Source organism: Eupeodes corollae, chromosome 2, assembly GCF_945859685.1.
Source record: "Eupeodes corollae chromosome 2, idEupCoro1.1, whole genome shotgun sequence".
Taxonomy (NCBI): Eukaryota; Metazoa; Arthropoda; class Insecta; order Diptera; family Syrphidae; genus Eupeodes; species Eupeodes corollae.
This window is the reverse complement of record NC_079148.1, coordinates 132,131,496-132,192,881: the sequence shown is the minus strand read 5'-3', so window position 1 is coordinate 132,192,881 and position 61,386 is coordinate 132,131,496. Positions and strand designations below refer to the sequence as shown.

Genomic DNA, 61,386 nt, shown 5'->3' with positions numbered 1-61,386 from the left:
TAATTTATTAAAACAATTGTCAAAATATAAAAAATACATTAGACCAATTTTTGTATAAATACACAGCATATTTGCCATTTCTTCAAAAGGTTTTAGTGTTAAAAGTTTGACAGTTAACGTGAAATGACAATAAGTGTGCTACACTTAGACGTTTTTAGAAAGATGCAAATAAGTGCAAAAGAGAAAGTAGGTGAAATAGAAATACTTTAAAAAGTCTGAACCCGCAGAGTTCTGGGTTTAGGATTATCTTGGATGGTTTTTGACGTTTCGTTTTCTTGTCTTAATTTTTTTTTCTTGGTGTTGCTTTATTATTCTTTCTAGAGTTTCCGACTAAACAAGAAATATGCCACCGTACAATTTCAAGTGGAGGTAAGACCTTATAACCGAATTAATTTAAATAAAGGAGTAGTTGAGAGAGTCTAGCTTGGTAGTTCAAGCTTTGCATTCCAAACTACCCGTTCACCCGTTGTATTTCTTAATGTAGTTTTCATTGAACTACAAACGCAGGCTATACATTTTTTCATTGATCCTTATATAACTTAAAAACGATGCTTTATCATTCCATTTTAGTTCTTTTGTCAAAGAAATGATGGATTCGAAGTCAGATCGATTTTCTCTCCAGATTTTAATCCAATTCAATTTTTTCTTTTGCTTGAATTTTTAAAGCATCCTCATAAAGGTCTGACACGTCGAACAACATTTCTTCATCGGATGAGATGAGAACAACAAACGGAAAAGATGTGTCAAAAACATCCGAGTGTAATAATGCGAGATTAACGGGATGAGTGTCCAAAGAAAATATGCCAAACACGCAGCATGTGCATACAGAAAGTCTTAGTATAATAGCATAAATAATAAATAAGTAAATTAGGTGGCGTAACAGTCCATGAAGGACCAGGGCCTAGTGACTTACAACTCTCAACCATTCCTGTGTTCGAGTAATGTTACCAGAGATGGAAGGGACCTACAGTTTATATGCCGAATCCGAACGACTAATTTGAGAAAGTACTTTTCATGACAAGAATTACTCTTGGAGAATTTGTCAATTCCTCGCAAGAGGCAGTACCAGTGAAAAAACTTTAGGTGGCACAGGCAGGGATCGACCCAAGACCTCTGGCATGACAGTCCAACGCACTTACCATCATGAAACAGATATTACGAGTGTAATACCATATTAAAGCAATATTCACATGAGCACGACCAACGAATGAACGAATATCATCGATTTTGACATATCTCTCACATGAGAGTTTTTTTTTCGTCGCGAATAAAGTTTGACAAGGAACCACAGCCAAACACCATTCACCACCGAAACAAGAATGATTTTTCTTAGGTTAAGTACGCCTGATTATTTTATTCGTTACGAGAGTGTATAATGTGGAATGCAAATAAAGTTTGACAATTTGTATCAACTACAATTTTGTTCGCGACAAAAAATTAGGTTTTTTAAATTTATTAATATATCAAATAGAAACTATATTGCTATCATTTTGTTAAGAATTTGTGTTTAAATATGTCTTCAAACGCATATAAACTTACATTTTGTAATTCATTCGTCGTTCGTTGGTCGTGCTCATGTGAACACTGCTTAAGCAAACTTAACCAACAACATTTATAAGGTGTATACAAATTTTGCCCAGATGTGTGCTTGGGCTAATAGTCGATCCCATCTAAATTCAGACAAATCTCAATGTAGAAGTAAATAGCCGGCTACTAGCTTCTGTCAAAATATCTCCAAAAGTCTCCACTCTCCAAGAATTAAGAGCGGTCATTCCATCCATGCCATTCAATACAATTTTCATTCTGAATACATCAAAATCAAAGACCGGATAAGAAAATTGTATAGAATTTCTTGAAAATAGAAGTTTTCTTCCATAAATCCTTGACTAATAACTTTAACTTTAATAAATATCACCACGATGACTGATATAAAATCGTTTTTCCATGAGTGGTGTGCTAAAAACAAAGCGGAACCAGCATTTGATGTCCGGCCAACTGGTATGTCTGCATAAGTTCGAAAAATAAAACTCGAATCAAACACAAAAATCGATATCACCAACGCCATTTTCTCCTTGAAATTTCAGGACCGAAACATCGTCAACGCTTCCTCTGCGAAGTGCGCGTGGCTCCCTATCCCTACGTCGCTGCTGGAAACTCGACAAACAAAAAAGACGCCGAGCGTAATGCTGCTCGAGATTTCATCAACTTCCTCGTAAGAAGCGGCAAAATAGCTGCCGGTGATGTGCCTGGTGATATGGGCGTTGGTGCTGGCGGGGGCGGCCCTCCAGGCGATGGCGATTCAGGCCAAGGAGGAGGCGGTGCCAATGACGGTGGATTCGGCGGTGGATCGAATCGCCGAGTCTTCTCAGATAACATGGGTCCCCAGGACTTGGGCCAGGCCTATCGGCCAATGGAGAACCGTGAATTCAATTTCATCGATCGAGCTCAACAACAACTCAAGATGGAGGAAGCCGAGTCGCTCGATGTGAATTCCGCCATTCACGGCAACTGGACCATCGAGAATGCCAAAGCCAAATTGCATCAATTCATGCAAATGAACAAGATCCAAGCCGATTATAAATACACGGCCGTTGGCCCCGATCACTCCAGGTATGTTGGGGCATTGCATTTCATTCATACATACGTAGGTATTTAGATGTAGAACCAGCTGCTGCATTGGATTTTCATTTGGGAATATCCAATGAAGCAGTTAGATGTTATGAACAACCAAGACTTGTGCCCCTATGAATAAAACAAACAAAAATGAGAACGTTCTTGATCTTGAAAAATCATTGCTTCATCTCGAAAACGTTCTTATTTTGTTTTTCCTTGGGGCAAAAAAAAAAAGATTACGGCTATGCAATAGATCTCGATTCACTGTGGAATGAATTATCAAGGTTTCTCTGTGTAGAGTTCATGGCACAACCAGCAAGTGGTATGATATCTACACAAAGCCAACAAAAAAAATAGGTTTTCCACCCGCAGGAGATTCCTACCTTCACAACCGAAACAATCCGCCAAAAACTTTCGCAGTGAATCGAGATTTAATACTTGGAAAGCCATTTAAGCCAGGTAAGTTTCCAGAGGCGTTTTTTGTAGTTTGTTCTTTAAAAAATTGCCCAAACCTCTGAGAAGTTTCCAATTTTATCGATTTTCTTTAAACCATCCCATCACCAGGAGTTTCATGGCAGAAATGCACATTTATGTTCGTGAATTGAAGCGTAACATAACTTCCCGTGAAACCGGGTCGAATAAACAATCGGCGAGTAAATCGTGTGCTCTGTCACTGGTCCGACAGTTGTACCATTTGGGTGTTATCGAAGCCTTCTCGGGAACTCTGAAACAACGTAAAGACGACGAAGAGCTGAAACCTTATCCAGTTGGGGTTAATCCACAGCTTGTTGTAGAGGTTGAAAACGTTGCCAATGAATTGGGACTAGCCATTGCCAATCCATTAGGAGCTCCTAACGAGTCTACTCCAATTAGTTTAGTGGTAAGCGAGATAAAATTGCCAGGAACACTCAAATCAATTACTTATGAATGGTTTTTTAGGTTGGTGTGAAGAAGGAGCCACAACGGAAGCTAAGTGATGCCCAGATTCAAGGCGCTGTCATTCCATGGGCTCCACCACAACCCAATTGGAATGCTTGGAATGCGTGTAATATCGATGAGGGTTACTTGGCCAATGCAAGTCTCGATGAGCTTTGCAATGATCTGGAAGCAACAACAAAAGAAAAACGAATGAATAATCCAGAATATCAGGTAACATTTGTTGAAAACGGCTCAAAGGATCAACAGAGAAATAAAAAAGGTTCTTCTTCTTTTCTAAGAAATTCCTTGAGTTCCGTGAGAAACTTCCAATCTCAGCAATGCGTAGCGAGATCATGACAGCAATCAACGACTGTCCAGTGGTCATTATTCGCGGTAATACGGGTTGTGGTAAGACAACCCAAATCGCCCAATACATTCTGGAGGATTACATAAGCTCAGGCCAAGGAGCCTGGTGTAACATCTATGTCACCCAACCGCGTCGAATCTCGGCCATTTCTGTGGCTGAGCGCGTGGCCAATGAACGTTGTGAAAACCTCGGCGAGAGCGTGGGTTACTCTGTTCGATTCGAGTCGGTAATGCCGCGTCCCTATGGAGCTATCCTCTTTTGTACCGTGGGTGTATTGTTGCGAAAGCTTGAAGCAGGTCTGCGGGGTATCTCTCACATTATTGTCGATGAAATTCACGAACGTGACGTGAACAGTGACTTCCTGTTGGTCATTCTGCGAGACATGATCCACACATATCCCGATTTGAGGGTGATTCTTATGTCGGCCACCATCGATACGACCATGTTCTCGAATTACTACGGTGGGTGTCCAGTCATTGAGGTACCTGGTCGGGCTTATCCAGTGCAACAGTACTTCTTGGAGGACTGCATTGAGATGACTGGCTTCGTGCCAACTCCAGAGAATCGCAAAAACCGCAAGGAAAAGGATGACGATGAAACAGCAGTGGCTGCCGAAAATGCTGATTCAGCGGAATTCCAAAACTTCAACAAGGTCATCAATGACCCCAAGTATTCACAGCAAACTCGCAGTTCAATGGCTTTGATCTCAGAGTCGGAATGTAGCTTCGAGTTGATTGAAGCGCTTCTGGCCCACATAAAGAGCAAGAATGTTGCCGGAGCCATCCTCATTTTCCTTCCAGGTTGGAATTTGATTTTCGCGCTGATGAAGTTCTTGCAGAATAGTTCCAATTTTGGTGGACCGAACTTTAGGATTCTACCATGTCATTCACAGATTCCGAGAGAGGATCAAAGGAAGGTGTTCGAGCCAGTTCCCAATGGAGTAACTAAGGTGAGTTTTTGAGTCGTTTTGGGTGTTCCTATTTCTATATCTTTTTTCTCTCTTCCTAGATCATCCTTTCTACAAACATTGCTGAGACTTCCATAACCATCGATGACATCGTATTTGTCATCGACATTTGCAAGGCTCGCATGAAGATGTTCACTTCGCACAACAATCTCACCAGTTATGCCACAGTCTGGGCGAGCAGAACCAACTTGGAGCAGCGCAAAGGTCGTGCTGGTCGTGTACGTCCAGGTTTCTGTTTCACGCTCTGTTCTAAGGCTCGATTTGATGCTCTGGAGGAACATCTTACACCGGAGATGTTCCGGACGCCACTTCACGAAATGGCTCTGACTATAAAGTTGTTGCGTTTGGGTTCTATTCATCAGTTCTTGTCCAAGGCCATCGAACCACCACCGCTCGATGCTGTAATTGAAGCCGAAGTCCTTCTGCGTGACATGCGGTGTTTGGATGCTTCGGACGAGTTGACTCCGCTTGGAAAGATTCTTGCTCGGCTTCCAATCGAACCGCGGTTGGGTAAAATGATGATTTTTGGTGTGATATTCGGTTGTGGGGACATCCTCTCGGGAATGGCAGCCTATTCGAGTACATTTTCGGAGGTATTTGCTCTGGATATGGGTCAACGACGTTTGGCCAATCATCAGAAGGCTTTGGGCGGTCGAAAGTGCTCCGATCATGTAGCTATGGTTGTGGCCACCCAGATGTGGGAAAATGCCCGACACAAGGGTGAGGATGAGGAGATTCGTTTCTGTGAATGGAAGGGACTGCAGCTATCAACAATGCGAGTAATGGCCGATGCTAGGAATCAACTTCTGGATCTCCTGCAGCAGGCTGGCTTCCCCGAAGAGTCAATGATAACCGGGAAGGTGGATGCCAATTCGAATGATCCTGTCTTGGATATGACTACAGCTTTGCTGTGCGCCGGATTGTATCCAAATGTTTGCTATCACAAGGAGAAGCGTAAGGTTCTTACGACCGAATCCAAGGCCGCTCTGATTCACAAAACTTCGGTAAATTGCAGCAATTTGGCTGTCACCTTCCCCTATCCATTCTTTGTCTTCGGAGAGAAGATTCGGACGCGAGCGGTTTCTTGCAAACAGATGACAATGGTGGCTCCCTTGCATTTACTTCTGTTTGGCTGCCGTAAGATCGACTGGATCAAGGACAACATTGTGCGATTGGACAATTGGTTGAACTTTGAAATGGATCCAAAAACAGCGGCTACAATTGCGGCACTAAAGCCAGGCATCGAGGAGCTGATCACAATTGCATGTAACAATCCAGAAGACGTCTTGAAAATGGATGATGCTAATGCCAGGCTAGTTCAAGTCGTGAAGGATCTATGTGTTATGGATGCGGGAGATTATCAAGTGTCTCGTGATGCGGGGGTTTTACCATTCCAAAGTAGGATGGGAGGAGGTGGAGGAGGAGGCGGTCCACCAAATAAAATGCGTCGCATGGATGGAGGAGATGGAAGCGGTGGATTTGGAGGTGGTGGTGGTTTTGGTGGCAATGGAGGTGGTGGACGGTATGGAAGCAGTGGTTTTGGAAATGGAGGTGGTGGATTTGGAGGTGGCGGTGGTGGTGGTCGATATGGCAGTGGAGGTGGTGGTGGCTATGGAGGTGGTGGCGGAAGAGGAAGCTTTGGCGGTGGTGGTGGCGGTGGATACGGAGGCGGTGGTGGCGGGGCTGGATACGGAAGTGGAGGTGGTGGTGGATACGGAAGTGGTGGTGGTGGTGGCTACGGAGGTGGTGGTGGTTATGGAGGTGGTGGACGATTTGGTGGCCGTGGAGGTCGCGGAGGGAGACGATTTTAAGATATAAATAATAAACTAGTATTTAAATCAAAACTTAATTTTCTATTTATTTTTTCTCACCACAGAGAAATATGAAACATTTTTCATGGAACTTTTTGTTTTTTTTGATAAATTAAAAATGTTCAACGAACTGGTAACAAACATTTTTTTTAATCTTCTTTGGATAACAGAATATCGAGTTTCTCACATCTGGAACAACAATAAAATCTTTCATTTTCACTTTGAAAAACAGCTTCCAACTGACACCAGCTGCACCATCGTTTGCGTTTTGTTTTTTTGAGTTGTTCTTCAAGATGAGTGCGTTGTTCTTTAAGTTGATTGGATTCGTTTTGTAGATTATCTATATGTGAATCTTCGATGGGACATAGAACATATGCAATGGTTAGTTTTTCCAAAGTTTGGCGTGTTATATCGGATAATTGGAAAATTAAGTCACTGTAATTGAATTCGTCATCTGAGTCGTAAAGTGGATCCATTGTGTTTTCTTTAGTTTTTTTTTTTCTGAAAATATCAAGCGAGAAGACTTCATTTATAAAACTATTTTTAAAGTGTTGAAATATTAAGAGACTTTCTAGAGATTTAAGACAATTTTATATAAATTAAGCTAAGCTTTTGTTGGCATTTATTTGGAAGGAAGATGTTAACTTTTAATTGGAAATGTGAATCTTTAAAACAAATACGTTATTGGTTTCATAACTTGGGAGGAATACAAATCAGGCGATTTCGTTCCCGTTAAAAGAGTGAATGTTTAAAAACTTATGTAGGGAGGAGAACAATGAAATTTAATGTTTTTAAATTAAATTAGGTAGGTATTTGAAATACAAAATATTTTTTAGTAAAATGTTGCTTACGTGATTTTAATGAAATAAATTAATTGTAAATAAATATTTTATAATTTTATTGCAAATTCTTTGTTTATATTTATTTTATTGCACTCTGGGCAAAAAAGTCAAATGTCAAACAGCTTTTTGAATTTACCGTTTTCTCTTGCCTGAAGGAAGTGTGACAAGAACTGCCAGATTAAAATTATTTGGCCAGTTTATATTTTGAAGCTCTCAGAGATTTCCGTATTTTTCGAAATATAAAAAAATTTCTCACTTTTGCTGTCAAAAATCTAAAAAATTATCTTTGGAACAATTCGCGAAGAAAGAAAAGAAATGCAAAGCTAAATTGATTGCTAAATGAGAATGAATACTGAATTTTTTTATATATATTTTATTCTACTGCTCCGTCAATCCGACTAAGTAAATTATTATAAATCTTAGAAATATAAACTGTCCAGTTTATAAAACCTTAAGTATTGTTTAGACTGGAACTCATCTTCACAATAGGTCTGTTCACAACCTTGACCAAAACTGAAAATAATTGTAAATAATTGTCGATTACATGCTGTTCCACACTTCAAACTTTACTCAGGTACACTCACCCTTAAGCTCCACAAGAGTAAAGTCCAATACAGCTTCTATTCTGCAATCTCATCCGCAATCCATTGTTTTTGTTTTTTTGACTGAGCATATTATGTCTTGCCATTAGCAACTTCAAATGTCACATTTGACATTAGAAACGGTTAATCTGTCGTTTACTTTTTTTCGATTTATCTTTGGTGTCGGTAGTTATTGGTTTTAACTGAATCTTTTTCTCGAAGTAAGGGAACTTCATGATTTGGAGGCGCACCTATTCAATGACTTACTATGGGAGGACGGTGCAGAAGTCGGTCGACAGCTTTGAAGCTGTAAAAATAACTTTGAGTTAATGAATGATGACAAATTAATCGAAGTGCTTTAAAATAAAGGATTTTTTTGAAAATGAGTAAAAAAAAGTCTTCAAACAACAAAATCGTCAAATTTGATGACAGGATTTTGATCCGATCGAAAAATCCAAACTGCGATGACCGCATCATGGACTGGATGTTGGATTTATGGTCTCTATTGGATTATCTGTTGACAGGTCGATAGTCCTGTCATCAGAAATGTTTAATGGAGATCCCAAGTCAACAATTATTGATCACATGCTGTTCCACACTTCAAATTTGACTCAGGTATATACTCAACCATCCAATTTGGGAAACAGCTGAATTATGTTCATAGCTAACTTTTGGTTTTCTGAACAAAACATTTCTGGTAAGTAACCTATAGATGCTTTTTATTTGCTTGCAAATAATAATTAATTTCAATGTTATTTTCTTAGATCAGTTATGATGACTTTATGAGCAACTTCAATTCTTCTTTCGTTTTTTATTTTGTGTGCTTAAAGTTAAAACATTATTTTTAAACTTATGCAGATAATGTTTTCCAATAGGGAAGTAATTAGTTCGATTTGTTGAATTGGAAATTTGGACATTTCGTGTGTATTATGTGTTCGTATGATCGGAATATCATTTTACTTTGTCAATATGTCAAGAAACAGTAGAGATATCTACTTCAAATACATTTTGTTTACAGATAATAACACAGAAGATGCAAAAAGGACTTTTCAACAAAAATTGAGAGAAAAAATTAAATTGTGGTTGAGCCAAAGTATCTCACGTACTAATACCGCTATCGACTTCAATTAAATTTTATGTTCAGCCTTATTGTGAATTTCACCCGGAAAATCATATACCTGAAATATTTTTGTTCGCCCGAAATTTAAAAAGCTATTCCGAGTTTCGCCCGAATAGAATTTTACTCAAAACTGACAGTTCAAATAATTTTCGTGTTCAGCAAACTGAGTTCGCAATAAATTTTCTCATCTCTGATTAAAACAGAGAATGAAATCTGAACCTACATTTCTTGTTGAACATAAAAACACAATGAAATTTATGTAGTGCCGCAATTTCCTGTTAAACAACTGAACACTGCGTACGACAAGACGCTTTTAAAGCCATCCCCAATCAATTTCTCACCACTAAAAAAATCTATTTTCGGAGCTTTAAGGTTGCTGCTAGATGTCTTTTCAAATGTCTTAACTCTAGAATAATTTTATGCATCGAATAATAAAGTTTTTGACATCTGTTCAAATTTTGAACAAAAATTGAAGAAACGTTTTTTTTACAAAAATATAAATATATCCGCTTTTGAGTGTAATGGAGCCATTAGGTAGGTTCAGACGACATATAAGGCTTCCTCCACATGAATCATTTCATGCTGCCTCGAGTTTACACAGAATACCCAATGGAACGTTTTGTGTTATGTTGCAGTGTCAGCAATATTTGTCTTCAATTCTGTTTTAACAGTTAACATAAATTTGAATGATGCATTTTCTTAGACTGATTTTTTGGGTTGGTTGCAGAATATAATTAGGAAAAACTAAACTATCAAAATCATTGGAATAAATAATAAGACGACTTTACATAGTTTCTTCTGTCATGCTAACATACATTAGAAGCTTTAAATGTTAGTATCACATGTTGAACAGAAAAAATGTCGGCGAAGGAATTCAAAGATAAGGGTAATTTCTCGTATCAACGGTCAAATACTGCCTTAAAATAAAGGATTTTTTTTTGAAAATTAGTAAAAAAAAAGTTTTCTACTTCATCAAGGCATGTCTACTTATATCAACAAGTACAAAAACCTATAAATTGGGTCGGCGAACCTTATGACCCATTAGCCTTTGTTGTTCAATGTTTATTTTGGTTGTTCATATTTTTGTGTCTCATTATTGTAATTGACCATTATTCCTACTTACTTACTTAAAGTGGCGCTACAGTCCGGGCGGACCTGGGCCTCAAAACACATGCGTCTCCTGCCAGCTCGGTCTCTAGCTAGCTGTCTCCAGTTTCGCACGCCAAGTTGGTTGAGATCTTCATCCACCTGAGTCGCGGTCTTCCTCTACTGCGCCGTCCTTCGGGATTGGATTCGAAGACCTTCCGGGCTGGAGCGTTGATGTCCATTCGCTATACATGACCCAGCCATCTAAGCAGTTGGACTTTAATTCTGCTAACTAGGTCAGTTCGTCGATATTATCTTCTCCTCCATTCTCCATTTATGCGTACGGGACCAAAAATCACCCGGAGAATTTTTCTCTTCAAGCATCCTAAGACGTTCTCATATTTTTTTGAAAGGGTCCAAGCCTCAGCGCCATAAATGAAAACCGGGATGATGAGTGTCTTATAGATGGTGATGCTCGAGAGAGGACTTTACTTCTCAATTGCCTTCTAAAGTCCAAAGAAGCCGCGATTTGCAAGAGTTATTCTTCGTTTGATTTCTGCGCAGGTGTCGTTGTCTGTGTTTATAGCGGTGCCTTGGTAGACAAAGTCCTCTACTACCTCGAAGTTATAGCTGTCCATGGTGACGTTTTGTCCAAGACGGCGTTGTTCAATGTCCTTTTTAGATGTCAGCATTTACTTGGTCTTGACTCATTAACCACTAAACCCATCTTCTTCACGCTTTGATCTTCCAATCATGTCAATTTCATCTGCGTATCCAAGAGGTTGGATGGAACTTTGGAAGATTGTGCCTCTAGTGTTGACGGTTGAGTTTTGCACAATTCTTTTCAGAACGATATTAAAGAAGTCGCATGAAATCGCCTTGCCTAAAACCTTTTTTGACATCAAATGCATCGTTGAGATCTTTTCCGACCTTGATAGAGGAGCGTGCATTATCCATCTTTATTCTGCACAAACTGTCGTACGCGGCTTTAAAATCGATAAAGAGATGGTGGGTATCGATTTAAAGTTCCTGGTTTTTTCCTAGATCTGCCACAGTGTGAATATTTGGTCGTTAGTAGACTTTCCTGGTCTGAAGCCACACTGATAAGGACCTATTGTGTTATTGACGGACGTAGCATGATGGTTAGTGGGTTGGATTGTCCTGCTAGAAATCTTGGGTTCGATCCCTGAGTATGCCATCTAAAGTTTCTTTCTCGGGTACTGCCTCTTGCGAAGAATTGGCAAATTCTCCAAGATAAATCGCACACAGGAATGGTTGAGAGTTGTAAGTCACTAGGCCTGAGTTTGCAACGGACTGTTGAACCATCCATTTTTTTTTTAAATGAAATTTAAATTTGAAAATGGGGACAATTTTTAAGAGTTCTTGAGAATTTTTACGAACATTGATATGGAAGTATGTACCAGTGGCGAGGAGTGACTTATTTCTAAGGGTAAGTCGGAGAAAAATGGACGAGAAAAAATATCAGAAATGAACTTGCTGAAAAAGATCTCTCAACTGAAGCGACACTTATCGGAAGTCTTAAAAACAATCTACTCAAATTACTAATGTGTGGAAATGTGTCACGTAACATATCATTCTTTAAATGTTTATAGAGTTGTATAAAAAAACTTTAAGCCGCAAAATCGAATTTTCCAGGAAAAATATTTATTAAAGAAGATTTTTTTTTCATCCGGCATTGTTGCTACAAAAGAATCATATTTCGATTTATTAAGTAAATCTAAGAATACTAAATTAGTAAAGGATTTATATCTTTTCCAGTAATCTTCTTTTTCGTGGCGGTTCTGCTCAACCGTTTAGACTTTCAAAAATTGATTCATATTTCTCATTGAAATCAACATCCGTTTGTTTATTAACTTACCATAGGAATTTATGGTAATGGAGCCGATTTGTCGACATACAAATTTTGACATTTCTCGACGTTTCAATGTCCCTAGAGTCGTCGTCCATAGCTGAAGAACCAGAAGAGATATCGACTTTAAACAAATTTTGTTATACGGATAATATTCCAAAAAGATGCAGAAAGGGCTCTCAAGGAAATTGCGTGGGTGGTTTTTTTTACCATAGCAGTTTAAAAAAAGGTGAACATTTTGGTTAACCCTAAATATCTCACGAACCAATAACTCTAGAGACTTAAATTAAATTTTAAATTATATATTGAAACGTGATACCAAACAAGTATATTTTTGGAAAAAATCCAACTAACGCTTTTTTATAAATCAAAAATACTGAAAAAAATGTGTCACCTCGAAAATTTTATGAATAAAAAGTGGATTTATCTTAAAAACAATTTCGTGCAACGAAAAATAACGTTTTTGATATAAGGTAAAATTTTGATCGAATTTACAAGTTTTTTTTTTAATGAGAAGTAAAAACTTTTAATATTGGTTAAAATTGGTTTTAGAATAAAAATCTCGTTAACGAAAATAGATTTTGAAATCAAACTCTTTTATCATATGCAAAATATTGTTGGTAGTTTTTATATTTTTAAGAATTATTTAACTGAGACCTTTTTTAACAAAACACGAAAACCTACAAACCTTTTAAGCAACCAAGTAGACAGACGGGATGGGAAGTTATCAGTGTGGGTCCCAGCCTCTTTTTCCTTTTCGTGTATCCTCTAATACATTTTGTAACCAAAATATTTATAAAGGAATCCATATTTCCAGAATTGAATCCAAAAATGGATTAAAGTAATCAATTGTTTGTTTAAAACTTTACTCGCTAAAACAAACTAGCCCTATATATTTAAATTTCAACAATTGGAACTGTTGTAAAATTTTCTATTATTTGCAACTGTTCATCCCATACTATGGATAAAATCAATGCAAAACAGAAACATGGTTGAGAACTTAATGAAAAGGATTTATGAGTTTTTTTTCACAAAATATTTATTATTGCCACAATGACATTTGTTTCGAATTTTTGTCAGAACATTTTCCATCAAATACATTTCTAACTCTCTTTCTCTCAGAATTCTGATTTGTGAGTTCTTTTATTAAAAGCACTAAAAAAGTAAGTCTTTGCTCTCAAAAACTCAACCACCAGCACGATACCACTCACCACACAAGCTATGTCGAGTGCAAATCTATTTTCTAGCAGATACAAGTAAAAGTATACAAAACACCAAAAAGCTAAAAAATATATTTCACTAATTTCAGTGACTATCTAAGCTCGTTTGGCTAAGGGCGGTTAAAAAGTTCAATCCAATCGAAGACACTGTAGTATAAAGTGAAAGTCGCGGATAATTCCTGGCAATTTATTTATTTCTACAACTATCAACACTTTTAACAGTGCATTTAGAAAATACCGTTTTTGAAGATAAAAACGCGGTCCTAAGTTGACGAATTTATATTTTTTGAATACAAGAAAGTCAAATAAGATCCCATTAATCATCATGGTGAGTACAGAAATAGACGAACAGCACCGAATTCCTCAACTGATGGTGTACAAAATTTATTAAAACATAATTTTGCTGAGTGTTTTAAAGTGTTTTCTTTTTTTTGTTGATTTTTCTTACCCCTTGAGACACAAGATGATGATGTGTGACAAAGTGACATAAGTCTATGAATTTTTCTATTTTTGAAAAATTCATAAAAATAAATAAGAGAATTTATACATAGATTCAAAAATATAAATATTTTAAAATTATTTTTATAAAATTCTCTTAAAAAGAAAAAATGCAACATTTAAGGACTTTCATGCACATTTTGGATAAATAAAGGGGTTGGGTATGAAATGAGTAAAATGTGCTCATTGACCTTCACCTAGTGAATGCGAGGGTGCTTTGGCCTGAGTATATTGTTGTAGCAGGTGGAGAGTGTGGCTTTTTTGATGAATAAGAATCTCTCTTGAGTTGTATTATTCGGACTCAGGAACAATGACTTAAAAAACAGTGGATTGGTATTAAATAAAAAGTGGATAAGGTTTTCATTTTAAATCTAGATCAAAATAAAATTTGTTGGAAGCGTAAACAGCAGGATTTCTTTTTTATAAGTTCTTTCCATTTTGAGCTTTTAGAAATAAAATATCTATATTTATATCTATACGCATTTATACAAGTCTGCTGATGTTTTCGAGCTACACACACATTATGTTCATATACCTATTGTTTAAAAATAGTTCAAAATAAAATATTTATTTTTTGTATGGACTTAATGATTCTGGCATGAGATATAAAACTGAGTATTATAATAAATTAATATTAAATATTGTATTTTCATAGCTAAAATTTAAATGTAGCTACACCTCCATCATACTTTGAAGATAAAAAAATATTTAATTTTAATTTATTTTTGCAGGTTTCGAAACCGAATTGCGTTGATTTTTAACAATTGTAATTTTGTATTTCAATTTCTTAGACTAAAGACTGACAAAAATGTACATTTAAGGTTTGGTTTCAATCTAAAATTGTACTATTAAAAAAGTTTGAGTCCACTTTTACATGAAAGTTTGTTTCAAAAACGGTTTAATGTGGTCGGCATGGGTTTTCCATTGGTAATTTCAGAATTCGCGTTGTCTGAAATAATTAATTCATTAATTATCAAACTATCATAATGGCTTTATTAAAAATGAGTTGAATTTAATGAAAGACATGGACTTGCAAATTTTCAAAAAAAAAAAAAAATTGGATGTATAGAATAGTGCTCAATTTTTGATTTATTATCGGGAAGACATTTCTGAAAGTGTTTGATTGGTACAGATGACAGCACGAGTATATTGTATTTAAACCCAAATTCACTTAAAAATGATATTCATGTCACCTTCTGACATTGACAGTTTGTTTTCGCTGAGATCCGATCAGCCATATTTTCCATTACCCTCTCATGTCTAACTTCCTATTAAGGAAAAATCAATGTTGTCTTATTTCTGTCCTTCTTTGGTGAATTTTTGTTTTTTTTTAGAAAAGCGTCTTACAAAATAAAGTGATCACATGCAATGTGAGTTTGACAGTAATCGCTTAATACGAACGATCACATAAGGACCTAGTGTTTTAATACTTGTTCGATTTTGAAACCTCGAATTGAATATTTTTTTTATAGATTAAATTTTTATATTTCTCCTATATGAAATATACACCAATTTATATAGAATTTTACAAATTAACAGTGTTCATATTAGATCCGTTCGCGCACCCTACTTAAACAATCCAATTTTACGAAAAAATACGAAATTTTAACAAATCTTGTTCGCATACAACCTACGAATTTTAGCCCAAGAAATTTCTTTGGGCTGATTTGAGCAAAGTGTCTACAGAAATTCAAATAAATTAAATGCATTGCTCGCTTTTGCTTTCACTTATAAAATTAATAATTCTTTTCCCAAAGAACAGCAATAAGATTGCAATTTTTATGATTCAGTTTAATCAAGTTGTTTCATAAGAATAAAACAATGAAACAGCATGATGTTGCAGTTGTTGTTTTAGTTTATCCATTTATAAAAAAAATTCTAATTACGAAATAAAATGATGATAAACTCGATTTGGTCGACTCATTTTGACATTTCATTATTTTATCCCATTTCCTTTTAATCATTAAAAAAATGTTGCTTCTCTTTCTTTCTGTTGAAGCAGGTAAATGGATGGACATTTTCGATTGATAAATTTCTTTTTCTAACTCGACTAGATAAATTAGAACTTAGGAGTGTTTTTTTTTCGGTGTTTATGCATAAAGTAGTAATCGTACCTGTCAGACTGACGGCTCACAGTGGGGCACCTTGTATGGGAGAGCGGACAAAACTCTATAAAATCTAAAGTTATGAACCGATTTTGATGAAATTTTCAGGAATGACGGCGAATAGCAAGACAAATCTGAACAAAAAAAATTCCGCCCATTTCCACGCCCACTAAAAGAGAAAATAGTTTTTTTCGTAGAACATATATGAAAACAATGATTTGTTTACCATATTTAACGTATGTATATTACGAATAAAATAATAAATAGCGAAAAAAGCATTTTAAAAGCATTGTAAATTAATAAACATTCAGTTTTAATATGCTTGAAAGTGAATGGTTCTGTGTAAAACAAATGTGTAGGTTTATTTTGTTTGTAATTTCAAGGATAGCAGATTGCATTTATGATGATATAGATAGTTGGTGTTTGATTTAATATAAAATAAATTTAAATAATAAATACAAAATAAAAAAAATTATTCAAGTAAATTAAATAAAAACAAATTTATTTAATCTTAATAAGCTATCTTATCTTAAATAAATTAAATTAAAATTAGTTTAAACAAACATAATTTTATGTGAGCAAATCTATGAAGTTTTAATGGAATGTATTTCTGATTGACATTTATTTCTTAAATTCCTTGTACCATTAAAACAACGGGAAAATGAAGAACGAATTTGGAAAAGTATTCGACCATTCTTAACTCATCATTCACCAGCTCTTCAATTTTCCTTTTCGGAAGAAACTCCGGAAGAAGTTAGAAAAAACAAAGATAGTGTAGAAGCTGAAATTCTGAATCTTTGAGAAACTGAAGTTCAGTGCAATGCAACTTATCATTCAATACCATACCCCACTGACAACGGAAATAAAAAGGAAACTAAAACCCATAATATACCAAATCGTTTAGAGAAAAATTGGAAAATACTTATTGACATTGTCTAACAAAGAACTGGGCCTGCAAACTCTTGGAAATAACAATAACTGATGAAAGCTAATGGCGTATGATAAAAATTACGGTTTGAATTTGACATTTTAAAGTTTCTACATATTAGCAGTGTTTTTTATTATTTGCAAAACAAAAACAACAGGGGATATTGATTTTTAGAGCTTTTTTTATAAACCAAAAATTAATTCGTATTCTGGTCCATACATAGATAGCTTTGAGGATAGGTAAAGTGAAAGAGACCAAATGCAAAATAATTGCAAGCTAAATAAAAAGAAATGTATATAAATATAAAACTCTGTTTACCACATTGTCTTATTTTTTCCGATGATCTATATCACATTGTTAGTACAATAAAACCCTATTACGAGACACTTTCACTTTCAATTTCAGAAATTTGTAGTACTTTATACGAAACTTCTTGATATAATTCTGTTAACTCAGTGCTGGGTTAATTAAGAGTTTTTTTTTCACATAAGCGTCATTTTACCATATAAGATCGTCAGAACTGTTTAAAAGGCATAAATATAAAATTGCATAATCTAAAATTTAGATTCTAAATTATTAATTCATTGTTATTTTTTATATGAATTCCCAACTTAAAATTGCTCTAAAAACTAAAAACCGCATCCGGACGTATCCGGACGAGATTTTTACTGGAAAATGTTGCTGAGACCCTACACTATCTATTAAAAATAGTTTGCAAACAGAGGCAAACAGAGGAAGTAGTTAAAACCTTATGCAAACGAAAAAATCACTGAAATAGAGTGTTTCTTCGTCAAAAAATACCTTATCCAATTTTTTTTTTTCAAAAAATAAAATACGGTATTATTTTTCTATTTATTTCAATCATGTTAGCAGAAAAAAATTGTTTAAAAATTTAAATTTTCACAATATACTGATCATTTAAGGAATACTAATATTTTATCATTTTTCACGATATTTTAACTTTGAGCGAAAATCTACTGGTCTACAATTTTTTTTTTGGAAAAAGGGTTTTCATTTTCTGATTGTACAACCAATTAACTATAAGAAACGCTTTTTGTTTAAAAAAATCCTACTTTCAGAAAAATAGGTTTTGTCCGCATTTTCCCCACTGTGGCGGCAGTCATTAGTTCTTTTGCATTAAAGTATTGGGCAGGTTCAGATGACATAAGAGATTTGAAAGCAGGGCAAGTTTCTTATATCTGATTTGGCAGCTTTCAAAAAATTGCCTTTCAATTAAGGCAACTTTATTGGAAATTAGACTTTAAAGTTAGTCAAACAAAATCTTCCTAAAGCATTATTCACATGAGCATGATCAACGAATCAACGAATATTCGTCAATTTTGACATTTCTTTCACATGAGAGTTTTTAATTTGTCGCGAATGAAGTTTGACAAGGAGTCACAGCCGAACACCATTTACCACCAAAACCAAAATAAGAATGATTTTTTTAAGTACGCACGATTATTTTATTCGTTGCGAGTGTGGATAATGTGGAACGCGAATAAAGTTTGACAGTTCGTATCAACTACAATTTGTTTTCGCGACGAATTATTTTGTTTTCTTAAATTTATAAATAATTAATATCTTAGAAAAGTAAAAGTATGCATCATAAATCAAATAGAAACTACCTATATATTGCTATTGTTAAGAATTTGTGTGGAAATATGTCAAACGTATATAAACTCACATTTTGTAATTTATTCGTCGATCGTTGGTCGCGCTCATGTGAATACTGCTTAACTATCAAGTCAATTACACTTGCATCAAGGGCGGATCCAGACTTTTATCAGGGGGGGGTGGGTTTTGGTCACACACTTAGATGAATTTTTACTCTCCGCTTAAAAATGTTCTTTACTGTTTTGTAAAGGAGGCTTACAAAATTTAAATAACATACGAGTACACATACGAGTATATTCACCTAACATTTACAAATTTCAAATTGTCAAATTGTTTTAGAACACTGTTGTCTAGAAAAGTATGGTCTAACTATTTAATTTGTATGACTTTCTACATATGAAAGCATTCCCAGATTCCAAAAGTTTTCTAAATATGCCATATTTAAGAGTTAAAACACAATAGTTTAGAGGGTTTTTGCTGCATTTTACGCAGAAATGTAAGAAATTGTTTAGAAACGTAGCTTTTTTTCCAACAATAAAATATACATACGTCTAAAAAAATCAAAAATCCAGAAAATGAGAGAGGATCTGATATGAAGAAATGTCGGGCTTTTTTGACGAAGTTTTTTCGAACTCTATTTTCGGAAGTCTATTATTACTATTGCTATCAGTCTGCTAACTCGTATTTTGATCTTCTTCCAAAAAGTTTGTTTAAAAATATTTCCTATATTTTAAGATTTAAAAATGTACCTGCAAAATAAGTTTTTCTCAAAAATTTAAATGCCATTTTTTTCGAACACCATTTTAAATTTAGTCTTAAAAATATTTCTGGTAAGAACTAAATAAAGAGCGTATAAATACATGAACATTTTACATTTAAATTTCGTCAAACTAAATTAATATTTTTTAAAAAATAAAAAAAAAATACATTTTTGATCATAAAAAGTCATCATCAATTATTTGATCATCAATAAGAGCTTGCACAGAAAGAGAAGATTATTGAAATCGGACCATTAGTTCTTGAGAAAACTTAAAAACAAAATAAAGGTTTTTGAGGGGTACCTATCTGGAGCAATATCAACATAAATTTTTCTTGTAGAAAGAAGTCAAATTAAGAACACAAAATTTAGAGAAAGTTTTAGAAAAACCACATGTTTTAACCAAAAAACTTGTATGGGGACTGCTGTTATTTTTCGTATTCATAAAAAAAAACGCCTTACGCTAATCGACTGAAAACCTTAATTTCAATCAACACAATTGTTTGGATTGTAGGAGCCAAGAAAGACATACAGACAGACGTAATCGGGGTACCCACTTTTTTCGACTTCTCTACCGTCGTAATGTCATATTCGATTAAAGGCTCTAGTTCGAAACTGTTCACTTATGAAAAACATACCATGTAGTTCCTATATACCGCAAGTAAAAATCCCTTTAATGTTCACTATTTATATATGTGTCAACAAAATTTAAAAATAAAATTGAAGGCTAGTTTAAGGAATTTAAAGGCAACTTAATATATTTCATTATCTCTTATTCAAGGTTTCTTTTTAAGAACCTGAATATTTGCTCTTTTTCTTAGAAATAATTTTCATGAAAATAATTTAAAGCATTACTAAAGTTTTTTTCAAATTATGAAATGAGTGAAAACAAAAATGTTAGTTGTTTTTGACAGCAAACCACTTTTTGGTGAATGTCGTTACATTACTAATAAATCTATAGATGAAATCTTTATTTATACAACTTAAGCCCCCTGGGTCGTCAGTTGGTCAAAAGTTGATAAATTTGTGCTGCGTTTTTGGAAAAAGCTGAATTTCCGATTCCTATTATGTTATTGGTCCAGTCCTCAGTTAAAAGTAGTACTTTTAGTAACAAAGTTTAAGGGAGTAAGATACAAGTGTTTTTTTAAATACAAAAAATAAATAATTTAAAATATAATGGGGGTCATATCCATTAACGCAATACGACTAGTTTTGAATTGAATTCCTACGCAAAAGCAAACAAATTATCTTCCAGGGGGGGGTCATGACCCCTACGACCCTCCTCCCTGGATCCGCCATTGACTTGCATATGTCAAAAGGACGGTTAATTATGATTTTCAGTTAACTTAAAGCTGAATATTTGTATCTCCTGTACAATTTCATTTTATGTTTTATGAAAAAGGGTTTCTTGTCAAATTGGTAAAGGAATCAGAATAAGTAAGAAAGCAGTTGACTGCAAATGAAGTCCCTTATGTTGTTTGAACCTGCCAATTATTAAAAAATAGTTATTTTTGTCAACAAAATAGATCTGTCATATTTATATTTACTTAAACATCATTTAATTTTTCTAATGGAAGGTAAAAAAAAAATAAAATATTCAAAATTATTTCTTTTCTAGAAAGATCCTAATATATACAAAAAAAATAATATTTCTATTGCATTGGGTAATACCATTAGTTGCTGTCATCAAATATAGTGGCAATGACAAGAACTAATTACATAAGACTTCCTAAAAATATGAACTAGCCTACTTTCTTCAAGTAGAATAATTATAAATTTATTTCAATATATGCACATAGTTGTAAAAAAATAATGTTAATTAATTTGTTAATACATTTTCCCAATTTAAAACAAATCGATCAACATTATTCCATATTGTAAATAAAATATTGTACGATGGATATAAATATATAAAATACATAATATATTTTTCCATATAATGTTTATTTTGTATAATTTGCTAGATCACAAAATACAAGCAAGTTCGCATAGTTGAATGAATTTTTCAATCATAAACATATTCCACCAAAGTTTATTTTGTTTTTTGGCTGCTGTCAAATCAAAAGAGTCGAGTGGCGCAATTTTCAAGTTCTGTGACAATTTTTGATTTAAATTGATCGAAGTAAAAGTTAATGTGTCTTCTATCAGCTCAATTTTTATTGATGGTATGTAAAAATAAACAAATGAAATAATCTTGATTTAAATATTTTAAGAGCATCATAAATGTTCAAAATTATTTTTTTCTTTTCATTTATAAATTTTTAATAAAAAGAAAATCAAAATTTCTTTCTCACAAAAACAAAAGACAAAGAAAGAAATTATTTATTTTATAATAATAGGTATAAATTTCCTCCACCTACAAGTTTAAAAATAAATGTTTATACAACAAATATTTTGTTTCTCGTCACGATTCGCACAAAAAAAATAAAAGCGTTTCGCTTTAGCAATGATTAACAACCACTGCCACTGATCTCCTTGCAAGTTTTAAAAATAAATATAAAAAGTGAAAGAAATTCTACTCCTCGGTCTTGGGTCTTAGACGTCTTCACCTTAGCCAAAGTCTTTTTGATTGTAGGTTAGTGGTGGTCTTTTGTTGTCTTTTTTCTGTTATATCACACTTTGTGTGCGGAAACGATAAATATCCACAAATGACCAAAGATATTTACCGGCTGTAAAGAAATGATGTAGTACCTAGTTTCTTTAAAAACAACAATCAGTATAATTGCATTTCATATCAATATTTTTTTTCTTAATATCAAGTACGTACATTATTAAACTATAGATAAAGAATTGAAACGAAAAAAAAATAGTTGGCTTTTTTTTTTGTGTTTAAATTGATATCAGAAACAAAACAGTGCTGTTTCAAAAAACCCTCGACTGTTGGTTTTTATTTTTAAATAATCAAAAATTTGTGTTTGGTATTTACTTTTACTCTTAAGCCACGCCCTCAATCATCTTTCCGGTATCTGTACGTACGGACGACACCGTCTGGTGTGAAAGAGGCCTTACTCTTAAGCCACACCCTCACTCATCTTTGCGGTATCTGTAGCCAGTATTTTCCGATTTACTAAATAAAAACCGATCATCTACTTAATCGGTATTAAATTTTTATCTAAGAAAAAATTATCTTGATGTCTGTAAATAATGTCTTAAACTGAAAAAATGACAATGCCGATTTAAGAATTTAAAAAATGAGTTGTAGATGAAGTCGGACGTCAAATCTGACACTGGGTTACCTTTGCAAACTACTTATCTGTTTCTGTAATTAACATGAACTTATTTTTTAATTACTATCACCAAATTTAAGGTGATTCATTCGCGAAATTAACTAAATTACTAATAACACATACCAGAAAGAAGTTTCGTCAATCCTAGAAGATGCTGTTTAAAAAACACTGGACTCTTGGTTTATATTTCTTAAATAATCAGATAATTTTTTGTGTGGGTCGCCGTATATTTCAGTCGTTGAGACGGCTGTTTCAAATCTTCCGTACGGAAAAAACCCGTCTCCGTCCAGTGGGAAAGCTTTAGTTAATTTTATTAGTTTACTATTAATGGCTCACGGATAAAAACCGTACGGACGAAACCGTCTGGTGTGAAAGAGGCCTTAAGGCCCAACTATAATAGGCATAAGCAAACATAAGCTTATGTCAAAAACCCAACGATAATTCACTTAAGTAAGTGAAATTACTGCATAGCCATAATGCAATTTTGCTCACGTATCTAAATGTCAGATTTTACTTATGCGGCGAGCGACTGGGATCGCTCTTGTTTAAGTGTGCTTAAGTTAACGAAACTGAGAAAAATTGAACGAAACGGAGCTAGACTCCATTATGTTCACTCGTATTGAGATTCTTTGTATTCGCACGTTTACTTATGCGCGCATATGCTAGCTTATGCATATTATAGTTGGGCCTTTACTCTTAAGCCACACCCTCACTCATCTTTGCGGTATCTGTAGCCAGTATTTTGATTTTCCGATTTACTAAATAAAAACCGATCATCTTCTCAATCGGTATTAAATTTTTATATAACAAAAAAATTATCTTCGATGTCTGTAAATAATGTCTAAAACTGAAAAAATAACAATGCCGATTTAAGAATTTGAAAAATGAGTTGTAGATGAAGGCGGAGTGTTTTTTTTGACATTTTTAATACGTTAAAAACGGCAAATTTGACATTAGATTACCTTTGCAAACTACTTATCTGTTTCTGTAATTAACATGAATTTATTTTTCAAATACCGTCACCAAATTCTAGGATGACATTTCGCATTCGTGAAATTAACTAGATTTGGTTAGCACATACCCGACGCGACGGAAAGGTTCGCCAATCCTTAATTTGTATAAAATAGAATAGCAGAGTTTGGTTGCTACGTTTTCTCTTACTTCTGATGGGCCATTTCAACTATTGAATTGTTATCAACTTTCTCAGGAAATGATAGGCATGATATCATTATTTTGATGAGTTTCATTGCTTAAGAAAATATTTTTGATACAAACATTTGACAGCCTATTAAAAATAAGAAAGGAACATGATGGACGGTGTTTACATTGGCCCTTTTTGAGACGCCTCGCCTCATCAATTTATTTCGCTTTAATTTGATGGTTAAACAGGGGCATTTAAGTACGTCAGATATTAAACAAATAATTTTAAGTGATGTTAGACGAGTCGTCTAAAGAATTACTTTATGGAAATGACCATCAAACGGTTTGGCGTGGGATTTAAGAACAAATTGTTGAAACTTTCAGAAGAATCCACATGCAATGGATTTGACATGGACTCGAGAGTTTTTTACAAAAACAAGTGTAATTTTTCATGGAAGGGAACTCATTTTAAAGTTTCATCATTTTATCCGACTCTTGTTCGCTTTTTGATCCTAAAGTGCAATCTAGAAAAATTAAGAGACAAGAGTACGACAACTGAGGCGGCAAGATATTATAACGTATTTCTGAAGAACAGTTAAAACAAGCATTTTTTACTATGGGAGGGGGGTCTATCTCCCCCCGTTTAAGAGGGAGGGTTAATTTAAAAAAATATGAACGTTAAATGGAAAAAAATAGTTAAGAAATATTGGTAATACTTACAACTAAGTTTTTTTCTATTAGCTTGTTTTAAACGAAGTCGAAACTATGCATATTTTTAAAAAATATTAATTTACCCTACGTTCATCTTAATCCATATTCGATTATTTGAAAATAAGACTACACATACTCAAGCAAGGAAAAAGTAATTTAATTAAAATATTTGTTTGGTAATTTTCAATTTTCTCAAGAACTAGAAGACATGAAATCATATAGTCAAGAGCAATGAATTCTGAAAAAACAATAATAGATAATCTTAGAGTTTTGACAAATTACACTTTAAACATTTTTTTTTAAATTTTGTTGGCACAAATTTTGAGTTTAAAACAATTTTTTCTTTAAAACTACGCATATTTTTGACTTGATTTAACTTTGTGAGATAGACTCCAGTTCCATGGTAAAAAATATTTGTTTTTAACTGTTCTATACAAATCCGTCACTAAACTTTGTCGCCTGAGTTATTGTATTCTCCCCAATTTCGAAACGTCAAAACGATTTGATTTAAAGATTTGAATGTTGACACTTTTAATGAACTGAATTTGTAGTGCCAAATGGAAAAATATTCAAATTGCATTAAAAAAATATTATGTGTAGTTTCTGATTTCGTAAAATAATTTCAAGAACTCGAAATTTATTGAACAGCACTGTACTATTTGATTTTACAGCAGTACAAGGTTTGCACTTACAATAAATTTGATCTTGACCTTGATGAGTGGGTCTCTGTGCTGGGTTTTTTGTTTATGCATGTTGTACAAGTAGACATCTTTTTTTTTTTTCATTTCAATAGCAGCCAGGAAAATCAAGCTCTTAGAATAATGTTCTTAAAATTATTGTGGTGCCCTGGTATCCACTTGTTCTTGTTATTTGTGCACTCTAAACTACAAGAGAGATAGTACGTGACATTGAAAAAAAAGAAGATTTATTTATATCTCAATGCAGTCGTTTACATATAAATTTTCTCGTCTTGCTTGCTGAACTTCAAAAATGAAAAAAATTCTTCTCGTTTTCAACGGGTACAAGAGTATTTGAGTGCCTCGCCTATGCAAAGCTTATACTTATTTTATTATTAGGTATAATGATTCTTCGGTTGAACTTTTCTTCAAGTGGATTTTGTTTTCGTAAATCATTTTGAAAATAGAGGCAGATTATTGTTGCTTATATTATTAAATAGCTAGCATTTTGTGGAAATACGAAAATTAAGCTTTTTGGAGAGATTTGGTTGAGGATGTTATACAATAGTTGAGGCATTCAAACGATAGTGAACATTTTTTAAATGTATTGATTTTAAAAAGAATATTAATTTTCGTTTACATTTCAAACACATTAAATTTTGACTTATGTCAGTTTCCTTCTGAGGGGACGAAACGTAAATTGATTTTAGTTGTTTACGATTTTATGGTATCCCTGTATTTTGAATTCTTTTGAAAGGGTTCACATGGGAAAAATTGTAATTGGACAAATTTTGTTTCTTATGTCATTCGTTTTTACAATACGGTCTTTCTATCGATCTAGGATCTATGAATCAAATGTATTGAGCAAAATAAATACAATTTTCATGACACCTGGGGCCTGCTTTACCAAACTCTTTTCACTTTACAATTTTGCAAATCTTCTTTGCAAATTACGTTTCACCAACCGCAAATTCGCAAAGAGGCAATAATGACTGAATCACAAACACGCTTTAGCTTCGTCTGCGTTACGTTGGGCCTGCTTCGAGGTTGCTTTGAATGACATTTCTATTATTTCATCCATCCAAAGAGCAAATATTTTGTTTGTTGACATTTTTTACAGCTGTTAAGCTGTCAGGCAAAACAAATATTCAGATAATTGAACCAGAGCTTCCATTCGGAGTCACATTACGTTCTTTTGCTTACGATTGTCAAACGAAACGTGAGGTCGAAGCTCTATTGTGATAGCATGCATTAAATTCCTATGGCTGAACTCGTAAACGTCAGGTGAAGCCGAAACTGAAGGATGTTTGTGATTGAGCCCATATTTTCCTATTTGCAAAATAAGTATCACCAAACCCAAATTTGCAAAGTCTTTTCTGAAAAGTTTTGTCATTTTGTAAAGTATGTATTTGTTCTTTTTGTTTCACGAAACAATAAACTTTGCAAATTTTATTTATAAAATTAAAAACCTCTTCAGTAATACGCAAAGAAAAATTTGTATTTGTAAATAGGAGTTTGTTTAAAAAAGTTTTTGAAAACTAATACAAAAATATATGTATGAACCGTTTTTAAGATGAAGAAGTAAATAATAGTTAAGAAGACAATGGACGAATTCACCGAAGAACATGAATTCACTGGAATTTGACAGTTTATAGGAAAAAATTTTACTTTTGAGAATCTGTTGCAGAGAAAACGAAGGAAACAAACCTTCAATACGGGAAATGAATTTTCGACATAAGACAGTTTTCGATTAAGAAAAGTATCATCGAATTTGTGTTGTCTGGTATTATAATAAAATTCAGTTCAACAGCCAAACGACTATATGTTTAATGGCTGTAACACAAACACGCTTCAGCATTGGCTTCGTCTGCGTTACGATGGGCCTTCTTGGAGGTTGCTTTGAATGACAATTCTATAATAACCAATGGGAATCCCTCTAAAAGCTAGTGAATTTTGTTTGTTGACTTTTTTTTACAATTGTGGAGCTGTCAGACAAAGGAAATGTTCAGCGAATTTGAACTAGAGCTTCCGTTTGGAGTCACATTACGTAACATTACGTTCTTTTCCATACGATTGTCAAACGAAACGCGAGGTCAAAGCTTCATTGCGATAGCATGTGTTGAAATTCTATGGCTGAACTCGTAAACGTCAGGCAAACCGAAGTGAAGCGAGTAAAATCACGAGATTTGTTCAGCTATTCTGTTACTCGCTGATGGTTTTCACGATCCTTATATTGAAAGCCCTTTTGTTGTAAGCACATCCATTGACGAACATATTTGCGTTGTTTGTTAGAATTTGCGAGCAAATATTGTTCTGTTGCCTTGCAGGCATTTAAAAATGTGTGCTAAATGCAATTTCAAAATTTAAGCTGAAGCTATAGCTGAAGAAGAGGAGAGTAACAAGTGTCCTTGTTGCAGGGATATTGTACAGGATACAATCCAAGTATTTGTTTGATGGTTTGGGGTATTATTTCGTTTTGGAAAATAAACTTTAATATAAACAAAACAACAATTTGGGGTCTAATTTCATTAAAAATAAAAAAAGGCAAAACAAGCTGAGGCCTTATTTCCTTTATTTTTGGGGACTTTTTTCATTTCGATGCGGCATTATTTCATTGGAGCATAATTTCATTATGAACAAATACCCCTATTTTGGAGCCTAATTTTATGGGGCCATATTTCGTTGAGCCAATATTTCTTTTAAGATAAAATAAGTTGAAAGCAATAATCTCAAATTTTTGAAAAGATATTTGAGTCCAAATTAAATTTTTACCAACATTTAGTAATGTTTTTTTTATATTTTTTTTTTGTTTATCAGCAATTAGTTTTATGGTTCATAAAAATGTGTACCAAATAGTTGCACAAACTTGCTCCTGTATCAAAACAATTTGTTTATCATCAAATATGTATTTTAATGAAATTTAATTTCACAGATATTATTTTATTATTTTTTTTATTTTTCGAAAATAGTTACATTTTTACTTGCGACATATAGGAAATTTTCGAACTCGAGATTTTAATCAAACATGATATTACGATGGTAGACAAGTCGAAAAAAGTGGGCCCTGCGATTCCGTCCGCTCTGTTTTGTCTGTCTGTCCACGCTCCTACAGCCTAAACCATTGGTTCGATTGAGTTCAAACTTGGAAGTCAAGGTTTTGAGCAGATTTGCGTTAGACATTTTTAACTTCCCATAGGAAGTTATTGTAATGGGTCCGATTTGTCAAATTGCAAATTTTGACATTTCTCGACGTTTCAAGGTCTCTAGAGTCGAAATAAAAGATTTTTAGAAAGATGTCCGTGCGTGCGTGTGTACGTACGTTCGTCCGTCCGTACGTTCGCGACGTTTTTTTCGTCGTCCAAAGCTTAACAACCAGAAGAGATATCGATTTCAAATAAATTTTGTTATACAGATAATAAGGCAGAAAGATGCAGAAAGGCCTCTCGAGAAAATTGCGTGTTTGGTTTTTTTTACCATAAAAGTTTGAAAAAAAGGTGAACATTTTGGTTAACCCTAAATATCTTACGAACCAAAAACGCTAGAGACTTGAATTAAATTTTATATAATATATTGTAACGTGATATCAAAGAAGTATATTTTTTGAAAAAAATCCATTTAACGGTTTTTTTTATAAATCAAAAAAACTGAAAAAAAATGTGTCGGCTTCAAAAATTTACGACTAAAATAAGATTTCATCTCCAAAACAATTTTGTGCAACGAAAAATAATGTTTTTGACATCTGATAAAATTTTGAGAAAAATCGAATTGACAGTTTTTTTATAACAAATAAAAATCTAAAAAAAACATTACTCAAAGCTGGTAAAAATTGAATACCGATTTAAATATCTATTCAAAAACTTGGAATTGAGGCTTCAAATTTATTTTATCTTATAAGAAATATTATTTTCAACATTCTGGAAAATGTTGAGAGAAAGCGAATTGACAATTTTTTACAAAAAATAAAAACCTAAAAAAATTAATAAAAGTTGGTAAAAATTGATTTTCGACTCAAATATCTTTTCAAAAATGTGTAATATTGGCTTCAAAATTATTTTATCTTATAAGAAATATTGTTTTTAACATTCGAAACAATTTTGAAAAAAATCGAATTATCAGCTTTTTTTACAAAAAATAAATCTCTAAAAAAAAACCAATACTGAAACTTGGTAAAAATTTACTTTCGACTCAAATAGCTTTTCAAAAATTTGAAATATTGGCTTCAAACTTATTTTATTTCACAGAAAATATTGTTTTCGATATTCAGTAATTTTTATATAAAAATCCAACAGTCCGTTTTTTCATTAAAAATAAAATCTACAAAAAATAGTACGCAAATTTGGTAAAAATTTATACGAGTACATATAGACAAACTTTTAAGCAAGACATGGATGGGAAGTTATCAGTGTGGGTCGCATCCCAGCCTCTTTTTCTTTTACTTGCATTCGCCTTAATAAAAGAATATATACTCAGTCCAATTTAAAGGAACGGGCCAGAAAGATTGTATGCGTTTTGTATTAAAATCACTTTTTCAAAGTACACCTATATATTGTATAACTTAGAGTCTCTACAACTACTGCTTTCGTGTTACTTAATAACTAAAATCCAAAACAGATAAGAGCCTGACTGTAAACAACACATGATATGCAATTTTGTATACCTCTTCGTATGCCTTTTAAAAAAAAAAAAAAACTTTAACGAAAAAAATAAACTGAACGTAATAACTCCATGTCCGCGCTGAAAACTTGTAGGAAAGAAGGAATGTTATTGGATTGTAGTACGTATCTTCTACCTACCAAAAACATTTCTTCATTATCATCATAAACATTGTCTTTATCTATCTATTTGCATAAAGCTGAGCACGCCAATGAACTATTCTTTATTCGTTTTAGGCACCTACCTAACTACACATTACACAACCAATAGGCGATTGCTTTACAATATAAACACACATGTTATTCCTCTTTCTTATCTTCAGATAATTTATTTTCCATCCTGGTTCCTCCAATATGAAATTAAAGTAAAGCTATCCCACCTAACCTAAAGCTATCCAAAGAAAAACGCTTTGAACGAACAAGTTGAATACACAAACAATTGTTTTCGTTAAGTATGCTTACAATTATTATTTTTTATCTCCCTGGTGAGTTTTCCTAGGATGAGTTGTGTCTTGGGATGAATCACACGTTTTTAGACAGATCAAATGGCATTTACTTTTATTACATATTCTGCGTGCAGCTTTAAAGTTTTAATAAAAACTGGTGATAATCCTGTTTCAATGTTTATCATATAGTTGGGCGTTGTGCTTGGCAGATTGAAACATCTTTTGATGTAGTACCTCAACAGTTTCTCCACTGTTTCATACTGGCAGTATCCCAAAGAAGAGACTCAGATACAGATTGAAAAACTTTATATTTGACGTTATGGTCAACTAAATGATTTGAAAAACACCTCTTCCAGGTAGCAGATATGGCACTTTTAGCTTTTATTAGTTTTTCTTTTAAGTGGGATTCCATACTCAGATTACTAGTTACCGTTACTCCAAGATACCTGTATGCTTTCACGATTTCAATGGCTTGTCCATTGAGATACCATTTTTCGTTGCTGCAGTTTCTACCTGCTCTTTTCTTAAAAATCATGACTTTTGACTTGGTTAGATTAACTGTAAGGTTCCATAATTGGGAGTACGAATCAAGACGGTTAATCATAGGTTGCAAGGAGTATGCAAGTAAAACCACATCATCTGCAAATAGAAGAGCTTTTATCAAAATTCCATCCATATCTCTATGCGTCCCGGTAGAGAGTCGGTAAGGTCGTTGATGTACATGGCAAAGGGATACGGGCTAAGTGTACATCCTTGTCTTACTCCCATTGTTGTCGCAAACCATTCCGAAATCTCCATTCCGTTCCACGCAGCCGATTGATTGTCTTCGTATAAGCTTTCGACTCATTGCAGCATTGTATAGCTTATATATTAAACCTTTTCGGTCGATTGACATTCCTTAATAAGATTATTGTTTTCAATCCAGTTTGACAATCGGTAGTTTAACAATTTTGTGAATACCTTATATGCAGAATTTAAAAAGGATATTAATCTATAGTTTGTTGGGTCTGCTAAATTGCCCTTTTTATGAATCGGAAATATGATTGCTTGTTTGAACTGAGTAGATATTTCTCCTGTTTCAAACATTTTGTTAAAAATCGCAGCTAGCTTATTGATAAAGTTGTCCGACGCAATATAAATACAATGCTAGCCACATAGTTCCCAAATAAAAATCGACCACGCGCTACGAAAACGTTCGTTCTCACACGAACTATTTAACTTACCCTAAAAGTTTGAGTTTTTAGCAGGTGCTCCGTTTTATTCATGGGACATAAAGACAGCAACATTGTTTTTCACCACTTGAAATTATTAAATATTCTATTAGATAATCTATTTTAAAACTACGTCCTTACATTTTAAATGCTTATTGATCGTTATTTTTACTGAGAAACATTAAAAACACGTATACACGTAATACTATGTATTTTATAGTTTGCATTGTGTATGGTAAAACAAACAAATTCCAAGGATAAGAACTTGTGTAATCGATAAGAAAACAAAAAAAATCCGAAAGTCATACAAATAAAGTTTATTTTCTCCTGAAAAGAATAAAACTTTTTTATATTTATATTTGAAATGAAAAAGGTCAGAGACATTTCTGTGTGTTCAATGAACAACGTACATATCCGTTTAAGTACAAAACTCCATTTGCATTTGGTACATTAAATTTTCGCCTTGACCTAAATACTACAAAATAAATGTATTCAATGGTACACAGAACATTAAATCAGAATTTCCTGACAAATGAACAAATTAGGTCAGTAAATACAAAAAGGGTATCTACCTATGCATGAAGGTATTATTAAAACCCCCAATTTCAAGAATAATGGCCTACATAGGTATCAAGAATCACAAAAACACAACATTGGATAATTTACGCACTTTTGCTTTAATTCAACTTATTGTTAGAATACAGTGTAGACCTTTGTTGCTTTCTAAACAAGTTAAAGTATTTTCATCACTCAACCTAATATTTTATTGATGATTGTTTCAATGATTTTTTAAATAACATTATGTTAGTTGAGCTCCTTAAATAAATAAACTTTGTAGATTATCTTAAAATACACTCACGTACTTTGTACATAAGTCTATAGCCTACGTTAAATCTGTTTTTGTTTATTTTATTTTACCCCATTTAACATTTAAAACACAAATACTTTCTGCACACTTAAATTTACGCACATCAAAAACGAATTTATTTTAAAGTACCTCATAAACATAATTTATCCAATTTTATTGATAAACTATTTTGTTGAGGTAAATTATACCGTTAAACAATCTTTTGAGGATTTCAAAAAAAAAAGCTAAATATAATTGAATGAAATTTTAAAATGTTTATTTCTATATGGTATTGCGTTGTTTCGTGAATGGAATTTATTGTTTTCTTTGAACTTTAAGAAAACTGAGAATTTTAACAATTTATTGTTTCCATCATGAAGTCTTGAAAATATATCAATTTTATAAATATTTTAAAAATTAAGTGAACTATTATTTCTTAATTACTTTGCAATAAATAATATACATTTTAATTTTAAATACTTTAAAATCAAATGTGCTTTGCTGGTTTGGATATTCACTGTGAGCGCACCCTTATATAGTTTTTATTTCGCAATTTGCAAGCTTATTTGGGTTCTGTCAAAACAGTTCTCTTAGGAAATGCCAAATGACAGAGGTTACTTCAGAATTTGAAGGAAGAATTCAAATCTTAAAAAAAACGCATTTATATACTGAAACGTCAAACTGAAGTGCTGTCACTTTTTTATCATAATTGTGCCAAGTTAATAGGCAGGTTCTGACGACATAAGGGACTTGAAAGTGAGGCAAGCTTCTAGTTAAAGTTCTGATACAGAAAGAAGAGTTCAGAGTTTGAAGTAAGAATTCAAATCAAAAAAACAAACGCGTTCATATACTGAATCGTCAAACTGAACAGCTGTCACTTTTTGTATCCTAGTTGTGCGAAGTTAATAGGCAGGTGCAGACAACATAAGGAACTTGAAAGTGAGGCAAGCTTCTAGTTAAAGTTCTGATACAGAAAGAAGAGTTCAGAATTTGAAGTAAGAATTCAAATCACAAAAACAAACGCGTTCATATACTGAATCGTCAAACTGAACAGCTGTCACTTTTTGTATCCTAATTGTGTGAAGTTAATAGGCAGGTTCAGACGACATAAGGGACTTGAAAGTGAGGCAAGTTTCTAGTTAAAGTTCTGATACAGAAAGAAGAGGTATTTACTTCAGAATTTGAAGGCAGAAATCAAATCTTTAAAAAAAAAGCATTTATATACTGAAACGTCAAACTCAACAGCTGTCACTTTTTGTATCCTAATTGTGCCAAGTTAATAGGCAGGTTCAGACGACATATAGGAGTTAAAAGTGAGGCAAGTTTCTAGTTAAAGTTCTGATACAGAAAGAAGAGGTATTTACTTCAGAATTTGAAGGAAGAATTCAAATCTTTAAAAAAACGCATGTATGTACTGAAACGTCAAACTCAACAGCTGTCACTTTTTGTATCCTAATTGTGCGAAGTTAATAGGCAGGTGCAGACGACATAAGGGACTTGGACAGCTGCCAAAATATTGCCTTCCAATTAACGTAATTTCATAGGAAAGTTGACTGGAAAGTTAAGTGTCAAAATGACAGCTAATTAAGATTTTTCAATTAACTGAAAGCTGAACTTTATTACTTTGTGGTGTTTTCATTTTCTGCATAATTACATTTAATTATTTTATGTAAAATGGTTCCTTATAAAATTGGAAAAGGAATAAGTAAAATGTATTTAAAATTCAATTTGAGATGGATTTGTAGTTTGCCTAAGAAGTTTTTTTTCAGACATTTAAGTGGACAACTAATTAGAAACACAAATTATTGAATTTAATTTTAAAGCAGTATCTGCATTTATTTTTTTTTTTGTAAAAAAAATATATTTTTTTTCAAAATTTATTTTTAAAATTATTCCCAAACATAACATTTTTTTTCATATGGCTGTTTCTGCGAAAAACACATCTTTTATTGGTGTACAACTAATTAGAAACAAAGAGAAAAATCATATCTTATTATAAGATTTAGAACTTTTTAATATCATTTATTTTATATTTATCTCTAATACCTTGTTGCGAAGCCTTTTTGCTTCAAAACTTCCCAACATCTTCGTTTCATTGATCAAATAAGCCACCTGTACCGCTCTACGGGTATAGCCTTCCAAGCAGCTTCGATATTCGTGAAAAGAACATCATTGTTGGTGTTATTGTTGAGAGCAACAGCTTTTTTAACATCGGCCCAAAGATGCTCTGTCGAATTTAGGTCTGCAATTGATGATGCCCATTCCAGAACTGTTATCGATTGGTCCCTAAAGAACTCTTTCGTAATTCCAGCAGTGTGCTTGAGGTCGTTGCCTTGTTAAACATCCATATCACTGGCATGTTTTTATCGGCCCAATCCACTAATAGTGCCTTAAGAATGTCAATGTATTTTAACGGCTGTCAGCGTTCCATCGATGCGATGGATTGGGCCAACTCCACAACACGAGAAACAACTCAAAACGTTAAGCGAGCCGCCTCCATGCTTAATTACTGGCAAAACATATTTAGGGTGGAATGCATTACATTTTGGCCTTCGGACAATTCGTGTACCATCTTGGCCCATCCGATTTATTTTAGTTTCGTCAATCCACACTATGTACTTCAATGTGTTTGTTGTCCGTGATCTTGCGAACTCTATTCTAAGTCTACATTGCCTTGCGGTTACTAATAGTTTCTTCCGAGAAACACGACCATGCAACTTCCACCAATCTTCTTCTGATTGTTCGTGGGCCTATCGGGACATCGAATGCAACCAAGAGTTGGCGTTGTACCTCTGTGGAGCTTATTTTTGGGCCTTTTTTTGGACAGCCTACTAATTGCTCGATCCATTTGGCAGCTTCACTTACGGGCCCGTATTTTACGAGGTACATTTTCAGTAGTGCCGAAGTTTTGAAAGTGCTTAATTGCATTGAAAACTTTCTTTACAGAACAGTTCATTTGAGATGCAATTGCTCTATAGGACTTTTAAGCTTCCAAAGCTTAAGAATCGCTTTCTTTGTAGGAGGATCACAATCACAACTCTTTAATTTTCCCATTGCAATTACCTCTAAAATTTAAAAATTATTCTTTAAAAACGTTTGCACAATTTTATACTTACCAATGCAAAATAAAAAGATTATTTGTATTTCACCCAAATCTAATTAAACTGTTTCTTATTAGTTGACCAGTTGAAACGAACACTTTGTAGACCCTACCTTGATTTTATTGTGTACTATGCAAAGACTTATGCGCAAATGATGCTTTTTCAAACAATTATCTAATAACGCTTGCATTACATCGTTAAGGATACCGATACCGCTATTCTAGTTACACATGACAAAGTGAATGTGGAAACGAGAAGCAAGTAATGTTTCTAATTAGTTTCCCACAGCTGTTAACTACAAATGGTGTCCCTTATGTTGTCTTAACTGGCCCTATTTCTATAAAAAAAATATTTATTTTGAAGTTGACGTTGAATCACACCAATTACACCAAACTTCAGAATCTCCAAAATCAAAGAAATTGTTGAGTTGGGATACCGAATCGGAGTGACATCTCGGATAACCAAATGGAATCAACACAAGGCGAATGAGTAAGTTGTCAATGTCAAAAAGAAAATCAGTTGTAAACTGCCTTAAGAAATATCACTCAGCCAGTGCTGTCGTTGGGTAGTTTTTTTTGATGAAATTCAACGTCATGTAACAGTCAAATTTTGGAACTAATTCGTTCTTTATAATTTTTATGGATTAATTGTTTCATAAATCTTTTCACATCAAAATCAATATTTTCTTGCTTGTCGAATGAAAGTGTTTACTTTTTAATCTTACTTTCGCCTATAAATTCCCGTCACGCCACTGACGGATGAAGATGTTGTGTTGAAATTCCATTGAATTTTTAAATTGTTTACGTTAATGTCATGCTGGATAAATTAACACCAAAAACCATTTGTATATATACATACAAGCATATATGTATATATACAAATCACTCAAATGAGAAAATCAATTTGTTTTTTTGCAAATAAAAACAAAACTTGAACTCCTTGAACAGGATGCAAACGAAAACATTGAAATTGGCTCTTTGCCATTTTTTTACGGAGGGACTGCCAGAGATTCAAGAATTTGTTTCTAAACCACAAAAAAAAAAGAAAAAATATTACAGGGAATTTCCTATCAAATTATTTTTTGAATGTTCAACTACTTTTCATTTTCTTCTTTGTTCGAAAATATCAAATAACTTTTAAAATTATAATTTGTTTGAAAAATTGAAAATTCGAAAAATTAAAAACGAAAAAAATGTGCTCCGTATCAAATTGTCCCGAACATTTAGAGGTATACCAATTTTGTTTAGAAGATTAATCAACTTAATTAACTAATGCTTATTGCTGCATGTAACTTTAACTCATATTCATATTCCAAAATTTGTTTTTTCTTATAAATTTAAAAACAATATGAATATACCTACCCATATTATGTATGTAGCTATTCATGTGTCACCAAATGGCCATGAAGAAGGAAGCTGACGACAAACAAAAGGCTCTGGAAATCAGACGAGCTCAAATTGGTGTAAGTTTATGAAGAGACAATTCGTGTATCATACGCAGCATATAAACGCTTTTGAGATGTTATATTTTCAAAATTATTACACTGCTTTACCGCTAAATAAAAAAAACGAAGTTATTAATGCCAGCAAAAAAATAAAATAAAATTACTTTCGATTTTCAGTCTGCCTGCTGCTGCCAAAAATGTGAATCAGTATAAATGTTTACCTTACCTACCTTTTCCAAACCTTCAAAAGCTAATCGTTTTTCTTTAAATACTTGATCCCTAAATTATATATTGTATATGTCAATGGAAAATAATGGTGTCACTATAAAATGTTGACTAATAAACGAATTTTCTATTTCAAGGTTGGCGTCCCAGTAATTTGGATTTTAGGAGGTCCAGGATGTGGCAAGGGAACACAATGTGAGAAAATTGTTGCGAAATACGATTTTACACATTTGAGCAGTGGAGACTTGTTGCGAGAGGAGGTATGTAAATAAGGTTTTGTTTAAATTATTGGTACTACATACTTATAATAAATTATGATATTATTTTTTATAGGTAAAATCTGGTTCTGAAAAGGGACAAGAGCTTGCTAAAGTAATGAAAGAAGGAAAACTAGTATCGAACAGTGATGTTCTACTTTTGCTTTCAAATGCCATCAAGAAGTCCCTACCAACTGCCAAAGGCTTTCTTATTGATGGGTGAGTTTGAAGTTAAATTTATTTTGATATTTTAAGAACTTCTACAATGACTAGTAAAAGTTGATACGACCGAAGAATTATGTTTTATCATTATAAAAGAAGAGAAAGAATTGACATTTGCTGTCATTTTGAAAAATCATGTTTTTTTATGATTCCGGTGATGAAATGACATGTCTGCATTTAACTTTCGGATTTTTAAATTGTTTGAATGTTAAGTGACAGACTTTTTAAACTTATTTTATTTTTGATTTTTTTGGTCTGTTTGTCTAAAGCATCTTGCACATGAGCAACGAACTGCGAACTGTGTTCGCACATTTTGATTTTTCTTTCACATGAGTCTTATTTCTATTCGCAGACAGCGACGAATTGTCAATTTATAATTACCCTATTCAACAAACAAAACAAGAGTGGTATAATTTTGAGGTTAAATTGAGAACAATTTATTCGTTACAGTGTGGATCGTATGTGGAACGCAAATAGAGTTTGACAGTTCGTAGCAACCAAACTGCAATTCGTTACTACCAAATTGTTTTTACAAAATTGTCTTGTTTTAGCGAACAAAATATAAATTGTATTATTCTAACATAATTGTCAATTGGGTTCTTATAATTTAAATGTGTTTTTGTTTCAAATTGATTTTTTAAAATATGTAAAAATACGTTTGTCCGTCCATTCGTTGTTCGTTGTTTCATGTGCAAGGCCCTTAAAGCAGTATTCACATGAGCGCGACCAACGAACGACGAATGAATTAAAAAATGTGAGTTTATATTCGTTTCAAGACATATTTTCACACAAATTCTTAACAAAACGATAGCAATATAGTTTGATACTTGATTTATAAATACTTATTAGTAAATTTAAGAAAACAAATTTATTCGTCGCGAAAAAAATTGTAGTTGAAACGAACTGTCAAACTTTATTCGCGTTCCACATTGTCCACACTCGCAACGAATGAAATAATCGTGCGTACTTAACCTAAAAAAATCATTCTTGTTTTGGTTTCGGTGGTGAATGGTGTTCGGCTGTGGCTCTTTGTCAACTTCATTCCCGACGAATTAAAAACTCCCATGTGAAAGAAATGTCAAAATCATTCGTTGGTGCTCTTGTGAATAATGCCATTCACAATGGCAAATGAGGGCTATTATTTACATTAGAAAATTTGATATCGTTTAAGGATAATTAAACACAATTATGTTGATAACCTCAAAAAATAGTCTTTGAAACTGATTTTTCAGATACCTGAATTTTTAGTTCTTTTTATTTTTTTATTGGCTAACTGTCATACAAAGATAAATGACTTTTAGTGACATTAAGTTCCGTTTCAACTGACTGAACAGTTTTAAGCACATTTTAAAAATCTAAATTCAATACCGAATTGATTGACATTTGCGTCAAAACTGTCATGCAAAAATAAATGGCTTTTAGTGACATTTAGATCCGTTTCAACTGACTGAACAAATTTAAGCACATTTTAAAAATCTAAAAATTCAATTCTGAATTGGTTGACATTTGGGTCAAAATAGTTGTGTTATCAACTTTGATCATTTATTAAAAGAAAATCAATTTATTTAATGATTTATGAGTAAAAGTGTATTCTTTTATATTAATTATTGTAAACATTTACCGTTATTTATGAACTTGATATTTATATTTTCTTTTTCCAGTTATCCACGAGAGAAGGACCAGGGAGCTGCTTTTGAAAAAGAAATTGCTCCAGCTGATTTGATCATCTTTTTTGATTGTGCTGATGTAATAAATAAATATACATGATATTTGTTGATTTTTATAAAATGTTTGTATTTAAATTTTACAGCAAACTCTTGTCACACGTATCATGAAACGTGCAGCAGCTTCATCTGAAGTTCGTGCTGACGACAACGAAGAAACATTGAAAACAAGAATTGCCACATTCAGGACCAATACAAATGCCATTCTTTCGCAATACACCGACAAAACATTAATCGTAAGTAGTATTTTTATGAAACAATATCGTATTTAATATTATAATGAAATTTTGACATGAGAAGCTGGTCCATTCACAATTTTTTTTTCATATAAATTAAGGGTTAACCAATGTTATTTTTCAATTGTGATTCAAAGGAAAAAAATACCCTTAGGAGTTCTTAAACAAATCTGAAGTTTCTTAACGTTCATATTAGTAAAATCCTAATTCAGAAATTGATGTTCTAGTTATATTTCTTTACTATTTGATGGATTGAAAGAGAAAGACAATGATACAGACATTTTTAATTAAAAAAAAGTGAGTGTGAACGAGATTAAATGGTGAACTGTAAAAATAAGTCCCACCTCAAATCCTATTTCAAAGAAGAATAACAAATTTACATTAGGGTGTGTTTAATAACGTGTAGTTTCTGAATATTTCTAAAAACTTTCACAATTTTATGTCAGAATCCATAAAATAAAAACAAGTTTCCGAAACTTGGTAAAAATAACACTTAACCAAACAGTCTTATTATATGTTACTTCAATATAAATATTTGTTCCTTTTACATAAATTAGAGTTTTTTTGAGTTAAATATAATATTGTGATTGGGGTAATTTGTACAGTTATTTGTGTAAAAACCAAAATCCATCGTGAATGACCGGCCTTAGTTAATTTTAAACCATTATTTTTTCTAATCATTTTTCATATTCTAGCTTAATGCTGAGCGTTCTGTGGATGAAATTTTCGCCGATGTCACTAAAGCTCTTGATGCTGTTGTCCAAAAGAAAGCCGCTCCAATTGCGTAATCATGACTTTAAGAACTTTAAAGTATGCTGCCCGCCTCAACTCAAAACACACAAAAATACCAAAGAAAAATACCATCAAGTCCTTGCGAAGATAAATTTAATGCAAATAAAAATAAAAAAATTGCAATATATATATTTCGCTAAAATATATTTAAATAAATTTACTTTATATTTATGTAAATAAAATTGCTTTAATATTCAAATTAAAATACTCATTCATAGAAAACACAAATAATTTGCTAAACACACAAAAATTAAATATGATAACAATATTTATTTATTTTTAAATATATGTTGAATCACAAGTTGTTGACCAAAATTAAGAAAAAAAACATAATAACAAAAAAATTGTTTGGAATTTGTTTTTTTATAAAAATTTAAGTTATTAAGGAAATAGTCTGGGCGAGACCGATACACACCTGTTTTTGGTATTGTTAGAAAATTGCAGCTTCCGCTCAGATTTTTGGCCTTGTTATGAATATCAAATGAAATCTTAAGAGACTACTCACGCTACACTTCAATCTTTTCCACGAAACGATTTCATTTTGAGTTCTGCTTGCGGTTCTATCGGCTGATAATTGAAAACACTTCGAGTTTAATCTTCCATTTTGTCTTCCTTAAAATAAATGTACCTATGAACTATTATTACAATATTTATACATATTTTTAAACGTTCCTCATTCTTGAATCGTGAATGTAACATGAGTGTAATTTACTATGGATTAGTTCTGACAATTTTGATTTGCTTCGTCTTTGTTTTCTATTCTGTTGGTTTTGTCTAAAAGAAATCGTTAAGCAACTTTTTATTTTAATGAATGAGTTATTAGTTAATATTTCACTGTTGGTTATTTGTTAACAAGTTTGCACTTCAGAAATAGTTGAGTTTATATCGAATTCATAACGCAATGTTAATTATGTCTTTTGATGTCAACAAATTCTGGGATAAATAAAACAACGTAAAACGTCAATGGTCGCATTCACAAAGCTAGTGGCTACGTAGTCAAGGGATTCTGATTGGCTAAATAGAACTACAAAAGTAGTTGAAATTTCCCCTCCGAAGTAGTGTTGACATTTCGGTTACAAAGTAAAAGCACACTGGTTTTGACGTTTCACAATCAGCTGCTCGATAAGGACACAGGAATTAAAAATGAAATTAATCTTTCGGTATTTATATAAAATCAATCATATTATATCTTGTATTTGGTTTTATTGAATTTAAAAATAAAAATGAAGTTCTGAAAACGCAAATGTATCTTATTTTATATATTTGTATTTGTCATTAATATGACAGTTCTGGATTGACTTGCTTCGAAGTGCAATTTTGCATTCGCAAAGCAAGTTAAATTTTGACTACTTAGTCACTAGCTTTGTGAATGCGCCCAATCTTGTTTAACAAATAATTAAAGGGTAATTAATGACATATAAAACAACAGTTACTCAATAAATACATTAAAGTAGCAACGATATTCTTGAGTTTCATTTCTAGACAAGTTAACAAAAAAAAAAAAACATACAAGAACATACTCGTAGAACGACAAAATCAAAACTGTCACAACTAATTAACGAATATTTAAATTATTGCACATACGTATTACAAAGCTTTCATTTTAAAGTTCTACTTAGTAGGTTTATGTGGCAAGTCCCTTTTTGAAAAGGGTGGTTAAATTTTAATAGTCGTATGGTTTTGAATAAAACACGCATTATTGTCATTTCTTTTTATTATGTATGGAATAAATTATTGGCCAAATGGCCGTCTCAAACTCGGTAGTACAACTTTATCCGATGGTCCAAATTTCCGACAACGCTGAGGCATAATTGTGTTTTTTTTTTTTATTTTATCAAAATCTTAAAGCAATCTTAAAGCTAGATACAAATTCTTAAAAAACTAGCGTAAATTGCAAAAACTTAAAAAATATCTTACTGGCCATATGCGGGTGCTCTAAGTAAATTCATTATCTTATAGCTACTGCCTTTTGGCCTAAGAACAATTTTAATATTAGTAACAAGGACTTAATCTAAAACTAAGAAAATAAGAAAAACCTGGTATCTTTATCATTATTTTTTATTTTATATAAAACTTAAAACTAAAAAAACCCGAAACTCATTATAGTACTTAGGCTCCTTAAAAATAACCAAAACCAATAATACTACTTATAAATACTTAAAACTACTTAAAAACTAGAACAGCCACAGTTAGTTTTTTTTTGTGTTTTTTTATATTTTTTTTTGTTTTTAACTATTTTTTTTTGGTGCCACCCTGTCTGTCCCTAGCCTAATTCTTAATCCTATGTAAGCCAGCCAAAACCAAACGCCCTAGACAACTTTAAATGACATTTTCAATTTGAAGCGACCAAAACTGGTTCAACCTGTCTCTTCGGTCCCTATCGGAAACAATCCTACTGAACCGAAGGCACTCGGCTCCGTCCAGTGCGAGGACGTCTCGACTGTAAAGGAGTCGCCTATCTACAGTTTTACGACTGAAGTGGTAGATTAGAGAACCCGTCTCCTTATCGTGTATCAGCCCTCGATTGACTAAATAGAGAAAAGCTTCGGGCGGAATGTTGCCACTTAAACGTGCACTTTCGTAGCACTCATTGTTGGGGTAGTAAGCCCCAAAAATTAAGCTGTTAGTCGACGACATCGCTCTCGCAGTGTGACTCCTACCAAGCTTCAGCAAGAAATTATCTATTCCGTTTATGTTGGCTCTGTTGTATAGAACCTGGTTGGAATAATAATGTTTGTACTCCGACTCTGGTGTTCTGTGTAGTCACTTGCTAAGTGGCAAGTGACACCATCCATATCTTTCAATTTGGGCCATCATTTTAGAATAATTATGGCCCGATTAGGCTACCTGCCCATAAACCGCATCCAACCGGAATAAGTTCGAGCAAACTAGGAGGGCCTGCAACACCCATATTCTTGCTCTTTAGAGAAAGCTAATCTCTTTGCTAGGCAGTTCGCCGCCAATTCAACGCTGCCAGTGAGTGTTATGATCCCGCCTGTCATCCAGCGCGTTAGTGATTCTATGGGGCCAATCTTTTTTCGCACTCGTACTGTGGCGAGAGTCCTAAAAGATCTTAACATATACATAAATCGGCTGGTCTGGATGATATTCCCGCTATTGTTCTGAAGAGGTGTTCTTCAACTCTTCGAGTGGATGGAAAATCACATTTGTCCAGCCCATACCCAAAATGGCGAATCTTCCTCACCCTCTAATTATCAGCCGATTGCACTTACGTCCCTTCTTTCCAAGGTCATGGAAACGCTGATTAATTATCAGCTTATGAAATGTCTTGAGGAACGGAAGTTTCTTTCGAAGCAATAGGTCCACTGGTGATCTCATGGTTCATCTCACCGAACAGTGGAACAAAAATTTACATTGTTTTGGAGAAAGATTATTGCACTTGATATTTCAAAGGCATTTGATAAAGTCTGGCATCTTGCTCTCTTATCGAAAATGCGCGTTTTCGTTAACGACCAATCTCTTCTTCGTTGGATTAGAAATGTTCTTTCGAACCGTTCAATACAAGTGGTTTTGGACGGATTTAAGTCTGAAACCCATAAAATAAATGCTGGTGTGCCCCAGGGCTCCGTTTTGTCTCCTACCTTTTTCCTCATTTTTTTATAAATGATCTCCTGTTTGCTTCTTCTAATTCTATACATTGTTTCGCTGACGATAGCATTCTTAGCTTTTCATATTCGTTTCCGGACTCACTGCCCTACTCTTCGGATGTGGAACTGCAACGGCAAAATATGATTAGCTCATTGAATTCCGACCTACACAGCATTGTACAACGGGGAATAAAAAACCATGTGTAATTGAATGATCCGAAAACCCAATGCTGTCTTGTATCTTTAAGGCGAGATAAACCCTCTTTGCCACTATCTATGTATGAGTGGCACTAGGATCAACGAAACGGAGAATCTTGACATCCTCGGAATGTGCATCAGCAACCACCTTTTGTTAAGCGATCATATGCGCATACAAATGTTTTTTTGAGACGTTGCAAGAAATTTTTCTCTCCGTCTGAAACGTCCGAAACTTGAATATAACTCACATCTCTGGGCTAGTGCTCCAGTAACTTATTTAGGCATCTTGGACAGTATTCAAAAAAGAGCTTTTAAAATGATTGGTGACATTAACATCATCAACTCTATTACGTCACTCGAACATCGATGCAAGGTTTCTTGCCTCACTCTTTTGTACCGTTATTTAACGGACTATGCTCTAGTGAAATAGCCAGTTGGATTCCTCCCTTTAAACAATTTAATCGTTATACCCGCGCTTCTAGGAATGCCTTGGCATTATATAAAGGTATACAAAACCCTTTTAGTCTTCGCTAATTATTAAAAAAACAGTAATTCATTTGGGGATGTTCAAATGGTAGACATGTGCATTCAAAAGGACACAAGCGTCCACAAGTTTTTTCTCAAAACCAACCTCTTTATATCAACTCCTACTTTCACCTCCCCGTGGTGAACATCGGGTGCCTAGTAACTCAAACGACAACACCAAAGATGTGTTCTTCGAGCTCCTAGACAAAACAATTGAGCAGTGCCCTAGCTACGATATTAAAATAGTCCTGGGCGATTTTAATGCCAAGCTAGGAAGGGAAGACATCTTTGGTGGAATAATCGGGAAGAACAGCCTGCACGACATCACTTCCGACAACGGATTCAGGCTCATAGATTTTGCTGCGGCGTGAAACGTCATGGTAGCCAGTACGCGTTTTCCACACCTCAACATCCACAAAGGTACTTGGACTTCTCCAGATCAATCTACCGTCAACCAGATTGACCATATTGCGATCGACGCCAGACACGCTTTCAGCATCATGGATGTACGAACTTTTCGAGGAGCTAATATCGACTCGGACCACTACAATGTGTCGAAAACCAGTGGCAACATTGCCAAGATGCAATTAGAGAAGCCGCCTATGATGTGCTGGGTTTCAAACAGGAACCCCTGGTTTGATGAGGAATTCTCAGAATGAAAAAGAGAGGGCATGAGAAGCGTGCGGTCGAATATGTTGAGAGGTTTAAAAGCAGGAATGAAGTTCGAAAGTTTTATAAACAGGTGAAACCAAATTCACAGGTACATAAACCTAGAACCGAAGGCTGCAAAGACGAAAGTGGAAACATCATAGTGGAACCACAGTCAATGCTGAGGATATGGAAGGACCACTTCTGCAGACTGTATAACGGCGAGGACGAACTAAATACCGCTGTCAGGCAGGATGATCCATTCAACATAGACGACGAAAGCCAACAATCCCGTCCTCCCGACTTAGATGAAGTAAAGATTGCCATATCTAAGCTGAAGTCTAATAGAGCCGCTCTGGAGCGGATAGATTGAATGCCGAGCTCTTTAAAGCAGCTGGAGATAAGTTGGTTTGGAGCATGTACCAACTTATCTGTAAGATATCGTCGGAAGAAAGCCTGCCCGATGAATGGAACCTCAGCATTGTTTGCCCGATCCGAAAAAGGAGGCACCAACTGTAGAGGAATCAGTCTACTTAACATCGCCTATAAAATCTTCTCTGTCGTAATATGTGAACGTCTAACGCCCATCGTCAACAACCTGAAAGGTCCTTATCAGTGTGGTTTTAGACCAGGAAAGTCCACAGTTGATCAAATATTCACATTACGGCAGATTCTAGAAAAAACCCAAGAACACCAAATCGACACCCACCATCTTTTCATCGATTTTAAGGCCGCATATGACAGCATATACAGGGACGAGCTGTATAGAGCCATGTCGAGTTTTAGCATCCCTGCCAAACTCGTCCGTTTGTGCAGGATAACAATGGAGAATTCACGCTGCTCCATAAAAATTGGAAACAACTTAACAGAACCTTTCGATGTCAAAAAAGGTTTTAGACAAGGTGATGCGCTGTCATGTGATTTTTTTAACATCGTGCTTGAAAGAATAGTGCAGAGCTCACACGTTAACTCTATAGAGGCACTATCTTTCAAAAGTCTGTCCAATTACTGGCATATGCTGATGACATTTACATATTGAGGCAAAGGTGGCAAAAATGGGTTTAACGGTTAATGAGGGCAAAACAAAGTACATGCTGTCGTCAAGAAAGGACATACAACACCGAACGTCTTGGTCAAAACATCACAATCGACAGACGTAACTTTGAGGTAGTCAAGGACTTCGTCTACCTAGGCTCCGCTTTAAACGCAGAAAACAACACAAGCGCTGAGATCAAATGCAGAATAACTCTTGCTAACCACTGTTTCTTTGGACTAAGAAAGCAATTGAGTGGTAAAGTCCTCTCTCGATTGACCAAAGTGTTGCTATATAAGACCCTTATCATCCCCGTCCTGCTATACGGCGCAGAAGCATAGACAATGACAAAAGCGGATAAAAGCACCTTGGATCGCTTCGAGAGAAAAGTTCTTCGTGTGATCTACGGTCCCGTATGCATCGAAGGGGAGTGGAGGAGAAGATGTAACGACGAGCTGTACGGGCTGTACAGCGACGTAGACTTAGCCAGAAGGGTAAAAGTCCATCGACTAAGATGGCTGGGTCACGTAGAGCGCATGAAAACCAATGCTCCGGCCCGGAAAGTCTTCGAATCCACACCCACAGGACAGCGCAGTAGAGGAAGACCGCGAATCAGGTGGCGCACACAAGTGGAAGGTGACCTCACCCAACGTGGAGCGCGAAACTGGAGACATCTAGCTAGGGACCGAGCTAGATGGAGAAGTTTGTTGGGCGATGCCCTAGTTCACACAGGACTGTAGCGCCACCTTAAGTAAGTAAGCAAGTAAGAAAAGCAGCAATCATTTCTGTATGAGCATATAATGGTGTTTTTAAATCTCATACGGATCCGGTTTCCTAATAAATTGCACGATTTTTCCTACTGTACTTTTTTTGGAGGAAATTGATCGAAAAATATCAAGAAGTGCACGATATGCACTTTGACTTGAACGCCCATTCAATAACTTTACGCGTTGGTCGATTGCGTGTCTTGGTTCAATGGATCAAATTGAGTTAGTTTTCAAATGAAATGCAGAGATAAACTTGACGTTTGGGTGTGCTTCACATTCAACACCAGACCTTAAGATTTGACCACCCTTTAGTAAAGTTTCTAATTCTTCAACGTATCCCTCCAGGCCATGTCACTGAGAGTTACATTTTTGTGTTACTTACAGCCCCGCACTTAAGTGCGGTATTTTACTTAGCCGTTATTAAAGTTTCACTTTTTTATTCATACAAAAATCACACTGATAATCTTGAATATATAATTTTATTAAGCGTGAATCACATTAAAATCTATTAAAAGATTCGGCCGATTATGAATAACAAAAAAACTACATCGTCATAAAGCAGGTTGCAGGTGAACTCTATATTTAAAAATAGAACTTGACCTTAAAAAAAAAAACAATCTCAAAATAAAGATAAACCAACAAAAATATTTCATCAAAAAAAGATATCGAAAATCATCAATAATTGCAAATAAAAAAAAAACTCGTCAACCGTTTAGCTTATTGAGATGAATCATTTGAATTTCCAGGTTTCTTATAACTACCGATAAAAATTTCTTGCAATTAATTCATCAAAAATATTTAATTTTTTGTATTGTTGTTGTTAGATTAACTTGTGGTTAGAAAACCAATTGTTTAATAATTTATGAAATGCTTTCTTCAAATACAGAAAAAAAAAACAAAAGATAGCTTCTAAAGGGTACTTGGTATTTCCATAAGTTCTCAACAATTAATTAGATTTTTTTAAATGTTTACAATTTAACAACAAAATTCAAAAATTTCCAATCTTTCAAAAAGTTAACACGATCAATCAATGAAGAATTTATATGTATTGATCATATCATTTAGTGTGTCAATAAAATTCGCATAAAAATCAATGCGGATATTGTTTACATCTCCATCACTCCACCACGACCGCAATGTCATGGTATTTCACAAATCATAACAAATAAAAACACCAGGTCTCTATTGTTGATAAACGAAAGCAAAAATCGGCTAAAAAAACAAGACTAGTTGAGGTGGCCCGGCGGCATTCCTAGAATACCAACATGGCCGCGACCAACTCGTAAAAAAATTTAAATATGCTAATTTTATATTTTTCTTATTTTTTCCGTTAAACAATGAAAAAACAGTCCCTTCTCACCAATGACGTCAAAAAATGCATTTATTAATTTCTTAAATTCCAACTCGGTCAGACACCGATACCACACCGTCGCGTCGTCGCGTCGCCACCTTCCTCACTGACTCGCTATGGATGCCGGTTTCGCGTCTCCTGGTCTTTTTTGAGTCATTGACTGCGGGACAATATAACAACAATGACAGCTATGATACAGCATCGTCGCGTTCGTTTTCGTGTCGTAGTCGAAGAACCATCAAAGCTCTTCAATTAAATCACGCCTAGTCATTGGATCAGGTTTTCAGACTCTTGAAAGGTTTGAATATAATTTCGGTGAATGCCGGTATTCAGTTTAGATCGATTTGTGAGTTCAAAGCGTAAACATTGTCAAGAGAAAAAAAAAAAACAAGAATCAAAATTGAGGAAACTAAGCCAACAAAATGAAGACTATATCGTTAATTGTGGGCGTTTTGGCAGCTGTGACAGTCCCTTCAGTGCAGGGATACGCAATAGGAGTAGCAAAATATGGCAAAATCGAGAAGTTCCCCTATCAAGTGATGCTGATTGGAAAACAGTTTTGGAAAAAGCGGGTCCTCTGCGGTGGAACTTTGTTAGACAATGAGTGGATTTTGACAGCTGCCCATTGCGCTTCCGGTGTTACACACTTTGATGTTCATTTGGGCGCGAAATTCTTCGACTCAAATAACGAGGCTGGCAGAGTGATCATGAAGACGGATCAATTTATTGTTCACGAACAGTTCAATCCTAATTATGCAGCAAATGACATTGCGTTGGTGAAACTCCCAGAACGGGTCCAATTCACGACAAAAATTAAGCCAGCGGTCTTACCCTACCGGTTCCAGGATGAGGCATTGGAAGGGAGCAAGGTGATTGCCAGCGGATGGGGATCTCTGGGAGAAGGAGTGAATTCCGGTGCCATGCAATACACCGAACTGGCAGTGATATCAAACAAAGAGTGCATATATCATTACAACAAGGACATCATTACCGACAAAGTGATCTGTGCCAAGGGATTGGATATGGAAACTGTTTGTACAGGGGACTCTGGTGGGCCACTTGTCCTCAAAGGGTCTCAAGTGATAGTGGGTGTGACGAGTTTCGGTCCAGCTGACGGATGTGAAACAAATGTTCCTGGGGGATTCACCAGGGTGACCAAATATTTAAATTGGATCAGAGACAGAATAAGTGCCAATGGAAAACGAAATTACAATGTTAGAAATAATATTGTGTAGTAATAGATTTTTGTGTCTCTTGGACAAAAATTACCTCGACTGAAATTTAAACTTAAATTTAGTAACTAAGTTGTATATCATATAAGGTTGTGATTTAACTAATATTTAATTTTTTCTAATGTGGTGTGTTAAAAGAACTGTTTTAATTCAAAAAACTATTATTATTGTCATAGAATAAATTTGGATTTATTTAAGTTATTTATAAAAATGTTGTAGGTTATTGCACATCAATTCATTTGTATTCGTTATATTTTTAAAGAATTTCTATATCCGATAATTTTGTTGGTAGAAAAAATTCAAATTTAAATTTGCATGCTAGTCAAACTTCATAAAACTTTTATTTTTAGCTTTACATATACATTAAATAAAACCGTCATTATGATAATATTCAACCAACAAAAAAAGAAGTTTTTGTTTTTTTTTAAACCATCTTGTCTTGGATTTGCATTTTAATGCGAAAATGGCAATGAATTTATGGATCTTTTTTGATCAGTTTATTGGATTCTTTTTTATAGATCAGAAAATAAAATTAATGGACATCGATCAAATTTTTGAATAAAAGTGATTTATATCTTTGTTTTCTTTTTTTTTTTTAATGAAAACAAAAAATAACGTAAATAAGTTCACATTGACAGATTTGACAGCTTTAGCGGTACATTTTTCTATTTTTAATACAAAAGATTTGTTTGTTTTAATTTTGTTTCCTTAACTTTTATGAATGCGTTATAAGTAGATGTGTTTGATTTTATTTTTAGAGTGTAATCAAAAACGGGTCAAGTTTGATCTTACGATTTTATTCTTTATCAGATTTAAGTTTTTGAAAATTATAATTAAATTGAACATATCGAATCCAAAGTTATTATTTCTACGATCTACGGCAAACAAATTTTATTAACGGAACTGATTTATTTTGTAGAATTATAAAGGGAGTTTGTTTAAGATTTGGTTTGTACATTAAAAAATCTCAATTTGACAGCTGTCACATTATCAAAAAAACAGCTCATTTTTGAAAGTGTTTGAATAGAGATAGGAGTTTAATTTACTTAAGGTGGCGCGTCTCCAGCCAGCTCGGTCCCTAGCTAGCTGTCTCCAGTTTTGCACGCCAAGCTGGTTGAGGTCTTCACGCACCTGAGTGCGCCACTTTAGTCGCGGTCTTCCTCTACTGCGCTGTCCCTCGGGATTGGATTCAAAGACCTTCCGGATTGGAGCGTTGATTACCATTCGCTCTACATGACCCTGCCATCTAAGCCGTTAGACTTTAATTCTGCTAACTAGGTTAGTGTCGCTGTACAGCCCGTACAGCTCGTCGTTATATCTTCTCCTCCATTCTCCATCTATGCGTACGGGACCAAAAATCACCCTAAGAATTTTTCTCTCGAAGTATCCTAAGACACTCTCATCTTTCTTTGACAGGGTCCAGGCCTCAGCGCCATAACAGAGAACCGGGATGATGAGTGTCTTACAGATGGTGATTTAAGATCACAATTGCTTTTTGAGTCCAAAGAAGCAACGATTTGCAAGAGTTCGTTTGATTTCAGCGCTGGTGTCGTTGTTTGTGTTTATAGCGGAGCCTAGGTAGACAAAAACTACATTGAAGTTATAGCTGTCCATAGTGACGTTTTGTCCAAGACGTCGATGTTCAATGTCCTTTTTGATGACAGCATATACTTGGTCTTGCCCTCCTTGACCACTAAGCCCATCTTCTTCGCTTCCGTCACAATGCTCAAAAATGCTTCACTGACATCACGCTTTGATCTTCCAATTATGTCAATATCATCTGCTTAACTGAGTAGTTGGATGGACCTTTGAAAGATTGTGCCTCTAGTGTTGACGGTTGAGTTTTGCACAATTCTTTCTAGAACGATGTTGAAGAAGTCGCATGACAGTGCATCGCCTTGTCTAAAACCTTTTTTGACATCAAATGCATCGGTAAGATCTTTTCCGATCTTGATAGAGCAGCGTGCATTCTCCATCGTCATTCTGCACAAACGGATAAGTTTGACAGGGATGCCAAAACTAGACATTGCTCGGTAGAGCTCTTCCCTATAGATGCTGTCATACGCGGCTTTAAAATAGATAAAGAGATGGTGGGTATCGATTTGAAGCTCCTGGGTTTTTTCCAAGATCTGCCGTAGTGTGAATATTTGGTCGATAGTGGACTTTCCTGGTCTCAAGATACACTGATAAGGACCAATAAGGTTGTTGACGAATGGCTTCAGACGTTCACATAATACGGCAGAGAGGATCTTATATGCAATGTTAAGGAGACTGTTGCCTCTGTAGTTGGCGCAATTAAGAGGGTCTCCTTTTTTATGTATCGTAGAGTTGGTGCATGCTCCCTACCAAGTCGCCTGTTGCTTTAAATAGTTCGGCAGCAATGCCGTCAGCTCCAGCAGCTTTGTTTGACTAAAGTTTAGATATTGCTATCTTCATTTCGTCGAGGTCGGGTAGACGGAATTGTGTCGCCTAGGTTGAGTGGTTCTATCTCCCTTACAGATTAATTTGGTTCGTCATCGCCGTTATATAATTTGGAGAAGTGGTCTTTCCATATTCTCAACATCGACTGTGGTTCTACTACGATGTTATCCTGATCGTCTTTACAGGCTTCGGTTCGTGGCTGGTGCCCTTGGGAGGTTTTTTTTTTACCTTTTGGTAAAATTTACGAACCACATTTCTACTGTGACATCCCTCTATCTTCTCGAGACTCGATCGAAAAAGGGCATGTCTCTTGCGGTTGTAGCCGTCTTACGTCGAAACTTCTCACAGTACTTCCTTGTTTTGGCTTGGATCGGGATATCTGTAGCCATAACTTGGCTGCAACGAGGTAGTGGTCCGAGTCAATGTTGGCCCCTCGGAAAGTTTGGATATCCTGTATACTGAAGAAGTGTCGTGCGTCGATCGTAATGTCGTCAATCTGGTTGACGGTTGATTGATCAGGAGATTTTCATGTCCCCTTGTTAATATTACGATGTGTGAACTGTGTACTAGCTGCCAGAACATCTCGCCTCACAGCCTGAATCCTCTGTCGTAGGTGGTGTCGTGCAGGCTGTATTTCCCGATTTACCCACCAAAGATGTCTTCTCTTCATAGCTTGGCATTAAAATCTCCTAAGATAATTTTAATGTCATAGCCAGGGCACTGCTCTAAGCCTTGGTCAAGAGCTCGAAGAATATGTCTTTGGTGTCTTCATCTTTCTCCTCTGTTGGGGCATGCGCGCATATTAGGCTTTTGTTGGAGAATTTAGCCTTGTTTTGGATTGTGGTGAACCGCTCGCTCAGACTGTTGAAAATCAAGACTTTGTTGGGGACCCATACACTTAGCTTAAAACAAATAATCACATGAGCCAATAATAATTCTTTTATTTTCACTGCCAGCGTAAATGATGCGTTTATGAACTCAACCCATAAGGAATTCTGCGTGTTTCCAATAAATGACCGACATATTTCGAAGTACAAAATTACTACGATAAGTGTATCCATTTCCCTCAATGCGGAAAACATGGAATTGAAACAAGTTGAAAGGTGTAATTATTCTTCCCTTCAACTTGATCTTTCTTTTGATTCTTGATATCAGCCGGTGGTGGAACTAATAAGGAAAGTCATAATTCTAAACCTAAAATTAAATTAAATTGATTTTTTTAAGTAAAATTAAGTCCCTACTTAACATCATACAACTTAATAATTTAAAGTTAAAAAAAATTAAAAAAACTATTGCGCCCAAACTAAATTAATCTTTCATAAAATTTTTGTATAACAAAAAAAAAGAGAAAAAGAAGAAAAAGCTGGTAAAATATTTTATACCTCTTGTGAAATTTGCTTTTTCTTTATAATCTTCATTTATAGTGTGTGTCATCGTGCATTTCGGCAAAACGAGTGCACAACTATACCAAATCTTTTACGCAAAGCGCTGTCTCTCTAGCCAGTGCCTTGCCTGTCCAAACGACTCCCGTGGACAGAAACACCGAACAGCACTTCGAAGATCGTAATTACGAGTAATCATACTCTGCGTGCACATGGTCATTCGAGTCTTTCTCCACACCGGCCTAGCTTAGGTTAACCTATTTGGTTCTCGCTAATACTCTGCGCACGTCACATGCTTGGTAAACTGTATCGTAAGGCCTAGTGAAAAACTAACCTGTGACACCACTCTACGAAATTTTGTCAAAATAATCAACACCTCGTGCCCTAAACCTTGCAGCAAAGACAATTTCGTGACTTACAGAATTTCCTCTAAATAAATCCACATCATCATCTTCAATAGACCAATTCATATCCACCAAACCTACCTACAATCCATCATCCAACACCCTATAATAGCAATTATATATGTCAGCATCATCGTGATCATCAGCATCATTTCCAGCATCAACAACAGCATCATCAGCCAGGCAAACAAAAAGATAACAACAACGACGATCTACATAGTATAATCAAGAGTTAAAATTTTGTGTTCTTTTTAATTTGTGTATTCTGTCATCCGAAACTAACTCAATTAATTTTCCCGAATTTACAACTCCGAAAGTTGAGTATTTTCCATTTCATAATTTTTTGTTTTTGTAAAGATCGTTCATTTGTTTACTTTTCTTTTATTACATTTGTTTCTTTAGCTAGAGCATCGGTAATTCAATCTGCTGTGCACAACAAATTGAGAAGCCACCGCTGCTGCGCAAATGATATGGTAACTTTAACTGGTAAATGCGACAACAACAATTTTTTTTACATAATATTACCTTCAATTGGTGAGTCGTTATATACCTTTTTTTTTTTTTTATGAATTTTTTTTTTATTTAAACTTATGAACGAACTATAATTATTTGAATTAATTTTTTTTTGTTTATTATTTATATTGGTTCCATCAACCCTTTAAAGGGTAATATAGTAATATATATACATACTCGTACATATAAAGAAAAAAGTGAATTCAAAGTTCTTTTCTGAATCAATCGATAAATATGTTTGTTTTGAATATTTTTTATTCGGAGTAAAGTAAAGTCAAAATACGAATTCAATATTCCACTTTTAAATTTCTAATATTTAGTTTGTTTAGATAATGAACTAAATTTTTTTAGAATGTTTGATAAAAAACATTTATTTTTTCTCTTTAATTGAATAAAATTGAAGTCGATTGTAGATCTCAAAAATGAATCAAATTAAGTTTTTTTTTTATTTGAAATGATATTACCTTTCTAAGATGAGATTCTGATTTCGTTGTGTTAGTGTGGGTAAGTGAATTAATAAGTGATGTGAGTGGAGATCAAGTGAACCTGTGAGGTTCACTTTTCGCTATAGGGGCTTTTGCTAAAATCGAGTGGAGCATAAGCCAAGGTTTTATCTGTAATCTTTGGTTATAGATAGTGGGAGGGCAACACTCTAGGAAACCAATACCACCTTAAGGTTTCCCATAGTTTAAAGGTTTTGGATTAATATGCTGTTGTTTAATTTTGTTGTTTGTTTTTTGAAAACTATTTAAATTTATCTAGGCATGTAAAAAAATGTACGGAAGTTCAGTAGCCTGCGCAAGATCCCACCCCACCGATGAGCTGGTTTTTCGTGCATAACGCAAGCATGCCTACCGCGCATCGCTAACTGAACAACCTTTCATACTACCCATAGATTCCTGCAAGGATTCCTGTGTCCTTGGGTTTCTTTGGGATGGCTTAAGATCGCCCTTTTTGGTGTGATAGGACCAACTGCCGTTACACAGGTGGCGCCCAACGTGGGGCGAGAATATGCCAACACAACATATATAAAATTATTAGCAAGAAAATATACCAAATTTCTTATGTCCGGAAGATATCTGTCCAAGAAACAACTTCTTGTCTGTTGCATTGTCTTTTGGTATAAAACCATATATTTCGAGCTACAGCTTGATTTGTGTTTTTTTAGAATCCTTTCTTTTTAAGATCTTGTCAGACGACCGAAAGATTCAAGTCCATGAGATCATATCTTTGACAGTTGCGTCGGAGCTTTCTTTTTTTGAAAGTTTTCAAAATTACTTAAATTTTTGTTGCATATAACTTGTCCAATTTATTTTTAATCATAATTAGTTTTCAAAAGAATCACATTTCGATAACACCTTTAAATGACATCTCAGTGATAAGTTTCCAGACTTGACAGACGACCAAAAGATGCGGTCAGTGAAATCAAACATTTATTGAAGCGTCGAAGTTTGTTTACATCACAGGATTTCACATTGAGTCAATGAGAGTGATTAAAGATTTAAACGACCAAGAGAATCTATGTAATACAACTTTTTCTCTTTGCTGTGGTAAGATCATATTTAAATCTATCTCTAGATCCAAGCCAACAACATTTTTTTATGCAGATTTTTTTTATAAAACCTTTACTCACTACACATCACAAAATTATATTTCATGCGCCCACACACATATTTATGATTTATATAACAAAATATTAGATTTTATTTTTCACACATACACAAATATACGTTTTGTTTTTTTTTTAAATTTATAATATGGCTTCTAAACAAAGAGGAGGGACCCAAAGTGGTCGTACTAAAAGAGGTGGCGGAGTTATACCTCCAGTAGACACACGAGATGATGACCCTGAATTACCGGGTTTACAGCTTAACAATAGCGAAATTCCTCCAGTAAATAATGTTTCAAATAATGTAAATGGCACAGATACTACAAATGATAGTGTAACAAATAATGTAGAAGGAGCTAGTGGTTCGAATGTCAATAAACAATTTCCTCACAATAGAACTTTAACGGAACATATTCAGGAAGTCGTAACTGCTTCTATAGGTATAGCCAGAGCTGCCGATCTAATAAGTTTGCGACAAGAAATCGAAAGAGAACGGCAAATAACCTTAGAAAGAGTAGCGGAGACTATTCGACAATCTCTTGAAGCTCCTACACCTCAAGTGAATTCGGACGAATATGACGTAAACAGACGTCCACAATCTCAGAGTACTGCAAATAGACTTGTTTCTCAGGCTTTAGCAGCAAATATGCCAAACGCCGCCGCCGTTGGTAACACACCAGAACCACCCGATCATATGAGTGAAAATACTCATAATTTTATAGCTCAAATTAATGCCTTAAATCTTAATCAAGATATTTCCAATGAACGCCCAGCTTGCTCTTCTTCTTTACGAAGTAACCCATTCAAAAGATTTGAATTTCATAAGTGGGGTTTAAAATTTGACAACCAAAATATGACGGTTGATGAATTTGTCTTTCGACTCGAGAGGTTGAAAGAGAGTTATGGAGCTTCATGGGAAGATATCTTTCTAAACTTTCACTTGTTTGTAACAGGTAGCGTAGAATCCTGGTACTGGATGTATATTAAATCTCATAGAGCAGCAAATTGGCAAAGTCTTCAGCTCGCACTAATCGAACAATATCGAAGCTTAGAAACAGATTCTGAGCTTTCAAGAAAAATGTTCGACAGGCGACAAGGGCACAATGAAAGTTTCGATGACTTTTATAACGCCATACTTTTGATGAATACTCGTCTTCGAGTACCTAAAACAGATAAAGAGATTATCGATTTAGTTAAACAAAATGTAAAACGCCGCATCGGGGAACTTATGATTACATACAAAACAAACAGCTTACCCGAAATGCTCTACGTATGCAGAACCATTGAAAGATATGTCCTTCAAAGTGAGAGTATCCGCAATAAACAGTTTACTCAGTCGAATTTTAAGAAACATGTCAATGAACTTGATTTTGTGGATGATGATCCACAAGACTTTGACATTAATGCACTTAAGACAAATTCAGTTCCCAAACGCGATCAGTCATCTTATGTTTGTTGGAACTGCAAAACTAAAGGTCATTCATTCGTCCAATGTCCCAGCTCACAGAGGAATCTTTTCTGCTTTCGATGTGGACTAGAGAACACCACGACACCCTATTGTGTCAAGTGTTCGGGAAACCGAACACAGGGCGAATCGAAAACCGGGTAGTTTTGCCCTGTAGTAAAGAACCCGAACCTTTAAATTATTCAACATCTATTTCTAATCAATGTTCACCTGTTTTTACATATACAACTGATTCTACGATTATTTTACCGGCTATTCCAAAAAACAATGAATTTGAAAACTCAACTAAATTTGAAAATAACACAAATATTCCAAACATTTCCGTAAAGAAAAATGAAAACGAATCGACGATTAAAATTTTAAAGAATTCTGAAATTCCAATCAAAATTTCTTCAGGACAAATACAACCTAAATCTCTTCACGAGAGATTACTGAATTATCACGAAGTTCGATGCCAGATATTCAATTGTAAACCACCTAATCATATAATTAAACTTCGAGAACGTTTTCGAAAAAAGAAAGAAGTTCAAAATCAGATAAAAATTTCAAGTCTTTGTAATGTAGATGATCCCAGACCGTATGCGACCATTACTGTCTTTGGAAAACGAATACCTGGACTCCTTGACAGTGGTGCAAGCGTCAGCTGTTTAGGAAGTGGTTGTTTTGAACTTTTGAAAAATGCCGATGTTGAATTTAAACCATTTAAATCGAACATTAGAACAGCAAGTGGTCAATCTCAACCAATGGTTGGAGTGGTGAAAACCACTATAACTTACAAGGGAGTCTCGAAAGAGATGACATTGTTTTTAGTTCCCTCATTAGACCAACAGCTATACCTTGGTGTTAATTTTTGGAGGTTATTCGAGATTGCACCTCAAATTATCTCTGAAATCTCTTCCGGATATACTCCGATAATCGACGATCCAAATGTCCACGAATTATCGCAGGATCAATCCAAACAATTAGAAGATGTCATAAACTTATTTCCGTCATCTGCTAAACTGGGGCTAGGCAGAACGACATTAGAAGAGCATGTTATTGATACAGGGGATACCAAACCTATCAAACAAAGGCACTATCCGGTTTCTCCAGCGGTGCAAAACCTGATGTATGAGGAACTGGATAGGATGCTCAGTCTTGGTGTCATAGAGGAAAGCAACAGCGCATGGTGCTCTCCGGTTGTTCTGGTAAGGAAACCGGGAAAAAATCGTCTTTGCCTTGACTCTAGAAAGGTAAACCAAGTATCCAAAAACGACGCCTATCCATTTGCTCATATGGAGGGTTTGCTAAGCCGTCTTCTAGGTAAACTCTTTATATCGAGTATAGATATGAAAGACGCCTTTTGGCAAATCCCGCTGGAGAAATCCTCCCGTGAAAAGACTGCTTTTGCTGTGCCTGGTAGGCCTCTTTATCAATACACAGTGATGCCGTTTGGTCTCTGCGGTGCTGCTCAACGTTTGTGCAGATTGATGGACAAGGTGGTTCCGCACAGGTTAAGACAGAATGTTTTCGTTTATTTGGACGATCTTTTGATAATTACGGGAACATTTGAAGAACACACCGTGATTCTCACTGAACTGGCTTCACTTTTAAGTTCAGCAGGTCTAACGGTAAATCTTGCTAAATCAAAATTTTGTTTTAAACAGTTGAAATATTTAGGATTCATTGTTGGAGATGGAGGTCTGAAAACGGATCCTGACAAAGTCTCAGCCATCAAGGAATTTCCCATTCCAAAAACACCTAGACAAGTGCGAAGATTTTTAGGACTATCAGGATGGTATAGGCGCTTCGTCAAAGATTATTCTTCAATCGCCACCCCCATTACTGATACTTTGAAAAAAGGAAAATCTTTCGTATTTGGTCCAGAGGCAATTGCTGCCTTCGAAAAACTCAAAACTGCGTTAACTACAGCTCCAATACTGATAAATCCGAATTTCGAAAAACCGTTTGTGATTTTGTGTGATGCTTCGACAACGGGGATAGGTTCAGTCTTATGCCAAAAAGATGAAGATGGCATAGAAAGGCCTATCTATTACTTCTCACACAAGCTCAACTCTGCTCAACGAAATTACAGTGTGACTGAGTTAGAATGCCTAGCAGCGGTCATGGGTGTTGAAAAGTTTCGATCTTATGTAGAAGGGCAAGAATTTAAAATAGTGACTGACCATGCGAGCCTGAAGTGGCTCATGAATCAGAAAGACCTAAGCGGACGGTTAGCTCGTTGGAGTCTTCGACTTCAAAGATACTCTTTTGAGATAGAGCATCGGAAGGGCTCACAAAATGTTGTTCCAGACGCTCTGTCTAGAGTGTATGCGGTTGATGGAATCGTACCTGAAACATCATTGAACATGAACCCTTCAGATGTTCTGTCAATCGATTTGACAGATCCAGCCTTTAAGTCGGATGAATATGTCGACTTGATTAAAACAATAGAGGAAAACAAAGAACAGTTACCTGACCTTTGTGTCTCAGAAAATTTTGTGTACAAAAAGGTAAAATGTTGCACAGGGGATCCTAGAGCTGACGACCTCGTCTGGAAGCTCTGGATTCCATCCATGCTAACCAACCAATTGGTTCTTCTGGCACATGATCCGCCAAAAGCCTCGCATGGTGGGATCGCCAAGACACTTTACCGTTTGCGTGAGCGTTTTTACTGGCCTAATATGGCGGCTCAAGTAAAGGCTTTCATTTCAAGCTGTATGGTGTGTAAATCTTCAAAAGCTCCGAATTCAACTCTCAGACCGCCAATGGGGAAAGCATTTGTGGTAGAACGGCCGTTCCAACATCTCTTTGTAGATTTTCTTGGACCTTACCCAAGATCAAAATCTGGAAATACCTTCATAATTATATGTCTCGATCAATTAACTAAATTTGTATCTATTTCACCCTTAAGAAAAGCAACTAGCGAAATGGCCATAAAATTCCTCGAAGAACAAGTTTTTGCAACTTTTGGAGTACCAGAGTCAGTGTTATCCGACAATGGAAAACAGTTTACGGGGAAAGAGTTCGCAAAATTTCTCTCCAGCTATGGAGTAAAACACATAAAAACCGCTGCCTACTCACCACAGGCCAACGCAAGTGAGCGCGTAAATAGGTCCATTCTTTCAGCCATTAGGTCATATATAGGTCCAAATCATACAAATTGGGACAAACACTTAATCTCTATAACATCCTCTCTTCGTTCTGCAGTCCATTCGGCTATCGGCATGTCGCCACACGAAGCTTTATTCGGGCATTCAAAAATCGAACATGGCTCAGACTATGCGTTACTTCGCAAACTAAATGGTTTGAACAACCCAGAGTATGAACTTTTGCCTAAAGCCTCAAAAATGAATATCATTCACAAACATCTTAAAGATTCTTTATCCAAAGCACATGATCAATATGAACACATGTATAACACAAGAAGTAAAAACATCACCTTCAAAGTAGGGCAATTAGTTTTGAAACGTAATTTCGTCCTTAGTGACGCTACTAAAAAGTTTAACGCAAAACTTAGCCCAAAATTTGTACAAGCCAGAGTAAAAAGTGTAGCTGGTAACAGCCTCTATGAACTTGAAGATATGCAAGGAACATCACTCGGAATCTTTCATGCTAAAGATATCAGAAAATAAAATAATTAAAAAAAAAAAAAAACAAAACAAAACAAAACAATCCTTGATACTTATTTTAAGACAAACAAATTTTAAGATTTCATACCTTCAGGTCCTTTTTCATTCAATAGACTTTTCCTGTTGTCAAAGCTATTGAGATGCTTTGTTGGGGACCCATACACTTAGCTTAAAACAAATAATCACATGAGCCAATAATAATTCTTTTATTTTCACTGCCAGCGTAAATGATGCGTTTATGAACTCAACCCATAAGGAATTCTGCGTGTTTCCAATAAATGACCGACATATTTCGAAGTACAAAATTACTACGATAAGTGTATCCATTTCCCTCAATGCGGAAAACATGGAATTGAAACAAGTTGAAAGGTGTAATTATTCTTCCCTTCAACTTGATCTTTCTTTTG

At 34.5% G+C, this 61,386-nt stretch overlaps 3 protein-coding genes and 2 long non-coding RNA genes across 11 annotated transcripts; 3 read left to right on the top strand and 2 right to left on the bottom strand.

Annotated features, from left to right (window-relative positions):
- The first annotated feature begins 1,800 nt into the window (after positions 1-1,800).
- On the top strand, positions 1,801-6,812 carry LOC129947939 (dosage compensation regulator). 2 transcript variants are annotated; one of them, XM_056058710.1, is made up of 6 exons: positions 1,801-1,998; positions 2,085-2,610; positions 3,178-3,493; positions 3,553-3,762; positions 3,831-4,847; positions 4,907-6,812. In XM_056058710.1, exons 1-6 carry the CDS (start codon positions 1,920-1,922, stop codon positions 6,674-6,676), a joined length of 3,918 nt encoding a protein of 1,305 aa, XP_055914685.1. In that variant the 5' UTR covers positions 1,801-1,919; the 3' UTR covers positions 6,677-6,812. The 2 variants fall into 2 exon arrangements, with proteins under 2 accessions (XP_055914685.1, XP_055914686.1); XM_056058711.1 differs by lacking the exons at positions 1,801-1,998; positions 2,085-2,610 and adding an exon at positions 2,632-3,072.
- LOC129947944 (uncharacterized) lies at positions 6,698-7,680 on the bottom strand. The gene is made up of 2 exons (XR_008781787.1): positions 7,528-7,680; positions 6,698-7,177 (listed from the first exon to the last, which is right to left on the bottom strand). It is a non-coding gene; the product is annotated as an uncharacterized LOC129947944 (long non-coding RNA).
- Positions 7,681-13,475: 5,795 nt separating this feature from the next.
- Positions 13,476-40,480, top strand: LOC129947943 (adenylate kinase isoenzyme 1). 6 transcript variants are annotated; one of them, XM_056058718.1, is made up of 7 exons: positions 13,476-13,723; positions 36,691-36,774; positions 37,119-37,241; positions 37,315-37,457; positions 39,122-39,206; positions 39,271-39,420; positions 40,116-40,480. In XM_056058718.1, the coding sequence occupies exons 1-7, from the start codon at positions 13,721-13,723 to the stop codon at positions 40,206-40,208; spliced, it is 681 nt and encodes a 226-aa protein (XP_055914693.1). In that variant the 5' UTR covers positions 13,476-13,720; the 3' UTR covers positions 40,209-40,480. The 6 variants fall into 6 exon arrangements, with proteins under 6 accessions (XP_055914693.1, XP_055914696.1, XP_055914692.1 ...); XM_056058717.1 differs by lacking the exon at positions 13,476-13,723 and adding an exon at positions 21,418-21,465; XM_056058716.1 differs by lacking the exon at positions 13,476-13,723 and adding an exon at positions 36,490-36,540.
- Positions 25,071-25,844, bottom strand: LOC129947945 (uncharacterized). Its single transcript, XR_008781788.1, has 2 exons — positions 25,332-25,844; positions 25,071-25,262 (listed from the first exon to the last, which is right to left on the bottom strand). It is a non-coding gene; the product is annotated as an uncharacterized LOC129947945 (long non-coding RNA).
- An 8,034-nt stretch (positions 40,481-48,514) lies between the features above and the next one.
- LOC129947942 (collagenase) lies at positions 48,515-49,972 on the top strand. The gene has a single exon (XM_056058715.1). It carries the CDS (start codon positions 48,765-48,767, stop codon positions 49,575-49,577), a length of 813 nt encoding a protein of 270 aa, XP_055914690.1. The 5' UTR covers positions 48,515-48,764; the 3' UTR covers positions 49,578-49,972.
- Positions 49,973-61,386: the final 11,414 nt, after the last annotated feature.

Excerpts from the sequence above, each read along its gene's own strand:
- LOC129947939 (XM_056058710.1), top strand. The coding sequence starts at position 1,920 with ATGACTGATATAAAATCGTTTTTCCATGAGTGGTGTGCTAAAAACAAA. Across the intron at positions 1,999-2,084 it reads ATTTGATGTCCGGCCAACTG|GACCGAAACATCGTCAACGC; the intron begins GTATGTCTGCAT and ends TTGAAATTTCAG. Across the intron at positions 3,763-3,830 it reads TGAATAATCCAGAATATCAG|AAATTCCTTGAGTTCCGTGA; the intron begins GTAACATTTGTT and ends TTCTTTTCTAAG.
- LOC129947943 (XM_056058716.1), top strand. The coding sequence starts at position 36,505 with ATGTGCTCCGTATCAAATTGTCCCGAACATTTAGAG. Across the intron at positions 36,541-36,690 it reads ATTGTCCCGAACATTTAGAG|CTATTCATGTGTCACCAAAT; the intron begins GTATACCAATTT and ends TTATGTATGTAG. Across the intron at positions 39,207-39,270 it reads TCTTTTTTGATTGTGCTGAT|CAAACTCTTGTCACACGTAT; the intron begins GTAATAAATAAA and ends TAAATTTTACAG.
- LOC129947942 (XM_056058715.1), top strand. The coding sequence starts at position 48,765 with ATGAAGACTATATCGTTAATTGTGGGCGTTTTGGCAGCTGTGACAGTC.